The sequence below is a fragment of the Mytilus edulis genome, chromosome 2 (genome assembly GCF_963676685.1).
Source record: "Mytilus edulis chromosome 2, xbMytEdul2.2, whole genome shotgun sequence".
Classification (NCBI taxonomy): domain Eukaryota; kingdom Metazoa; phylum Mollusca; class Bivalvia; order Mytilida; family Mytilidae; genus Mytilus; species Mytilus edulis.
Genome location: NC_092345.1, coordinates 78,673,580 through 78,734,527, shown reverse-complemented (window position 1 = coordinate 78,734,527; position 60,948 = coordinate 78,673,580). Strand labels below are relative to the sequence as shown.

At 31.8% G+C, this 60,948-nt stretch overlaps 5 protein-coding genes across 5 annotated transcripts; 4 read left to right on the top strand and 1 right to left on the bottom strand.

Annotated features, from left to right (window-relative positions):
• Window positions 1-1,447: 1,447 nt before the first annotated feature.
• LOC139513027 (E3 ubiquitin-protein ligase TRIM33-like) lies at window positions 1,448-3,816 on the top strand. Its single transcript, XM_071301108.1, has one exon. It carries the CDS (start codon window positions 1,632-1,634, stop codon window positions 3,747-3,749), a length of 2,118 nt encoding a protein of 705 aa, XP_071157209.1. The 5' UTR covers window positions 1,448-1,631; the 3' UTR covers window positions 3,750-3,816.
• A 1,269-nt stretch (window positions 3,817-5,085) lies between these two features.
• Window positions 5,086-19,055, top strand: LOC139513030 (Golgi-associated plant pathogenesis-related protein 1-like). The gene is made up of 4 exons (XM_071301112.1): window positions 5,086-5,179; window positions 8,234-8,519; window positions 10,148-10,246; window positions 18,343-19,055. The coding sequence occupies exons 2-4, from the start codon at window positions 8,249-8,251 to the stop codon at window positions 18,522-18,524; spliced, it is 552 nt and encodes a 183-aa protein (XP_071157213.1). The 5' UTR covers window positions 5,086-5,179; window positions 8,234-8,248; the 3' UTR covers window positions 18,525-19,055.
• A 6,336-nt stretch (window positions 19,056-25,391) lies between these two features.
• On the top strand, window positions 25,392-30,715 carry LOC139513029 (Golgi-associated plant pathogenesis-related protein 1-like). The gene is made up of 4 exons (XM_071301111.1): window positions 25,392-25,496; window positions 25,925-26,234; window positions 29,096-29,179; window positions 29,515-30,715. Exons 2-4 carry the CDS (start codon window positions 25,973-25,975, stop codon window positions 29,745-29,747), a joined length of 579 nt encoding a protein of 192 aa, XP_071157212.1. The 5' UTR covers window positions 25,392-25,496; window positions 25,925-25,972; the 3' UTR covers window positions 29,748-30,715.
• Window positions 30,716-32,354: 1,639 nt separating this feature from the next.
• LOC139513028 (arylsulfatase J-like) lies at window positions 32,355-41,691 on the top strand. The gene is made up of 8 exons (XM_071301109.1): window positions 32,355-32,644; window positions 34,865-35,051; window positions 35,597-35,766; window positions 36,181-36,295; window positions 38,814-38,909; window positions 39,757-40,000; window positions 40,806-40,957; window positions 41,327-41,691. Exons 1-8 carry the CDS (start codon window positions 32,411-32,413, stop codon window positions 41,590-41,592), a joined length of 1,464 nt encoding a protein of 487 aa, XP_071157210.1. The 5' UTR covers window positions 32,355-32,410; the 3' UTR covers window positions 41,593-41,691.
• A 14,419-nt stretch (window positions 41,692-56,110) lies between these two features.
• On the bottom strand, window positions 56,111-57,323 carry LOC139510687 (filaggrin-2-like; the record flags this gene model as incomplete). The annotated part of the gene is given in 1 exon segment (XM_071297227.1): window positions 56,111-57,323. A coding segment is annotated over 1 exon segment (1,200 nt), but the record flags the coding sequence as incomplete, so codon positions are not given.
• Between the last annotated feature and the right edge of the window lie 3,625 nt (window positions 57,324-60,948).

Below are 60,948 nucleotides of genomic sequence, written 5' to 3'. Positions count from 1 at the left end.
GTAACACCATGTTGATGATTATATCGAATGACTGCATTTATCCATACATTATATTTAAAAAATACCAACAAAACCCACTAAATATTATTTATTTCTGTGATTCAAAGAGTAGTCAAGCGATAAAATACGGAACTCGGTAAAATTACATACATTCTTATCTTTAAAGTCATAAGAAACGAGTGACCGGTGAACAATAATGTTTATCCAAAAGTCTTGAACCAATGCATGCATATAACATAAACTTAGTCTTCTGTGCACGATTTTATAATATTTTGCGCAACCGTATCTTTTGATCGTCATATTTTTTCTCTCTGTGTCTGTCATGATGTGATAATATGGCAGCTACTTAAATATCGTGTTTAGAAGCCGAAGTTTACCAATTGACACCTTATAGTAAACAATCAACAATTAAACTTGGATATTGAGCACTTGTTTAACATGTACAATCAGATAATAGCTTATTTTAAGGACAGATCCATGCGTATTGCGATTACCGGATTTTTACGTGTGGGTCACGCTGATGTCACTTTGCATACGGAAAATATATCGGAGAATTGCTTCCTGGGAAGCAATTCAAATAAAGTAAACTTCTTCTAAATATGAACAAATTAAAGAATTTTCTTCAGAAAAAAGTATATGTACATAAACTACAACGTCTGACTACAACTATCCAAAAATTCACCCCCCCCCCCCAAAAAAAAAACCCAAACAAAACCAACCACAAACAAAAATAAACCCCAAAAAACCCCATGCAAGTACATTAAAAGAAGTTAACAAAAGTTACATGTGGTCTTCGAAGATTTACAGAATGTGATGTATAGTATGACCATTGTTAACACTGAAAGCCTGGCTCTTAATAAAGTACAACTAAGTTGTTTCCTTGGTTGTTTCTGTTGATGATTTTTTAACTAAACAAATAATACCGTTATCAATGTGCCAGTAGTATACGAGACTTCATTGTTAAAACATTTTTGTTGCATTCCGATTTGAGCTCTATTAAATTCTTGCCATTACAACCCTTATAAAGTTTTAATTCTTTGCACTTCACAAGATCTTTCATTTTTCTTTTAAGAAATTAATACTGATTGATATGACTAAACACCATGGTAATCATTTGAGGGATAATTCAATTCAACGCCTTTATATTTTTAATTTGAGTTAATTTGATCAACTGCCTTTTGATTTTAGTAAAGTACTTGTTAACATCACAAGAAACAAGTTTTATTTAAATCTGTATAAACGGAAATTTCTATACATTCCTTACATATATCATTACAATTGAAACTTCAATTTTTCAATTCGATTTAAAAACCATTCACCGTTGCTATTTACCTTATCAACAAACTTTAAAATTAATAGAATTCAAATATTCAATAAATACAAGCATCACTCACTATTCACTTCATTGTATGCCTGTGAAATGATTAAGTTATTCATTTGGATATTTAAATTTTTCACATTAACCGAGCCAACCGTCAAAAAGAAATCATTTCCATTTCAAATTTCGTTTATTTCTTTTTGCTTCGAAAGAATAGCTTTGTACCATTGAGAAGTGAATTCGATCTATCTACTTCAAATTTCAAAAACTTATGTGTAAAACAACCTATTAAATTCAGCGGAAAATTCTCATTATGTCAAATACGAAAGGGAGAGACAGTCCATCGAAATCTACAGTCCGATCCAAAACTGTGATTATGGAAAAATCAAATTTGATCCATCGAAAATTTGACGAAACTATCTTGATTTGTGGAATTTGTTCAAAATGGCTAAACACACCAAGAACTTTGCCGTGCTTGCATTCGTACTGCGAAAATTGTTTGGCAACAAACATTAACGAATTCATTTCACGAAAAAATGAAAAGAAAGACGACAGCAGAAAATCCAGAGAGTATGAATGTCATCAGTGTAAAAAGAACATACAACTAAAGAGTACACATACTCCAAACAAATGGATAGAGGGATTTCCGGTCAATCATTTTCTAATGGATTTATTGGATATAGAATTATTAAGAAGAGGTGAGAAAACCTGCGGTCCGTGTTCTAGAAATGGCGATACAACGGCGATATTGTCTTGGTGTAAAGAATGTCGCGATGGCCTCTGTCAGAATTGTGCCAAAGTCCATAAAGGAATGCGCATATCTATGGACCATACAGTACTTCTAAAGGAGGAGTTTATGAAAGAAATGGAATTATTGAAAGATCTTCAGGAAGAATGCAACAAACATTCCGGAAAAACACTTGATTTATTCTGTGTGTTAGATAAAGAACTTTGTTGTCCAAATTGTATTGCAGAGGAGCACCGAAGATGTGACAGAGTTATTTCGATTTCTGATGCGGTTAAGAAAAGTAAATTAGAGAAAGAGCCAGATTTTCTCAACAAAACTTTAGAGCAATACGAAAACAACATAGACGGAATGATTGGTGATCGATCAAACCACCTGATGTACTTGGAAGAAGAAAAAACCCGACTTCTTGAAAATTTTGCATCGATACGTATCAACATCATCAATATTCTGGATAAACTTGAAAAGAATCTGAAACGAGATATCAGTCAAATCCACAACGCAGAAGTTAAGAAATTACAGATAGAGATGGACATAAGTAAACGAATGCTTTCAGCTGTATCTAACGCTCACAAGTTAATGAATGTGGCTGAAGTACATGCTTCCGATTCTAGACTTCTACATATGATGGAATCCATTAGAACGCAATGTATTTGGTATGAGGACGCCATGGGAAAACTGAGGTCTCAAGTCCAGGATTGTCAATATTTGTTTGAAGTGGGTCATGCTATAGAAATTATGCAAACAAAAGTAAAAGAAATGGGTAAAATATCCGTGCGGTACTCCCCGTCAAAATTACCACCATTTCCAAATGTGATTTCCGTTGAACAGAATAATACCCATTCGAATCTTAATAAGTCTACTCTTTCCTTGCGTGGAAAACGTTCAGAGATGGTAAAAACCTTCAGTGCGCATGAACATGATGAGGTAAATGATAGTTGGTTTACTGGCGCTGCGTTTCTTTCAGATGGTCGGCTAGTTTTAGTTGATAGACAGAACAGAAAAGTTAAACTATTTGCAAAGAATTATCGACAACTCAACAGTATAAAATTCAACTCTAAACCATGGGATGTGACAACCATTAGCCCTTCCGAAATTGCAGTGACACTTCCGGAAGAGCGAGCAATCCAAATTCTAAATGTCAGCGACGTCGGGTTTTCTCTTGGAGATTATTTCATCACAAGCGAAGCATGTTATGGATTGACATATGTCCGTGGTAAATTTTTCACTTTAGCCTACGATGGATTACCGCCATCACTGAAAATCCTGGATACTGATGGAAAAGAACTAGCATCAGTTGCATATGATGACGACGGGTCACAGCTATTTTCCCGGCCTATTTATATAACTGCTAACGGGAAAGGTACTATGATTTACGTTGCTGACGAAAGACGTGGGTCTGTAACAACACTGATCGAAACAGCAGAGCATTGTTATTCTTACTCAAGTGTAGACTTAGGTCACGCCGCTGGTCTTGCTCTCGATAATGAAGAAAATTTGTATGTTTGTAGAAATCACGCAAAGAGTGTACAAGTAGTTTCGCCTGAAGGTGACAGAGTAAAGACACTTATATCTCATGACATGATATCATATCCTCGCGCAATCGCATTTGATGTAAATGATGAGCGCTTGCTTATAACGCAAGGAGATAAGAGTGAGGTGAAAGTGTTCCAGTTAGTATTATAACTAATGAAATCATAAACTTTTATACTTCATGTAGTAAATGACTTTTAGATTATACTTAAAAAATAAACTTGGTTGTGACTTTTTTAAACGCTAAAAAAAGTGTTCATTCATTAACTACACACAATAATGATATAATAATTACCATTTAGTTTACTCCCTTCCCTTTCCAACGCACTTTCCCACATAGAACAGATTCTCAAAATCTGGACACGCGAAACACTCATCAAAACAATATAGAACGAGTTCTGACATTCATCTAGTCTTTTTTGGGTGCATTTGACAAACTATTGAGATTAAATGTCGTGGAGTTGGATACTACATTAGTACCTTAAAATTAGCTGTGTCGGAAGATATCTTAATGTTAAAATTAGCTGTGTCGGAAGATATCTTAATGTTAAAATGTGTGCTTAAATAACTTGAATAATAGTTATAACAGAAACAACAATATATCATTGCTAAAAATTATAAGAAGGGGATGACAATTATCATCACAGTTTGCAAAATAGAATATCAGCTATTTGAAAAAACAAAAAAGAAATAACAAAAATGAAAATAGCTGGCAAAAATTATCAAAGGTACCAGGCTTCTGATTTAATACGTCAGACGCGCGTTTCATCCACATAAGTCTCATCAGTGACGCTCAGATCAAAATAGTTATAAAGCCAAACAAGTAAAAAGTTGAAGAGCATTGAAGACCCACAATTCCAAAAAGTTGTGCCAAATACGGCTAAGGTAATATATTCCTGGGATAAGAAAAACCTTATTTTTTGAAATTTTTTGTAACAAAAAATTTATAAAAATGAACTTATAATTGATATTCATGTCAACACCGAAGTGCTGACTACTGGGTTGGTGATACCCTCGGGAACGAAACGTCCACCAGCACTGGCATAGACCCAGTGATGTTAATAATTATCAAAGGTACCAGGCTTCTAATTTAATACGCCAGACGCGAAACCAATCAAAAATGAGATACTAGTATAAAGTAATGACAATTTGTCACATTTTGACAGGAAAAGATAACATAAGCTTATCAGAAGTAAACAGGAATTTTTAAATAAAAGACTGTGTTGCAGAGAAAAAATATATGGAACTCTATAGGATAATAAATGTACTACATCTAAACATGTTTACAATTAATCACATTCGCGTCTCTTACACTGAAAACCTAAGGTCGGACAATAGAAGTATTTCTATAATACTTTGTAAGGTAACATGAATGTATTTAAATTTTAAAACTGATATGGAAAGGGAAATAAGTCATTTTTAAATGAAACTTTGCCATCTGATATACGGTCTTTAACATTTAAAACAAATGAATGAATTTAAAGTCATTGTATTAATGATTTTGAAAACAAAGAGTGCAGTTTACCATTGAAAGTAATAGTTATTATAGAATATTTAACATGGGAAACCACATTAACAAACTTGTAAGTAGTATTAATTACTAGTATCATAAATGTTTTAGATACATAAAACATCGTCAGTTTGCATTAAAATGACTAAATTCATAAAAAAAAACGCGTGGTTTAACATTGATTATTTATGTAACGTAACGTTACAATGCAAAAGGTTGCTTACCGTTGTTAATGGTACATACGTTGTCATAGAAAGCGACTGTAGGACATACTGTTTATGTAATCCGAAATTCAACTTGTTCGTATTTGCCTCAACTTCTTTATTTCTTTAACATGTTTAATAGTCATTAGTTATGAAGACATCCCTTTTTGTTGCAAAAGAAAGGAGTTTAATGTACTTATTTATTTAACCAAATTTATACTTCTAAAGTAAAACAAACCAGTTCTATTATTTTTGCTCTTCATCTGAGAGTAACAGTGGTGTCTTCAACGCCGAACAACAATATTCATCTTAAGTGGCTGTTCAAAAAGGCCCCTGGTTCTGGCGCGGAATTGTTTTCTAGATATTCATAGACAAAATAAAAATATCAGCGAGGTTAAGAATATTCAGAAGAATGCTTGTGACAATACTCACCTCATAATAATCTACAAATTAAGTAAATATTTAGAAAAAATAAGATGTGGTATTATTGCTTATGAAAAAAAAACTATCCGTCAGTCACAAGCAGGCTTGGATATAAGCAATTTTACGTCACTGTCCGCCCTTCTACAAGGAGAAAAATCAACACAATCAAACAAAACATAATGAGTAATGCTTTTTTGAAACAAAAACAACCAAATATGATAGACGGCAACCAAGACAACTACTGACTAAGGACAGACGCGTAGAGAAGTGAAAATGTTGATACCTGGTGACAACACACCATGATAGTAAACTGTAAACAAATATATATTAGTAATTAATAAAAATTAGTTCAAAGCCAATTACAATTGGTTTATTTATACAATTATAAAAGGTATGTTCCCTATTGGAATTTTGAAAACAAGGATGTAAACAAATAATTAGAAGGAAAATGTATTATAAAAAACACTTCAAGACCATAGTGTATAATTTGTGAAGTTGATACGGAATATTTATCAACAAGGTCTTGTTACCTTCCGATGAACATTTTATTAGAAAAAGGACGAGGCGTTCTTTGACATACCCCTGGTACATCAACTGTCTTCTCAGACACTGGTGACTTTTAGAAATGGCTTAACTCAATAGTTTGATTGATTCTTAGCACAACACAACTTAAATAAAAGGCACAACGTACCTAACTTAGAATACTTGAATTAATAAAAATTAGTTCAAAGCCAATTACAACCAATTTATAAATCATGTTCTCCCAAGCAAAAGTATCAAACAGAAGACATCATAAACAATCTGAAAAAACTATGACCTTGTGCTGTAAAAAGTTTATTAAAAGAATTTATAAGTGTACGTTGGTCGTATCTAAATTTACGGGCACTTTAAACAACACCTTTGTTGTAAATGAGAAGTGATATCCCGTTTATACAGATACAGCCAACTTCAAAACCAAGTATTTTAATCTATGAAAGAATTAAGCGAAATGTTTGATCTATTGAAATTGGTTGTGATGTGTGATTAATGTACTGGCTGTGTGTAGATATGAAAGACAAATATATCAAAAGTAAAAATTACGAAGGAGCATGAAGGTAGATCCTATGATCTCAGTACCAGAGGGACATTCAAACCCATTTGTCAAAAATAAACTGATAAAGCCATGACCAAAACTAAAAGACATACAAACAACAGCATGCAAAACACAACAAAGAAAACAAAATATCGAGAGACACGAACCCCATCAAAAACTGGAGGTGCTCCGAAAGGGTAAGCAAATCTAGCAAAGCTAACCTATCATGCATTTGGTTGTACTATGTAAGTCCTTTTAAGTCGTATAGCTCCTAACATGTCCTTTTGAGTTCCCTATATTTAAAATGTTATATACAAACAAATAATGAAAACAACACGTTACAAATCTCATACATCCGAAGATTAACTTTGCTTCAGAGATTTGTAACATTAGTTTCTTATGATCTAAAAAGAATATAAACGAACAGTTTTAGAAAGGTTTGTCATATCAGAACAGAAGTATAGACTATTGAGCCAGACTGATAGTCCACCTTCAGAGGAATCGACCCAGTGCTGTAAGACAATGAAAACAACACGTTATAGTCATTCGTCCAAAGCACTGCGGTAATTTACAATGATATACCTATTCACAAAAAGACAGATTATGTAACCAATTGCAGGTCAGCATTTATCCTTTAAGAAATAGTAGAATCCTTATCGTATATTTTGACATTTTTATTTCTTGTCTGTTTGTTTTGTTCACGCATCGTTGTCTATGTAATGGAATTTGATGCAACTGTCATACAAGTGGGAGGTTTAGCTAGCTATAAAACCAGGTTCAATCCACGATTTTAATTTCTACATAAGAAAATGCCTGTACCAAGTCAGGAATGTCACATCGTTTGATGTGTTTGAGCTTTTGATTTTGACATTTGATTAGGGACTTTCTTATTTGAATTTTCCTCGGAGTTCAGTACTTTTGTGAATTTACTTTTTATAGTAAGAGCAATTTATGTTAATGACAGTTACAGAAAGTTGATTTAGACTAACGAAAAGCAACAACAAACATAACACAAAATTCATGTAAATTTGTAAAGGGTGTGCCTACATTATATATTTGTCAGTACACATGCCTGATTTTAGCATGTGATAATAGTGTTACAGCACAGCATACGAACTAATTAAAACGACTTAAATAATGTGTGCTATTTATTTCTTTGAATATAAAAAAGAAGATGTAGTATGATTGCCAATGAGACAACTATCCACAAGAGACCAAAATGACACAGACATTTACAACTATAGGTCAACGTACGGCTTCTACAATGAGCAAAGCCTATACCACATAGTCAGCTATAAAAGGCCCCGATATGACAATGTAAAACAATTCAAACGAGAAAACTAAGAATATTTGTACAGGAGCATTATATTATGACAGACATATAAAAATGTTTGAAATAAACAAACACTGTTTTTGATTGTTTTTGTAGTTCTGATCATGAGAAATGGGGAACAAGAACAGTGTATATGTGGATGTAAATCTTAAAGATGAATTCTTGTCAGATGCGTTAAATACCCATAACAAATATAGATTAGTCCATAACTGTCAACCTCTAACACACGCAGAAGATCTCAGTGAACTAGCCCATAAAATAGCATTTTATATTTCTACAAGAAACAAAGACCTAAGGGGTCGACTTACTAAGGACAGACTCGAGAATGCACTTGGAGAAAATACGGCTGTAAAGATATTAACACGAGACCAAGATTACTCAGGTAAACCCCAGAATTCAGACAAAATTTGAATACCTTTTTGGAATTTAAATGTATAGCAACTTTTATCATTGAAGATAAACAAAAACAATGGTAAAATATATACCTTGTATATTCCAAGGAAATTCGCAGTCGAGGTCTTATAGACATTTGAAATACAGTTTTCAGGTTTTGTATACCTTTTTCAAATGCACGACGTTTGTAGTTTATATTAAGTTACAGACGAAAATTCGGAAACGAAATTCCAATTGTAAAATAACAAAGTAGTTATAAGATCATCGGGTTTAGATTAATTGAATTTAACAAAATATCAATTAATTAAACTTAATTCAGCACATTTTATTTATTGTATGTAAAATATAAACGTTTTGTGAAGTTTGTATATTAGACAAACGAAGATGGTTTGAATACTGTCTCTGTAGTTGAAAATGATTTTGTTTATTCTTCATTTGTATATTTCACCCAATGGGAAGTTGTTACTTTACTAAGTATACTGATCTGAAATCCTCAAAATTTAACATCATACATACAGAGCATCGTTGGGCTAAACATTGTTAGACTTGGTTATGCAATTTAAACATTAAACACATTTAATACCAACGGAAGGTTGAGGGAAAATATTTACCACATTAGGGGGAAAATCAATATATATATATATGTCCTACCTACAGACATAATTTTGTATGACATACCCGGAGATATGAAACACATGCCCAAAGATGCTGCTATATTATGAAAATATATAGTTGTATTTCTATTGTATATCTAAAAATATTACCAATGTTTTACTTACCTCTCAATTGTGTACTTATACATCTCTCATACATAACACATGCCAAATGCACATGTCCATCGCACATTAAGACATTCAAAATTTACTTCTATATTCTGTAGTTTGAACTACGCATACTAGCGAAATATAGTAACATCTTCTCATCGATTCCATCTTATGCGAATAATTCTAAAGATAGGCGGAAGATACAAAAGTGGAATTCAAAAAAATGAAATCCAAATTCTTCCAAATGCAGGAAACGGAGTTTTTAGTTAACTTCATATTTGATTTGTTTTTCAAACTATTTTTATTCGATTGCCCTTACGTAAGACTTTCGTAAATAAACTCATCATAGATACCAGAATTGAAATTTTGTATACGAAGCAAGCGTATGGCATATCAAATTTTAAGCCTGTGGTTTTTTTTTTAACTTTGTGATGCCGATGAGGTCACTGGTGGACCCTGAGGGTATTACCAGCCAATTTGTCAGCGCTTCTGTGTAGATATGAAATGTCATTGATACATTAATTATCTGTGCATTAACTGTTGATAAGATGTAGAACTATTCGAAACACAAAATATTTTTTCTACTCCATTCACATAAACATTTGTCGATTAGCACAAACTTTTGAATTCATTGGTCTTTAATGGTTTTTAGCTTCGTACATTGAATTGGTCTTCCAACTGTTTCGAGTCCAGTACCACTGATTACTCACAAGTAGACGAAACGCGTCTAGTGAACTAAATTATAACCCAGGTATCTTTGATGAGTTTTTATTTGTATTTGGTTTGTGATTTCTAGTAATTACTCAGCTCAGAGATTCTTTTCCATTGATAACTCATTTGTTTTATACTATAGGAGAAGAAGTTACTACAGACTGGTATGATGAAATTGAGTACTATAGAAATTATTTTGATAAAGAACCACCATCAGAGCTGAAAAATCCGGATGTAAAAAGTAAGAAAATACAACATTGAGTGAAATGAATGTATATATGAATATTACCATAAATAAGATAAATCTTTATTGGTGTATTTCAAGCAACCAATAGCCCCTGATTATCATTCGATGTAATCCGCGGGTCGAATTCTGTATGAAAAGGGGAACGTTAACCATCATTAAAGTAGAATCGTGATTCGTTATTTCTAAAAGCAGGCATTAATTACCAAAGGGTCATTAAAAACTCATACGACAAGTAGAAGGAATATGTCAAGTTGCTATCTAATTGTTCGTTTCTATGTATGTTGCATTGTCGTTTGTTTTTTGTTGCACTTCAGTGTTCTGTTGTTTCGTTGTTTTCCTCTTATAATTGATGTGTTTCCCTCGGTTGTAGTTAGAAACCCAGTTTTGTTGTCTCTCAATCGATTTATGACTTTTGAACAGCGATATACGTCTGTTGCCTTTATTAACCAATACTTTTAAAGTTAAAGAGAAGTGAAAATTACAACAACTCTAGTTGAAAATATAACTTTTGATCAAACTATGTTTCTATCAACTAATAAACTAAACACAAATAAAAGCTCGCAATACAGTGTTATAAAATATAAACGAATTACTTTGAGCATTTTACAAAAATATATATTTGTTGTTCATTAATTCAACTGAATTCTCAATACATTCGAATTCATTACTGATATACTTGTTAGTGTGATTTTGTCGTCTATTTTACTTGTATTTATTGAGTTACGTGCTATTTGAGGTGGCTGTTAATCTATCGTGTAGTTACCTTTTGTGGTTCTGCTATAAGAAAAGAAAAGGGAGAAGGTTGAACAAAAACAAGTTTACTCTTACATTTGGCATGTGTTGCACCTATTTATGAATCTAATTAATGGTTACCTTCTTTTATATTAAAGTGATTTTGACGACCACATATATTAGTCTCCGCTAAATTTTAAAAACGAAGTAAGCTTAAAGAGGCAGGATCTAAGATTTTCTCACAAATATACATTTATAGTGTACTGTTATACCACTGTCCCAGGTTAGGGGGAGGGTTGGGATCCCGCTAACATGTTTAACCCCACCACATTATTTATGTATGTGCCTGTTAGGAGCCTGTAATTCAGTGGTTGTCGTTTGTTTATGTGTTAGATATTTGTTTTTCGTTCATTTTTGTACATAAATAAGGCCGTTAGTTTTCTCGTTTGAATTGTTTTACATGGTCTTATCGTGGCCTATTATAGCTGACTATGCGGTATGGGTTTTGCTCATTGTTGAAAGCCATACGGTGACCTATAGTTGTTAATGTCTGTGTAATTTTGGTCTTTTGTGGATAGTTGTCTCATTGGCAATCATACCACATCTTCTTTTTTATATTTAACATATAAATTACGAACAAACTATATTTTGGTACACATCTTAACAATCTTTTCGCGCTAGTTTTTTGTTTAATCGGGAAGATAACTTTTGTTGTTATAATAACAAATAATTCCAAATCCGCAACATATTCACAAATTTGACTTAATTAGGTAAAAGTGAACACAATTCTGTAAAATTAAATAAGAATAATAAACTCGGCACGAAAAGTAAATTATATATTAGCATGCCATATAAGATTGGACCACGATACTTATTTTTAAATTATTCAATATATGGTAAAGCTAATATGTTGTTTGTTGCTCAAAACAGTGTTTGATTGATCTTTAAGTTATTGGTCTTTTTTATGTTACTAGGTCGTGGCTTTTTGACGTTTTCAATATCACCTGTAATTCACAAAAATCTTTTTTGGCTAAAAGTATGAAAAAGTACGAATGAAATTAACACAAAGGTGTGATCGGTCATTGACCACACACTTCCAGTGTTCAGTAGTGTATTACATCGTTAGAAATTGCGTAATTCACATACTTACCCTTTTGAGTGATATATATAAATATATATCAAATGCTTTATACAAAGGCTAACAAATCACCTATTCAGCAAGTGTCAATGACAGCAATATGTTAAATGATTGATTAGTAAAATATAGTATCATCTGTCTGATTGAACTATAAGTAGACCCAATAAGAGTGCAATTTTCCTTCTTGTTTTCTCCGTTCAGATATATAACTTTTCTTGTAGTGTTGTGTTCCATAAAAATAATATGTGCCGAACGTACATATTTTAGTGAATGAAATTATAGATCTGTATTGATGATAAAAAAAAATTCTATCTTAAATCATACTCTTTCCTTCTATCATTATCTTCCTTTTTTCTTTAAATCACAGGTGATATTAAAAACTTTGAATTTTTGAAATACAATGACTTTTCTACCGCAGTAATAAATTATTTTAGCTGTATTTGGCAAAACGTTTAGGAATGTTTGGTCATTTATGCTCTTCAACTGCGTACTTATTTGGCCTTTTTAAATTTTTTATTCGACCGTCACTGATGACTCTTTTGTAGACGAAACACACGTCTGGTGCAAATTCCAAATTTTAATCTGGTATCTATGATGAGTTTATTTTCTACAAATATAAAACGATATTCAAAACTTTCGACGCGTATGCGTAAGTTGCGTTTGTATTTATTAGTCTACCGATCATGGCGGTCCTTTGTTTTTGTAAGACTGTGCACTCTAAGAAGCTGAATGGATATATAGTGTGTGTGAGGAATTTCACCAATTTGTTCGTTCGTTTGTTTGATATTAAATCGTTTGTTGTTCATTAGTTTATTGGTTCCACTATTCTTCTTTCTCATTTCTGCATCCACTTCTCATCCTTAATCATTAGATATAATGATGTGAAATTGTCAGATAATTGCGGAACGGTCGACTATTTTTGCATGAGGACAAATTTTACATTGGAAGTCAAGGAATGAACATAATTCGAAACTTCAGTAAATATTTGGGGTTTACTTCCACAGATGTTTCTTTCATATCTATTATTCAAAATGATGAAATGACGATATGTACAAATCACTTTTTTCTTATTGATTTACTCAAGTACTTGCATCTCACAAAGCCTTTATGGGAAACTTGAAAAATGTTGAGCTCTATGTACGATTCTCTTTCCTTTCGAAGAATTTTAATCCAATAAAGATGCCCAATTTTCAATTCAGTCTCATTCTAGCTAGGTTCAAGGTTCACAGTAACAAGGATCACAAAAAAAAACGAGCTGTAAAACTGGTGTACATGGAAAAATCACACAATTTAAAGAAAAAATCTTGTCCCCAAACATTAGTTTCTCAAAACTCAAACCTTGTTAACACTACAGCCATTGCTATAATGTTTCGTTTTTGTCAGGCAACACATGCTTGTGTTCTGTTGTTAAAACATACACACGCACAGACTTTATTAAAACAGGAAGATGCAATTTGCTACTCGAATTCGTACAAGTTAGAACCGGAACAGTTTACGTTAATTGTTCCACTCAATGAATATTTTTAGTAGAGTTATTAACCCACCTTTGGAAGAATACGTGTTGTCATTCGTTTTTGTCTCCCCATCGTTAAGCGATCAGAATTTATATGCTTATAAATAGACCTGACAAGATTGAAATCCTATTGTTTCACGAACTGGACGGTTTATTGTGACATTTAGTATGTAATCTCTGGATTTTTCCCGTATGGGAGTAAATGATTAGCTAAAGTGGGCATATTTTTGGTTGTGTAGGATGTATATATATTCAGCCACATCTGTTTGATTTAGGAACTTTATTTCGGAAACTTTTGTCGGGTGAACACTATTTAATCTGCATGGTAAGGAACCATTGAAACAACTATCTGAGTAGTCAGGAGGTGACTTTTTGCAAGGCAAAATTTCTGTCCCATTCCAACATTCCATTTTTTTCCAGTGGCAGTCTAAATTGTGGTATGGTAAAATTTTGATTTCTTGCTTTTAATTTTTGCTTATGTTCTTTGTCTGAATGCCTTTTTGTGTTTCTTCATTAAATATGACGTATCTTTACTAATACATCCTGTCATTGTGTTACTGTGCTATGGTAGATTCTTGTATTCTTGTCTTTCATTTTTACTAATTTCCTTTGTTTATATGCCTTTTTGTGTTTCTTTTATACATATTTGTTTGTTATTATAGACAGTTGTTTTTCATTCGTTTAATGTGTACGAGATTATGTTTTTGACATTTGATTAGGACTTTCAGTTTTCATTTTTCCTCGGTATTCGGTATTTTTGTGATTTTACTTTCCATCCCTTTTGTGATTTTACTTTTTTCTTTTCGGGACAGTTTTATTTTAAGTCGGCAATTTAAATTTTGTTGGAACAACAACAAGTCATTCGCAAATTGGCACATATACTAGTATTCATTTAACTTTTAATTCACTTGATAATGCAGAAGAGCATAAAAATCTGTAAAATGAAGAGATAACAGACTTGGGGTCAATTACATTGGAATGTAATTAATTAAATTACACATTACATTGCAAAAATGGTCAATTACACTAATTACACATTACACAGTTTTTGAAATGTAATTAATTAAATTACAATTACTTTACTAAAGTAATTAATTAAATTACACATTACATTTCATCATAATATTTGTTAACCAATATTATACATGTATGTATAATGTATGTGTAAAATATTCATGTAAGCATAGTTTAAGCGTTGCATTTTATAATCATGAGTAATTTTAATGTTTAGTCATTTAGTCTACATCTCTCCGGTCTGTACACTTTGACAGCCATTCTCAAAAGTATTTCTATAGGAGCTAATGTGTCATATATCGCTTGATTAGAACATAGAGGTATTATACTTCCATAATCAGTAGATGTGTTGATAAAAGAGGAAATTATTTCCCATTAACTTGCCAATACATTAAGGGGTATTTTGACATCTCAGAAATGAAGTTATTTAAATAAAACATAGCATGAATAAAAAAATATAAATAAATTAAAAAAATCGAATAATAATTATTAAAAGGTATGCTTGTCACAACATTGAAAATAATTTTTAGTACAAACAATGTATATAATGTCTATATCTAAGCAATATTTAGCTAATTAGATAAAATACAAGTAATAGTGGCATTGCCCCTGGACATTTTAATCTGATTAATTGCTGTTTGTTTTTACAGCTGTATAATCCTTTTGTGTATACTAATTTGACAATATGATTGTGTGCAGTAAATTTGAATTCTAAATGAACTCTCATAAAGATATTCCACACAGTTTTTTGCTTTTGTTTAACATGGTGATTTATTACTTTTCAATCTATTTAGTTAAAGATCTTTCTTAAAAACATATGTATTTTTTCAAATCATAAGACTATTCAGAAAAAAATTCTGTTGGTCAAATAAGTAATATAAGAACTTAAGAACAAATTACAGAGAGTATGTGATATCACTATTTGAAAAATAAATATAATTTTACAATTTATATTATTAAACATAAATCCTTATCATAAACACCATAAAAGTACATGTAATTGAAATGTAATTCAAAAGTAATTGAGCATTACATGCTTTTTTCATTGTAATTAATTAAATTACCATTACAAGTAATTAAAAAAATGCTCAATTACACATTACATTCAATTACATGGAAAATTGTAATGCATTACACTTAATTACCTTTACATTTTCAATTACCCCATCCCTGATTTAGATAAGGAAGCTTTGTAGACAATAAATTCTGTTGAACCTGGCTCGAAAAGGAAATCATATGTTAATTATAGATTTTTTTGCCCGGATCACGATACATGTTTGAAAATCAACTCTTCATATGGTATAGCCAATATGTTGTCTGTTGCTGAAACCGGGTTTGGTTGACCTTTAAATTAGGTGTCTTTATTATATTATCATTTCGTGGCTTATTGACGTATTCAATACCACCTGTAATTCACAAAAATCATTCTTTGTAATTAATCTCACACTTTTTTGGGGCTTAAAGAACGAAAAACTGAAAATTAAATTAACACTAGGGAGTGATAAGCCATTGACACAATACTGCATAATAAATTACATTGCAAAATGTTGTATAGGTTAATGACTTGCCCTTATAAATACTTTATAAACGGCAAACTATTCACCTACGCAACAATAAGTTATAATTACCAATGACCTTCATGTGTTAAGTGATTGCCGCATATAATCTCATCTGTCTAAATGAGCTCTGAGAATACCAAAGAATTGTACCATTTCTATATTATTGTCTCAGTTCAGATATATTACTGTTCTGGTAGGGTTATGTTCATAAAAATTACACATGCCGACAATTCTTTTAATCTTTGAAAAAGTGATTGAAAATATAGATCTGATTTTTTTTTACAAGAAATTGCACTTTTTCCCTCTCTCATGATTTTCACCTGTTTTGAATTATATAGAATGATATTGTTCGCCTTTTATTTACGCGTATATATATATGCATCGGGGGTGTTTGTATTAATCATTTATCTAATTGTAAGTATTATTTAATCTTTCATAGTTGTTCTATTTTTTTGTTGGTATCGTTTATGCTGCGCACTCAGAAACTCACGGTATATATAGTGTGTGCGAGTGATTTCGTCCATTTTTTTGTTCTTTCGTTTTTTCGTTCATTTGTTCATTCGTGTTATCTTCCACTTATTAATTTTTTCTGACATTCTTCTTTCTCATTACTGCATCAACTTCTGCTCCTTATCACATGATTTCGTGAAACTGTCAGATAATTGTGTAACGGTCGACCATGTTGACATGTGCCTTACATATCTTTCAGGAGAGTTCTTGGAATGAAGATAACAACATTTGGGGTTTAATTCTTTAGATGTTTCTTTCATATCTAGTTGATTTGTGTATAGATTGTGTAAAGTGCAAATATACCTTACCGACATTCATTACAATCCGGATCAGTTCTGAAATCAAACCTTTTCATGAAGCCACAAATCAGTTGTAGCTTACTGGGCACTGTATGAAACATGTATTTTGCTTTCACCAAAAAGTAGGCTTGTTTAAATCCTAATCTATTGAATCAAAGCATTATTATGACTTTTTGTCTTTAACAAATTGGATTTATAAACAAATCATAGATTCAAAATGTTCCTTTTCTTAACAGTTTCCCTCCGTAAGCTCATTACTCGTGAGCTTTGTTTTGATACCAGCAAGGCATTTTCTAATTTATTGTTTCTCTCTGGATTGGACTCTGAGGGATTGGAATTAAATGCAATATGGTACTAGTATATGATATTGTTCAAAATGTGTGATTACAAAACATACGGAAAAGTGTTTCAAATGAAACGCTTACGATAGCATTTGTATTAGTCATTCTTGAAAAAATACCTCATCTGAGATTTGCCCTAATTTTTGTAAAATTTCATTAATTATCACAAAATATTTTAATATTTGATACCGTGATATTTCATACGGTATTTAAGATAATAATTATAGTTGACATATAAACAGTTACCATACCTATGTATCGCCTTTTTCTTAATTTTACCGCCTTGACCTTTCTGCGCGATAATTTTCCGTCTCAAGCTGCTAGATTGAAAATAATTGTTTTTTTCACAGTCGATGAGAGTGGGAAATCAATGATGTTATAGTATAATACAATGTCTTTGACGATGACTACTGAGTCAAATAACAATTCCAGAATATATATGGTCTTTCAACTATATTTTCTCTGATTTATGTCAAATAAGTTATTTAATATCGTCTTTAAATAGAATGAAGTCGAGAAACTCCCTCTCGATTTCAGAACCGTGCGTTTCTTAAACTATCATAACCAGATCATCCACTTTAAAAACAATGAAACTGTTAAATTTCACGAAAACAAATCCATGAAGTTAGGCCAATCTTTAATTTTATCCTCCAAGAGAAAAAATATGCTTCAGTGCACAGATTGATTGATTTTTTAATCATAAAAAATCAGCGTCTTATATAATATTTATTCATTTCCCTCCTCGTCTTTTAAATTAGTAGTTGAACTACTTAGAAAAAAACATAAGAAAAACTCACTCTAAACGAAACTGATATTATCCAAGCACAATATTTCGCTTTTTGGTAAGTGTCACTAGTATCTAGTTTGAAGGCTTTTAAATGTATTTTTTTTTACAAATCTTCAGTATATGTGATGTAGTATATTATGAAATTATGTAATAATAACTAATTATTAAGTAATTCATATTTTTTTTTATTGAAATAGATTTCACACACTTCACACAACTTTTATGGAAGAATAGCAGAGAAGTCGGATTCGGTAAAGTTAAAGCTAAAAACCGTGTAATAGTTGTAGGCTGTTACAGACCAGCAGGAAACATAAAAGGACAATATCAACAAAATGTTTTACCACCACTTCAAAAATCGGGTTGTTGTTCTTGTTGTTAACTGTGAGGAACTCTAGAACTATTTATAAAATTTCATTTCTTGAAAGGTTCTTATCAGCATTTTGAAGTTTTGAACTACATTTGTTGTTCTAGAATAGTATACTAACATGTATCGAAATGGTTCCCGAACTTTTCGTCAAATGCTTCCACAGCAGTATCTAACTTACATAAACCCCTGTCGAGATTTGTTAAAGATTGCCATATGAAAAGTCTGAAATTGAACCAGATCTATATACATGTAAGTTGTTAAAATAAATGAATGAAGAAATTCAACTATTGATCGAATACTTAAAGACGACGAACACAACTATGCAACGTGCACAAGTCGTACGATGTTGGATTGTGATAAATTACTAGTAGGTGTATTCACACATTGATTTTCATTTATTGAGAATCACCAACGGTGCGTTCACTTTTCAGATTATATAAGGTTAAATGAAATGTAATATATATATTATATTAATTATAGGCTTGGTGATTGTTTTTTTGGAAATGCTTTCATATGCTGCTAATTGACTGCTAAATAAAATAATGAATTTATGTGTCATTGTTTTTAAATTCAAAAATTTGATTAAAGAAGGAAAGAAAACCCAGCCTATCTTGTAGCAGCAAAAAGAAAAGAATGTCCATCGAATGCTCCTAAATCACAACATAGTTCCAACCCGACTATACTATATATAATTGAAAATTCGGCACAAAATGAGTTATCAATTCTTATGTGCACAAAAAAAGCGTTGGGCGAAAAAAGAGAGGGTATGAGAGACGTGTTTAACATACAGAATAATAAAAACCTTAAAAGAGCTTTATTTACGTCATAGACAAAACGTAATGACTTTTTTGTTTCAAAATTATTAAGAACGAAATATTGTAATAATAATTCGTTGTAAACATGTAGTTTTTGTTCAATTTGGTCACAATAACCTTTATGAATGCATTCCTATTGTATTATTTTCAAGAAATGTATTACAAGTCAATAATTCAATACATTTGAATCCGTATCCATGTGACGTTTAACTTAACCCTTAACTTGATATTATTGATGCATGGGTTAAGCATGCTCTGTAATTAGAAAGAAAAGAATGTCAACATTGAAAAGTAAACCAAGGTAGCCAAAAGGAAGAATAATTTCTTTGTCTGATTTAGCCCACAAAAATTATTGTAGTATATGTTATACGATGATTTCCATATCATTGATCTTTGAGATAGAATTAAACGGACCTAGACAAACCATCATCATACGATTGCACGTCCGTCTGTCTGTCTATTCGTGTTTATCCTGCAATTAGCTAACTGTTGTTGCTTTATTTTTACATTTACCTGCTCCCATGCGAGAAACATGTTGATCAAGTGGTTATATTGATATTTCTCTCTGGGGAACTGTTCATTCTGGGGTCCTCTTCGTGGTCCGCGTTTCAAATATGTCGAATTTTTTTTCTCGAAAATTCAAAGGCAAAGATTTGGATTCAAACAATTAATGCATAAGTACCGGGGGTAAATTGCACGTTAAAAACAATTTCGGATAATACAAAATTTATTTGAACTCACTACGAAAGATGGGAAAAGCTCGGCGAGCCTCTTTTTTCGTCCTCTATCTAAATCTCATACAAATACATTTTTAAATTTTCCGACAATGTACATATATTCCCAATGCTGTGATTAGTTCTATTAACGACATTAAAAAAAGGTTGGATAGGAAGTAACCGATAGTCTAATACTTTTACAAGAAACCTTATATTTGCAGATAAGATGGTGATGCAAACTGTAAAATGTTGTGGTTTTAGTACCAACTATGCCAACAATATAGCAAGGACACAAAACATAGTTCATTGGTTTTTTTTAACTTGCAACGATACAATATATTGTATATTCAGATATTCAGGAATACTATATTAGATGATATGACCATCGGCAGTTTTCGATGGACCTCTGGAGTTTTAATCAGATGGCCTCAAATCTGAAATTTGCAAGAAAAACTAGTCTAGATTGTAAATTGTTTCTTTTGTACTTTTGTAAACTATACGTTAATATCAAATATGGGAAATTGAGTCAAACCTCTACTTGCCGACTTGTTTCTTTATTATTATGAGGCTGACTTCATGCAGAAACTTCTTAGGAAGAAAGATAAGAAGTTAGCAATATCCTTTAACGCTACTTTCCGCTATATAGATGATGTTCTTTCACTAAACAATTCAAAATTTTGTGACTATGTGGAATGCATCTATCCCATCGAACTAGAGATAAAGGATACTACAGATACAGTTAAGTCGGCTTCATATCTTGACTTACATCTAGAAATTGACAATGAGGGTCGGTTGAAAACAAAACTTTACGACAAAAGAGATGATTTCAGCTTTCCAATTGTGAACTTTCCATTTCTAAGTAGCAACATTCCAGCAGCACCTGCATACGGGGTATATATCTCCCAATTGATACGATATTCCCGTGCTTGTATTTCCTATCATGATTTTCTTGATAGAGTGTTATTGCTCACAAGAAAGCTTTTAAACCAAGAGTTCCAAATGGTGAAGTTGAAATCATCCCTTCGTAAATTTTACGGACGCCATCACGAGTTGGTTGACCGTTATGGAATAACCGTTTCACAAATGATATCGGATATGTTCCTTACGTCGTAACTACAATTCCCTTCCTTTTCATGAATGTGACCTACCGAATTAGACTATTTACCGGATTAAAATTTTGTAATCACATAAGCAACACGACGGGTGCCACATGTGGAGCAGGATCTGCTTACCCTTCCGGAGCACCTGAGATCACCCCTAGTTTTTGGTGGGGTTCGTGTTGTTTATTCTTTAGTTTTCTATGTTGTGTCATGTTCACTATTGTTTTTCTGTCTTTTTCATTTTTAGCCATGGCGTTGTCAGTTTGATTTAGATTTATGAGTTTGACTGTCCCTTTGGTATCTTTCGTCCCTCTTTTACACAACAGACAAAAGTCAAGTTGGAGAATTTAATCTTTAAATAAACTTGCAATTATCTTTCAGATGTATCATAATGCTCGACTCTCATTGGCGACATGAAGAAGGAACGTATCTTATATCATGACACTAAAGCTTACACTAGTGGATATTGTTGAAACAATACACCTTAAAAATAATTGAAATGAACTTAGCTTGAACATTGCTTGAAAACTACCTATTCTTTTATCTGCTTGCTTTGGTTTTCCTATTTAACAACTTTTCTGAAAACCTTCAGACAGCTGTAGCATTCAAATAGACCAAGCCAACACTTTCATCGACTGCGACTTTAATGCAAAATATTTGCGATCCTTGATCTAGCATGTATCATGATCACAGCAAAGCACACACTCATCAACATTTAACGATGGACTAGAACTTCCCAGTTACAAACACTTGAGTCAGGATTCATTCACACATATCAGTTATATTGCAATTCGCTGCCAGTATGGTAGACCATATAACTACAATTCACAATCGTCTTAGTTCTGATGAAAAATCGTTCGTTCGGAATATGATAGTAAACAAACGGGATAACAGGAATCTTCAATTCTAGACAATACAATACACCAATTCAACCACACATACCCGACTTTATATTTACAATAGTACAGTAAGTGTTTGGCTCTCATCATGACTCATGTATCCGATTGATTAATAAAACTACCAAAACTAAAAGGTCCCCAATATAAACAATGTTAGACCACTTCAAACGTTTATTTGAGAAACGAAATAAACTCACCACAGATACCAGACTTGAAATTGTATAAGCCAGAACCGATTTTCGTCTTCAAAGGTATCTTCAATGACGCTTGTATCAAAAGAAGTTAAAAGGATAAAAGAAAGTAAGCAGTTGAAGATCACTGAAGATAACAAATTCCGATAGTTTTAGTTGAATACAGCTTTTCCTGGAATTGAAAATCCCTATTATTTCGAAAAACTTTAAATTGTGTAAACAGTTAATTTTTAATTATGACCATATCAAAAGTGCTTACAAACATACCCTATGCACCTTCCTATGGCGTTTACATATCTTAATTGATAGGGTACGATCGTGTGTGTTCATTCTATACGGATTTTATTAGCGGGAGGTTGTTTTTGCTTCAAAAACCTGTTCCAACGGAGTTATGAGGAAGAGAGGCTTAAATTGACGATACATAAGTTTAACAGTCACCGCCACGTATAAGTTGACCGAGACGTCATATCGGCGTCTTAACTCACTGGGACATGTTTTACAAGTTTTGGATATTTTAAACCCAAGAAAAGTGGTCAAGTCTCTATTTGTTTTCCCACTGGCAGTCTATTTCCAATGGTGTGTTAAGTTCTTTTAACAACATTACAAAAACAGTTGGATAAGACATAACCGCTAGTATTATGTTTATACGAGAAACATTATATTTACAAATATATATAAAATGATGGTGCCTACTGTAAAATATTGCGGTTTTAGTGATGACAATGCAAACAATGTAGCAAGGATTGAAAACATAGTGCATTGGGTCTTTTTATCTTGAATCAATGCTCTACCCATTTCTGTGTCTGTTTAATCGAAAGTAGATTGAAATAACAAGAAATACTTATTTAATTTCCATAATCAACCGGTCATATGTATCTATTCAATTATTCTTAAAACGTAGGAAAATTGATATTGAAATAAGCGGACTTTATTTACTAAACAAATATATTGATGTTATTTTATTATTAATATTTTCCAAGATTAGGTTTGACTAAACGTAAATAACTCTTGTGTAAATGATAAGTATAAAGTGCTCATGTAGTTGGATTTATTATATGATTTATGTAACAATATGTATGAAAGTGAATCATATAAAAAATGTCTTGTTTTTATGATCTTGACATTAGATTGATTCAGGCGCTTTTGTCGGCTAATGTTTACTATAATGGTAATTAAGCATGAAATTTGATATATAGCTGAATTATGAATATACTTTTGAATGGCTTTAGTATTTAATGCAGCAGAGTTAAATTGACTGAGAAAGTTGCAGTCATTTTATGTTAATACCGCTGTGTACAAACAATCCATATCCCTTTATATATTTATTTCTGAAATTATCTACGCAACCTTGGTTTTCAAATATGATTTTGAAGGTGTTAAAAGCTTCTAATGAACATTTCAAAGAACACAGCTCGGGCGCACTACATGAATGAACTGTCATTGTTTATTTACAGCAGAATATCTGTGGCCTGGTTTTCGAAAGTATCATAAGATATGTCATAAGATATATCTTAGGACATATTTTATGATCATCTTATGACTATCATATGATATGTCATAGGATGTAAATCAAAGCTGTCTTAAGAGAGTCATAGCTATGATGCTCTTATGTCTGTCATAAGTGAACATTATGTTCTATTATTTTAAATAATGATTAAAAAGTGATAAACATTAAAATGAAAATGAAACAATACACAAATGTATGAACATATTAATTATTACCATTCTTAATATTTACGAATATTTTATTTATTTCATTATAATAAACATGAAATTTTATACAAAAAGGAATTGAAATATGAGTTGATAATTTGTTTAAATTTAGTTTGTGATATATAATAAATCTTGAACTTCGCTTTCGTGTATTATCATACACGTTTTCGTGTATTATCATACATGCATTGTTATTTAACTGTGAATAACTTTTAGATTCGGTACCTCGAGTACCCGCTTAACGAAATTTTAATTAACGTAGTTGAGAAAAAAACAACTTTACTATTTAGCTAACTGAGAAACACAACTAATATTTTTATTGCAATGAACATGAAATTATACATAAAAAGTAACTAAAATTTTAGTTGACAATCATATGACCATCATAAGTCATGTCGCGAGGGGTCTCAAGTTTACGACAAAAGTTATGACAAATCGTAACTTGGGACACTTTCGAAAACATATCGTACGACTATGACATGTCCTAAGACCATCATAAGACATGTCTTAGTCATAAGATGTTTTCGAAAACCAGGCCCCAGGAGTACAAATATAAGTACACATGTATTAACACATTCGATATAATAAATGTGCATAGTTTCATTGCTATCTCTCAACGATTCCTGTTTATATATATACATCTGTTGTAGAGTTGTCACTGACTCAGACGTACTTATGAGTATAATTATTTTCTGTGACTGTATCTTACATTAATTTGTGGGTCCTTTACTATAGATAATTTAGCTGATCTGTAACAATAACATCTTCATGCTTTATATATTATGTACTGTAGTACGCCGCTAGATTAAAACTGACGAGGAAAGGTAACACACGACCACTGAAAGCTTTATTATTGTAGAGCCCAGGTGGTCGTGTGGTCTAGCGGGACGGTTGCAGTGCAGGCGATTTGGTGTCACGATATCACAGTAGCATGGGTTCGAATCCCGGCGAGGAAAGAACCAAAAATTTACGAAAGCAAATTTACAGTTGTAACATTGTTGGGTTGATGTTAGAGATGAGTTCTTCAAAGTTTGTACATTATGTCCTGGATATAGTACGTACTAATACATATGTAAATAATTTGTTCAAATTTAAAGAACGAATGTCATAAGATCACAAGCGTTGTTTAAAATATAAATTTTACATACTGCACTTTAAATCAACTCTAATATAACTTCATACAAAATTGTTCTATAAGAATTATTTGAAGACTGAAAATCAAGTAAAGTACGATCAAAAACGGTTTGTTTTGGTAAATTTTATCAAATAAATACAACCAAATTGTATACTGACCAAACATATTTCAAACACACACGTCATTTGTACATCTACGTTAATCTAATTAAACCTTTCTAACATTGATTACTCTACATATATTGTTCTTTAAATGATATTTGATCTATATAGGAAGATTAGGTAACAAGCGAAATAGTTTCACTTGGACTGTTTTTGACAAAACATAAACCTTGACCAAATCTTCATTAGAAACGACTAAATGTTTACCTTACATAGTTATAGTTTACATTGTTGCTTCACCGGTAATGTGTAAGGTACGTTTATTCCTGTTTTCTATCATTTTTCAGTATACTCGTGAAACATTTAAATGTAATATTTTTTTTAATGTGTATGACGCACAAATTATTCTTCATAGAATATACAGATTTACAGTTGAACTTTCAATTTATAAATTTATAAAGACTTTCCATTATGTTAACGTTGAATATCAAACATGAATGCAAGCTTTCAAAATGTTTTCGATATTCACTGTATAAATTCATTCAAAAATAAGAACTATAATAAATTATGATTTCAAATTTCAATCTCTGAACTTATATATGAATTTGTTCATTTTTTTAAAATCTTACCTACATTTCATTTTTTCGGTTTTGATAGATAAAAAAATATCTTTTTGATAATATCACGCAATTACTTTTAAAAAACGGTTGTAAAAAGACATGTTATCAACTTTCTTATACAGACTACACAAAAGCCACAATGGTAATGACTAATAGTCCATCTTCGAGATATGGGAGGAAAACCAAGTGTTCCGGAAATCAAGAAGGATGACTGGAAAGATATCGCTCTGCGTGCGCATAACAAAGTCAGAAAGCTACACAATGCACCACCTTTGAAATATTCTAAAGATCTCAGCATGTACGCCCAAAATCATGCACTTTATTTAAAGACTAAAACAAAAGTACATAGAAGTGGTATGTACTGTTCAGGAGAGCATATTGGTGAAAATATAGCAGAACGTAATTTACCAGCATCCGTCAAAGAATATGGAGGTATGATATAAAGAACTGTACTCTTCTTTGGAGTTTCAACCAAAAATGGAGAATTGAATCTTCATTCATTGTACTGGGTACCAAAATTAAAACAACATAGAGTTATTAGGTCTGCCAAATGCTCCACCGACCTCTTTCCTAATTATTTTAAACGTCTACATTTTATCTAAATAATAAATTAGTTATATGAAAAGATTGTACTCACTCGTCGCCGTCGATGATTAACATGGCTAGGAGGGCAGAAATTTAAAGAAATTTTAGTTCAGTCTTGAAGGTACATATATTTATCATCTAAATATAGACATTACAGACACAAGGACTTCAGTAAAGAAATAACAATGATGTTGAATAAACAATCAATTTTCTATTGTAATCTTTGTTGCGAAATTTTAGTTGGTACATTTCTAAAATTAAATATAGCTACGTTGTTCGGTTGATTTACATCTAATTCCTAACTTTTACTATCAACATGTGTCTTTATTTTTTGCTTGGGTAATCTTGTCTACACAACTGTAAACCAAATGTTTTTTAGTTATCGAAATAGAATAGATGTCGTTGAACTTTCATTGATACTGAACGAAAAAGACATTGCTGCTCACCTGATCAAAATTTAAAGAGCCAACGACAGCTTTTTGCATGTTTTCTAGTATCGTATTATGTCTCAACGCCGTGCCATATATAAAAATTGGGGTATGATTGCAAATGACACAACTCACCCCAAGAGACAACATGATGTTAAAGTTAACGATACAATTCACCATACGGCCTTTAACAATGAGCTAAACCCATCGCATGTTCTCTTACTCTTTATATTATCACAAACAGTCATTCTTCCTCTAGGCTAGTTTGAACTATGTTTTGTTAATTACTTGGTGGCTGCGTTTCTTATTACACACTGGAAAAAATCATTTGTTTATCCGCTCCTCTGGGACTTTTCGACAATTTTAAAAAGAAATTTTTTCTAGAAAAAAATTTGGATTTGTTGTTGTTGACTACTTTGTGTACTTAATACGTTCAACATTGCGAAAGGATTCAAGTCAAAGGTTCGTTCAAATAATGATGTAAATAAGTGTGATGAATGTGATTATAACGGTACAAATAAGGTAACAATGAATAAACCAGGTGAGCCACCATATAGACCTGTACTTTTTATTCTTGTAAATAATAATCACATAATAAATAACACCATAATCATACGTAACATGTTTGTTGTGGGTGAAATTACCTTTTTTGATCAATACGATATACTCTTAGTAGGAAATGTCAAACAGGAAGTTATACGATGAATAAAGACTAATTTCATTGGATGATTGGAAGGCTACTCTAAATCTGGTACAAACTCTAAGCAGAAAAATGCAAACGCTATTTTAGACAAAACAGTTTTTAGGATATTTGCTACCCTGTTTTAAAATAACAAGCTTTTTAAAAGACTGCTATGAATTGATAGTATATAAATGAAAACCACCACCAATATCAAAAAGTCAGCTTGAGTTTGCTTTGCGGGACAAGTGGAATAACATTCCTCGAGATCACATTAAACGTCCGGGATGATCAATTCCACGGCGCTGTCGAGATTGCGCTGCACAACAGGGTTGTACGTTTTTTGTTAGGACTGTGATTTGATGATTCGACATTGGATGTTTCGTTTATCTATTGCGCCCGAAAGATGACAATGAAACATTTATGTTTGATATCGATCTATTGTTAGAATTGTTAATTTTCAAGAACAATTCATTTTGAAAGATCATGATTTCTAATATAAATTTTATTTTTGAAAAACCAAGTGTTGCGTTTTCATTGGAACTCAGTATATATAAATAGAACCATACAAATAGTTAGCAAATACATATAAAAAAAGATGTGATATGATTGCCAATGAGACAATTCTCCACAACAAACCAAAATGACATAGAAATTAACAATTACAGGTCGCCACACAACCTTCAACAATGAGCAAAGCTAATGCAGCATAGTCGGCTATAAAAGGTCTCAAAATGACAATGTGAAACAATTCAAAGGAGAAAAATAACAGGCTTATTTATGTACAAAAAATTAAGAAAAAACGAATATGTAACGCATAAACAAACGACAACCACATAATTACAGGCTCCTTATATCATGTTCTCAGATATCATCTCCCAATTTAAAAAAAATCACGAAAAATTGAACCTATTATGTGTTGCTGTCCTAGCTATAAAATGTATCCAAAATCAAAGATGTGGAACATATTCTATCATAATCATTTGGTAACTAATGCAATTAGTGTCTCTTCCATGCCTGTCTTGAACATAAAAACTAAACTAAATATAAAATAAACAATATTCCTAATGCTCCGGTTGGTTGTCATCGTGCAACACAGTTAATAACACATATAGGAAAATCATAGAACTACATTTATCATAAAACACTGTCAAACATTCAAACATAATATCCACACTCATCTGTGTCCACACTTGTATATAAATAAAGAAATTAAATTTGGCTGGAAATAAATTTTCTCGATTTTTCGTACATTTTTCATTGGCACCTCTTTTCTTTTTTTTCAAAACCCTGAAAAATAACAAGAATTTAACAAAATTTTCAAAGTGAAATGTTCAACTAAATGTAATCAAATCATGGAAAGAAAAGTAGGGGGTAATTAGCAATGTTTTTTAATGGCACTACCTGGATAAAACCAGAGGACTTCCGAATATCTGGCAAAAAAAAAAGAGGTAAAAACTAGAGCAGCGAACGTCCATAACTGTTATTCAACATTATGACATCCTAAGTATATTACAACTGTTTTTGCTTTTATTTTCAACTTTCATAGGTGACAGTGTATATCGAATGTAATGCATGTAACGTTATATCTTTTTAAACAGGGAAGGAGGTGACAAAAGATTGGTATGATGAAATAGAGCAATATAGTTATTACGACAACGATCCTCCAAATCGAACCAAGACAAGTAAGAAAATACATTGAATTGTAAAGTGTATCTTCAAAGATTTGCCAGCAATGTATGTTAAGTGTTTCGCTAAATTCAACGATTTACATTTTTATACCCTAATAAAATTGCAAATAGAAGCATTCAATTCTTATACTTTGCTACGATCATGAACTTGCGATTCATAGCATTTTTTTTCCATTAAGTTTCCCATGCATTTTTGAAAAGTTGTATTAGAAGCCCCATGCCTCGAAATTTCGAGGCTTTCAATCACTCAAAATTACGAATTATTATGAAACATACATCTATTGTAATATTAAACATAACATCAAAATAATGATTTTATAAACTTTCAGAGTGCCGAAATTTTACACAGCTGATCTGGAAGGACACAAAGGAAGTAGGATTTGGTATGACAGTGAAAGGAAAGCGCGTGATTGTAGTGGCATGTTATAAACCTGTTGGTAACGTAAAAGGAAAATATCACGAACAAGTTTTGCCACGTCTGGTTCAGGAACCATCTGAAAGAAGATTTTCCAAGTGTTTATCTCCACGTGATAACGAATCAGATGATGATGATAATATTTGACATTTGTATCAATAATAATATTTACGGTACCAATTTAAATGTACCAGATGCGCATTTCGACAATTAATGTCCCTTCAGTGATCCTCAAGCAAACGAGAAGCTTTAAATTTGTGTATCCCTTATTAATTACAAAATCATGGATATCTTAAATGTAAAACATCTCTTAAGTATGTGTTTTAGCTTTTCATTTAATATGCTGTTCCTATGTTTATGGAGCTACCATTTGATTTTATTGGGGTGGGTACTAGGATGAAAATGTTTGTCCAGCATTTTTTTTTTAAAGTTTTTATCTCTGTCCTGCCTTTTTATCTTTCACTCTATAAGGTCCGATCTTTTTTGTCAGTTTATCCTAACTTTTTTTTACATAAATTGTCCTCCTCCCACTTTTTTATTACTAAAAATGCCTGTCATGCATTTAATTTTTTTTTTTATCCTAACCCCCCCCCCCCCCCCCCCCCCCCTCATAAAAATCAAATGGTAGCTCCCTTAACGACATTATTTTCGATGGTATTTTTTAATTTGTTTTATGCATTTAGTATTAATAAATGATATGTGTAGCATTTATATTATGAATTCAATAATTGTGACACAAATCTATAATAATATTAAATAAACGTAAGAAGCGGTAAAACATGCAGTTTAAAGCACCAAAAAGCGTTTAATAAAATTTCTTCCACAACATGTGATGTCAACCTATTCTAGTCATTAAGATTCAGATTTAATATTTTAAACACTAAACGCAATTTCTTGTCCATCAACCAACTTTTCTTAAATCGATTATTGTATTAGTGTCACCAATTATATTCAATTGTTTGCTTTGACTTACAAACATATTCGTTCTCATTGATTTTTTTAATGAACCGAATGCTTATTTATTGAATCTTAAACGTAGAATTTCTGATGCATACTGTCCATCATAAGAATAGTCACAATAAGATAATTTATGCTTAAATTAAAACTAAAATGCTTGTCTTGATTTATTCAAACATTACGATCAACTAAGTTCATATTGATAAAAATAAAGACCCCAAAAAAAATGCAAACATACAAAACAAACTAACAAACCAACAATCAATAAATGACAACAAACAAACAAAAACAAAACAAAACAAAGGAAGAAGGAAATATATAACATAGACAAACCCAAATGTGCAAAATACCAACTGACTTTGATTTAATGAATATTATGCATATGATTTTGCAATAAGTTAAATTTAAGTATTTTTCCATTGGTGGGTTATAAGTCAAAAAAGTTGTTGCAGTTGCAGTAGTATCCCTTATCATGCTTATATAGTATGGTTATTTAGCGAGGATCTTATAGTGCTAAAAAGTCAAAACTGTTGTTATGTTAAAAGTAAATAACACTTTTTAAATTTGATGCGTTCAAAGCACGTATCTGGGTGCAGCTTCACGAGGAACGCACAACCCCGAAATTTCCCAATTTAATACATTGAGAACCTTATGGGCGAATATGATTTGTTAAAATTAACAGTCAAATCCACCTAACGTCACACGAGAAAGATGTTATCCTAGTTTCCCAATCATTTCTTTATTTATCTTCGTAGAATTGAGGAGGAGTATTTTCTAAACTCGTATTAATAAGAATGAGGAACTATATGATGATCTGATGACTACTCTTGGAGATATTTCACCAGTAGAGAAATATGAGGTTGTTTTCCTTAATATTTTTGCTTATAGTACATGTATGTTGGAGAAGTGAACCAACTAGAAACCATTAATTCACACCATTTAATGAGACAAAGACGTTTAAAAAAACAACTACAAAGCTGAACCCCCATATGAATTAACGAAAATGAAATACGTCTTTATCTTCACAAAACAAAACCTTCTCTAAATCTACAAACATATCCTTCACTGACCATATATTTCTTCAATAAAACAGAAATTCCTGAAGTTTTGAGTGTGATTGTTTGAAAGTTGTTGAAAATTGTCCAACTGTCAGAATTTCAAATATAAATTATGTTTACCCTTTGTAAGTCTGATGATAACTTGCACATATTTCAAATTTTAGATTTTCGATCTTCAACGATCGAAGCAGCTTTGAACTAATGATGGATATCTAAGACTTTGTTTTTTCACATAAAAGTGTACATTAATCTTAGAAGACTGATTAAAGTCTGACAGATTGATATTTATTGCGGTTGGGTTCAGCAATTTTATAATGCATAATAGACATAATATTTATGAACTAGTTTTTTGCCAAGCTGTTGATTTAACTGTTTTATCTTACATGTCTATAATGTATGATTTCTTTATTTAATGCATAAACGATAATAAATTTTCCAGTCATATTTCTTTCTTTATTTTATTATTTATAACTCAGGAAAAGACGATTCTGTTGATTCTGTTCGCATAATTGATGACATTGAAAATCGTGTATTTTCATTTCAATTATACGTCTACTTACATATTTATTATTTCAATATATATTTGTCAATGGAAATGATATTCCCCTTCTTCCTCCGTCCATCTGTTCTGAAAACAAATAACCGATTGAAAAAAATGCATGCATAGAAAATTTTGATTTCCATAGCATACATCTGTTCCGAAATCGCATTATGAACATCCCCGTGACGTTTACATAAATGTAACTTTCTGTTTATGAAATCTTCCTTCGATTATAATTCACCCAAGAGGTCTTAATGTTCTGTGTTGCGCTGTTATTAACCGTCTTACAGGATGTGGTATTGAGTAAGCCCAATATTATCTTTATTCTGGTAGATGATTATGGATTTAATGACATTGGATATCACGGATCAGAGATCCGTACCCCTAACTTAGATAGGTTGGCAAACGAAGGAGTTAAATTAGAAAACTATTATGTACAACCAATATGTACACCTACTAGATCATGTCTTTTGTCTGGAAGATACCAGGTAAGAGTAGTATAGACTATGATATACATAATTTCATTTTACAGCTTCAAAAGATCATGTCCTGTTTTAATAGTTGATAATAAATAAACTCATCATAGATACCAAAATTGAAATTATGTATTTTCGCCAAAACGCGCGTTTCGTCTACAAAAGACTCATCAGTAATGTCGCCCGAATAAACAGTTAAAAAGCACAAATAAAGTAAGAAGTTGAAGAACATTGAGGATCAAAAACATCTATAATATTTGCCAAATACAGCTAAAGTAATCTATTCCTGGTGTAGAAAAGCCTTAGAATTTCAAAATTTTAAGTTTTGTAAACATTTAATTCATAATTATGACCATATAATTCATGATTTGCGACAATTAAATAATGCCACACTTACAACAGAGGAAGAAAGTAAAGTAAGTAAATAGTTTATTAAGATCTCACATATTTTAAATTGACAAGAAAATAAGCAAAATTATATAGATACATACACATAAAACAACCACAAAAACGACTTATGAGACACTAATAAAAGGGCAATCAATGCAGTGTTGGTCATTTGTTTTGTAAGCCAGATTTGTTTTTTATGTTTGGTTTTATTATAAACCAGGCCGATGCTTTTCTGTTTGAAATGTATCTTACCAGAGACTTTTATACCTTGTTAAATGGTATAGTTTTGGTTATTATTGCATCTGCTGAACGGAAACATATAAAGCTGCTAAAATTCCTGCCATTCAGTGATCTCTGTGGACAGTCGTCTCATCGGAAATCATTGTACATGTCTTGATTTTATATGTACTATGTTTATTATATTATATCGTGTCTGTTCTATCGACTTATGCTGAACCTTTCCTATTATTCCGATCACAATTATTTTATGGACACAGAGATATGTCTAAGTCGCAGACCTTCCAATCTTTCAATGAGACAACTCTCCACCAGAGACCAAAGGACGGGGAAGTTAAAGACTAAAAAGTGGTTACCAGTAGAAATATTACATCAGATGTCACTAATTAGTTGGAGACATTTATGACTTTAAGCACAGGCGCTACAGGGTACAGGAATTCATTTTGTTTCAATGTTGCATTGAGCATTGATTTTTTTTAATTTATATACTACTTACATTAACACGATATAGCTTGCCTTACCTTTTTTTGATGAATTCATCCTTTTTTTTTTAATCTTTTATTGTAATGTCCATCCTTAAAAACAATGTGTTTAAGAGTGGAAAGTAAAATAACAGAAAAATAATAACTTTATTTTGAAACACTCAGACACATATATACATGTGTAACAGGCAAACTACATAACAGATAATATAGATCTGCAGTCTTTCCTTTTCCAATAGTGTCGTCATTTATTAATAGATACAGTGAAGTTTAAATCGTAGTGATGTATAATTACGAATCTGAATATTCAACTATAGTACTAACCAAAATGTATTTCAAGTCCTTTATACTAATTTTTTTACCAATGCCATCTACAAGTACTTTTTGCATAATTAGTTATCAAAGGTACCAGGGTTATGATTTAGTACGCCAGACGCGCGTTTCGTCTACATAAGACTCATCAGTGACGCTCATATCAAAATATTTATAAAGCCAACCAAGTACAAAGTTGAAGAGCATTGAGGATCCAAAAGTCCAAAAAGTTGTGCCAAATAAAACTTATCAATGCAGTATGCTAAATAAAATAGAGTTCCAATGTTGCCCGCGTTGCACATATTTCATCTATCCATTATCTTTCCAAGGGCAATAACGAAAACTTTTTTTTTCAACTATCTTAGAGAAGTGAAGGGTTCAGAGCAAATGCGATGCAATTTCCAATATAATCAATATTCCCGAGAGGCATAATTATAACCCTTTTAAGAAGAAATGATCAGCACTGATTTTCGAACTTGTCTGAGACATTGCTTGCATAAAGCTATGCTATAAGTTTTATAAAAACTAAACAAGTAATATACACGCGAGAGCGTCAACAAAACCGAACGGACAGACGGATGGACGAACGCATCACGCTGGGGACAAACTAGGAATATAAACATTTGAATGTTCTATCGTGTCATATAATTGGGCATGATTAGTACAATTCTAGGCCTGTATAGATCGTGGTATACGATGATTTTTTATTTCATCTGGAACTGATTTAATGTCAATTTGTGCCACAAACAAATGTAATATCTCACTGGTACAAAACTTCATTTAATTTTATGGTTTCCACATGTATTTACAGATTCGTACTGGAATGCAACATGGTAATATACAGCCATCTAAACCGACTGCCTTGCCAACCGATAGTCTGACTATAGCAGATAAAATTCAACAGGCTGGATATAGCACACACTGTATTGGGAAATGGCATCTTGGTTTCTACAAAAATGAATTTCTTCCAACACGACGAGGATTTGATACATTTTATGGTGAATCAAATTATATAATTTACATATTAAGTTAAGCGATATCAAAAAAGCAAAGACAAAGGTACATCATAAAGAACAAATTAAAGGTTTAAAAATTAAAACTATGAATATAAAAAAAACATGCATCTAACCAATAGACGAACTTTTTTTTTTTTTTTTTTATATGTGATGGATATTTGTATCATTGGAAATCATACGTCATCTCTATAATGCATATTTAAAAGACCAACCACTTTGAAAAAAACCACACGGAAATATTAGAAATGAGTAATGATATCGTCAATTTTTTTCCAAGTGTAACAAGAAATCATAAATATGAAATTCACCCCCTTAAAGTCTCAGTCATTTAATGTTCATGCATAAAGATGAAATCATTTGTTTGCCTGGTAATGATTATGAAATTTAAATCTGCTTGTAATTCGTTCTTTGAATAAGTTAATAAACACTGAAGAATTGACTTGCAATATACGAATTTATAGAAAAAAGAAAAAAAGAAAAAAAAAACAATAATATAATTTTGTCGATTCATGTTCGTTATTTTTCAGGTTTTCTGGTCGGTTCTAAATCCCACTATCATCACAGACGTTGTGACCGAGGAATGTGCGGGGATGATTTTAGGGAAAATGAACGTCAAATACGAACCAATCGTGAATATTCGACAACTCTGTTTTCACGACGAGCTGTGGATATCATCGATAGTCACCAATCGTCTAAGGTATATTTCTTGATGCAACAATAAGTTAATACTTATTTCTCGAAATCTTAAACTATTCTGTAAATCGACGTTGCTTTTGCTTTCAGCAGGGGGATTTCTGTCTTGAATTAAACACCATATCGCTTTAATTTTCTTCAAAACGGAGCAATTATCCGCTACAAAAAGTTATTTGATATACTTATACACTAATTAGAACAAATAAAACCCAAGACATTAATAATTAAAAGAAAAATAAAGGTTATTTGTTACATGGAAAAATATAACATATTTGTCAATTTTAAGGTAACCGTGAGTACAGAAAAAGGATAGTGTTTATCTGTTTTATGAACATATACATTTCAGTCCTTTAATAGCTATTTATTTGTTATTGAAGATTAATACAGTATTGCATTATTTTTTTGGTGTCATCCGCAGCCTTTGTTCATGTATGTACCATATCAAGCTCCTCATTCCCCTCTACAAGCACCAAAGAGATATATTCATCCATACAAAAATACTATTCCGGATATACATAGACGACAGTATGCAGGTAAGAGACAATCTCATGAAATATCCACTTAGATTAAGACAGCTACCAAAAACACATGTTTGCTCGTGATATCTAGAAGTTACTCACTTAGATATGACAGTTACCCAAACACATGTTTTCTCATATCCACTTAGATATAAGACAGCTACCCAAACATAATTATCTTCTCATATCGACTTGGATATAAGTAAGCTACCCAAACATAATTATCTTCTCATATCGACTTAGATATAAGACAGCTACCCAAACATAATTATCTTCTCATATCGACTTAGATACGAGACAGCTACCCAAACATAATTATCTTCTCATATCGACTTGGATATAAGACAGCTACTCAAACATAATTATCTTCTCATATCGACTTGGATATAAGACCGCTACCCAAACATAATTATCTTCTCATATCGACTTAGATATAAGACAGCTACCCAAACATAATTATCTTCTCATATCGACTTGGATATAAGAAAGCTACCCAAACATAATTAGCTTCTCATATCGACTTGGATATAAGACAGCTACCCAAACATAATTATCTTCTCATATCGACTTAAATATAAGACAGCTACCCAAACATAATTATCTTCTAATATCGACTTAGATATAAGACAGCTACCCAAACATAGTTATCTTCTCATATCGACTTGGATATAAGACAGTTACCTTGGCAGTTTAAGTTTTAAAGTTAAATGACATAATATATTGGCAATGGTGTTGTACGATGAATTTAAATTCGATTCCATAATAATAAAAAAATAAAGCTAGCCAATAGTCGATAAAGAGTTCTTTCGTTATGTATGCGTGAACGTATGAGTGATACGTCATTTCGTCATGGATGAGTGAACGTATGATACCTTCAGTGAAACGGGCGAATTGCATTTCCGCTAATTTTTCAAAGTCTCAATGCTACGTTTCCGCAAATTTAAAGTAAACGTTTCAGCAATTTGCATTTATTACTTTTCCGGAAATTTACCTGGTAAATTATAAATATTTGAAAATATATTGACTTGAAAAATGTTGCTATGCCCTTATACAGAGACAGGCGAAAGCAGTTTCCAAAATTACCTAAATGTAGATTAGAAATTCACGAGACATTAAGACATATAGATTTGAACACTAACAAAACTGAGACTTATTTTCACTTTTAATTCGTCAATGAATTTGATTCGGGAATCGTTATACTTTCATGTTTCACCAACTTGGTATGTCTATGTAATGAAATGACTGATATTTTCATAGATGGCACATTTAAATCCTGTCCGAAATTTTTCTACCAACTAAGTTTATTCGATACATGGATGTAAAAATGGTAACTACATTCGTCTTGTATTTGCGTTACTTCCACTTAAATCCGAGGAATGTTACACGAAACTGTTGGATCGGCTTATTGATGTGTGCACTACCCGAAGAATAACTTACCAGCCCGAGGTAGTTCATAATGACTTTGAATGTGTAATGCATACTGCTGTTACGAAAACACGAATAGGGATGAGTCTTTTCATGCCCACTTGAACGAGCAGTTTTACGCTAGCCATCCTAACATTTTTGTTTTTATCGATGTGTTATTGAAACTGCAAACAACATCTTACATAAAGATGAGAACTCTAACTGTAAAAGCACTCGTTTGGAAATGTGAAAAGGAGAAGATGGACTTCCTTCTTGAACAAAATACAAAACTTGTAAACGGTGAATGTACTACTGTGGACTTTGTGCGGCGTATTGGCTACAAATATTCTGCCAGAACTGACTTATGAACTCATATCAAGATATTTCTGATTAGTGCTGACTTTTGAACATACGTTTTCATAGATTTAAATGATGAATTTTACTTGCATGTTATGATGACCTTTGACTTACTTAATATTTATTTTATATTATGGCTTTGCTTTCGATCAACAAGTATTCCTCAATTATTTGCGGAAAAGCAATAATTTATTTTTTCCGGAATAGTTCCTTTTTTCCGGAAAGGTAAGATATTTCTTTGCGGAAACGTAAACTTTTTTTTCCGGAAACGCCGAGTGAAACACAATATAGGCATCTCAAACTTACTGTATGACAAGATTCAGTATCCAAATATTTAAATTGAGCAACAGTTTAAACAGTCATGTCTTGCGTTCGAAGTTTGTTCAAATAAACATTGTTTGCTCCACATGATGTAGATGCTTCAGATCTTTGTCTATCTACATGTTATTGATACTATATGAAAGGAATGAAATATGATTAAAATAAACAGTCTGTAACCTTGTGTAAAGCATTTGCACACACGTTTGCGTCATTGTCCAATATAAACATAATCACCGAATGCATAACTATTAATCAAAATACACAACAAAGGTTAATTTGTAAACAATTTCAGGACCTTTTTTATTATAACCTCGTAGCGAAAAAGGACACGAGTAACGAATGAATTCAGAGCTCTGAAATGAATTAATGACATAATTGATTGTTCGACATGAAACACAAAGATGTTGATTATTACAATTATGTACAATTGATATTTTTGTTCTTTTGAAAGGAATGGTTTCTGCGTTAGACGAAGGTGTTGGAAATATAACGAGAGCCCTAAAACGAAAGGGACTCTGGGAGAATACTATCTTTATCTTTTCAACAGGTAAGGCCATTCTGTTAAAGTTAAAAGCTCTCAACAGATTTTGGCACATAATTACAATGATTTTCCAGCTTCTCACAGCAAAATGACAGATTAACCCCCGTTTTTTTTTACAATTGCAACTGACAAAAACAACACTTATTGTAGACTTCTATTTTAAAATGAATTTTACAGCACATCTTAATTGCTAAATTTATTGCAAAAGTACATGCATGTCCGAATATTTTCAATAAAATAATCCAAGCAAAATTTGGCTTTAAGCCTTTTGGCCTTTATCTAAAATATTATTCTAATGAGACTAAACTTTCAATTTCATTGTTTCTCATTTTGAAAATTTACCCTTTTGGGATTCATAGTTTTCAAAATGTTATAGGGACAGTAGTAGTAAAATTAATTTTGCTAAAACAAAACAAAATTGTGATTATATTTCATATTTTAAAACTTTGGTAACAAAATATATAACACTTTCCACAAAATTGGTTTAATCAATAATTAAATAAAGTTGGCAATATACATGTAAGCTACGTAGTCGTTTTCACGAATAAATAATTCATTATGATGATACTATTTCTTTTTTGGTTAGGATTACACATATCAGCATTTTTGCAATATAAGTAAATTTGACACTTGATATTACGTCTACATTATTTGTGTAAGGTTTCTTTCTGTCCTTAGCTTGAAAATCTAGGTTCTTACGAAAAATATTATAGGGAAATACCTACATAAGATATGTAACATTACTATATTTTCTATACCATTTCAAGCATAACACCTTCAATCTTTGATTTTTTTGTCTTGTAGTTGGCTTGTACTGACAGACCACACTTTATTAAATAATTATTCTTTCAAGATAATGGTGGTCAAATCAGTAGAGGTGGCAATAATTATCCATTGCGAGGAAACAAGGGAGGTAATTTTGAAGGAGGAATTCGTGGAGTAGGATTTGTGTGTGGCGGACAAGTAAGAAATAAAGGGACAGTGTCTCGAGAACTAATGCATGTTACTGACTGGTTTCCAACACTTGTAAATCAGGCTCAAGGGAACTTTGAAGGGGTAAAACCTCTCGACGGATTTGATCAGTGGGATGCGATAAGGTATGTCAGTATTCTGCGTTTAAATTATGATGGAAATATAACGATTGGAATCATGCATATTACTTTCTTACATTTATATAAACCAAAAAATCAAGTAAAACCAAGGCTTTGTAAAGTACTGAACAAATCCTTGAAGAAACCAAATTTAATTCTAGAAATGTTTGGCTCCTCAGAGGTGTACATCATTAACTTCGTTAATTTCCAAAATAATTAATTGAATGTCAGATGTTTTTGGTAATTAAACTCCAATGTTTAGGCGAGAAGAGTAATTTGTTCATATCCTTATGTCTTCTTTGGGAGTCCTATTGCGTTTAACTTATTTTTATTTGATGATATTTTATTAAAGTTTCACCACTTCTAATACATCATGTATACATATAAAACAATCATCATGATATACAAATGATATATACTTTTGATTTATGTAAATGAAACAGACATTTTATAAACTAAAATACAAGTACCATTCTATTAAGAATGATGAGAGACTACAGAAATCAAAATAAATTACAACTATTAGTATATATCTTATACATGTTTTTTTTTATATATAGAGTTGAAAAATATTAGTAAGCTTGTATGAGAAATTAGCAAGAACGGCAACACGAGTCTCAAGATATTTTCACTATTTTTCTACTTCTTTATTTTTGTATTTGTGTTATGTTTTCTTTCAATAATGATTTTAAGTGTTCGGTATTAAACAATTGTTATGTTACTGCATTTTTTAAATATTATTATATTGTTGTAAGTTGAGCATAATACATACATGTATTTATTTATTTTCAATTTTGATTGAATATATCAGTGGGAGAGAGAAGAGCCCCAGAGAAGTCATTCTTCATGGTATTGATCCTTTAGCGCGTCGGTTTGGCAGACCATTATTTAACAGTAGTTTTGATACTACGAAACATGCTGCTATTCGATATAAAGACTACAAACTTCTGACTGGAAAACCAGGTAAATATTTAAAAGAACTATGTAATTACATTAATAAAGAAACTTCGTGTTATTTACCGGAAAAGATTAAGAAAAAAATATTTTCCTGTATTTTTGTATTTTTTTCGTATGCAAGGCACTCCTTTTCTGTCTCTTTCTCAACCTCTAGATGCAGAAAAAAAATTGTAAGCACGAGGCTGTCACCAATACACATGGGATCAACACATTGAAGATTCATTTGGATGTTGTTGTCGAATTAATGTAAACGGTGTATTTTCGTAAATATTAGATACATGTTTTTGGGTAAGTATAAAGGTTTATCACGAATAAGTAGAAACAAATTTATTACAAAGTTGCTGCATTCAATATCACAATCTATTTTTATTTAAGGGTACAAAAATTATAACCCAAACCCGAGAACGGGTTTGGCAAGATCAACACCACAAGATTCAAGAAAGAAAAACGTTTGGTTGTTTAATATAAGAGACGATCCTTTAGAGACAACAGATTTATCAGCAAGCCGTCCACAAATAGTTAAGGAGATGTTAGATATGCTGGCGGAGTATGACAAATCTTCAGTACCAGTAAGATTTCCTGGGAGTGATCCACAGGCAAATCCTGAACTACGTGGTGGCTTCTGGGGACCATGGCGTTAAAATTATTGTTCTCCATTACGCATGTGTCTTCAAAACTCGCCGATAGTGCTAAGGGAATTAAATTTGAATTAAAATAACATTTATATTACCACATAAGAATTATTTAGTAGCGACGTTTTATTTTGGGATATATAAAATCTTATGCATGCACTGAATCTTGTATTAACGTTTACAAGTACACAATCACAATTTCATTAACATATCCACTGACACTTGTGGAGTTGTTATTTCGCAGCCCTTCTTGTTGTTTTTGTTGGTAACGGGGTTTTTGTTTCTAACAATTGACTAGCAAAAAATGTTTCAGTTTTGGATTTTAAAATCGAATCATGTTTAAGGGTTAACTTAAACAATTTAGATTATGTATAAATTTAAAGATGTCTTACTCTAATAGGATAAGACGGGAAATATCAATAGTCCTGTGTGATTTTAAAAAATAGTCAAAAATTGCGAAGGGACATTCCAAATTCATAAGTCGAAGAAAAAAGGCAGTGCCATGACAAAAAACAAAATGACGAAAAGGCTTGTCTATCCTCCATAGAACACACAGTCATGACTGATCGAACAACACAAACCCACACCAAACATCAGGTGCCTCTGAAAGCGTAAGCAGTTCCTGCTCCGTATTTGGCACCTATCGTTTTTGCCGAAAAGTCTTGTTCTAAAGCAAGTCGGACCTCTTGTCAATTTCTATTTATAAGTCAAGATATGAGAAAGACTAGATTTTTCTAGTATTCCGTATTTGAAGTTTGATGGGATAGATGTACAGTCATCAAACCTTGAATAAATTAGTGAGAGGACATCATCTTTGAACCAGAACATCAAGTTAATGCATTGTGCTAGCTTCTTTCATAGGTTTTCTGAAATGCACTTGAATGAAATTTGCCTCATACAAATAAAGGAACAATTCGACAAAAAGAGAAACACTGTTGGTTCTTATAGGAATGCTGATAGTTTTTTGGAAAATATGATGGCATTAGTGAAAGTGAAGGTGCTGACTCTTCCGGAGTAGCATTTCGACACGTTTTTCTGTAGGCTTCTGGCGTATATACAGAATTTAGTCCTGGTATATATGAGTTTATTGATAAATGTTTTAATTTGTTTTCTACATAAGAATGTTAGGTATGTTTGATGTTTTCTACAATTATTTTCATTAGTCAATTTGCTGTCTGAATTTTTTTTATTGATGGATGTGTGCTGTTATTTATTTAAGTTTTATCTTTATGTCTTTGTTCAATTGCTGATGCAATTATAATTCTTATCTTACTTTTATTTTACGATCCCCTGTTACCTTCTTATTTCTATATGAATGAATAAGATACATGTTAGAGCTGAAGAAAATTATTAGATTTTCTTTATATTTTACCACCTAGCGATTATTTTCTATATCGGCTAGCTACCGACCATTTCCATTAAACTTTATTTTCTGTAATTTCAATTAAAAAGAATTAAGTATGTCACGTGCACGCAGAGGAACATTGAAATGTTATCATAATTAACCATTAACTTCCGTAAAATTTGTGTACAACTTCTATTTCAAGAAATCCAATGACAAAATGCTAGTACTGGTAATTAAGACTGAAACACGCAAGTTACAAAATGGATAAAAGGCTTTTAATCAACACATCTTTGCAAATAAAGTGTATGCAACTAAATATCATTTAGCATTCATCAAAATAATAAACTCGATCAAAAGTTATTGCTGTATGTAATGTTTATCCTAAGCTGTGAAATTTTATCTAAGCTGAATTGCTCTGGAGCATGATTCCCATATCGATTTTTAGAAACATCCGGGTTCAGTACACAAATATGTTATAAACTCAAACTTTATGTGCCTGTCATACGCCCGAACCCTGAAATGGTTGTCGTTAGTTGCTGCTTGTCAAAATGATTTTTTGTTCATTTTTGTAGTATGTTATTTTTTCTATTCTTAATTGGTTTATATTTGTCATACCGAGCCGTTATATTGCTTACTACATGTTATGTGGTTTTCTTTTGCAAATCATCAAATTCCATCTGGTGACCTGTAATTATTTATGCTTTGTCCTTCGGTGTTCTTGGTCTTTACGAGTGTTTGTCTTATTGTCACTAATACTATATCTTCTCATTTTTTACAGCGTTGAAATAAAATGGCAAACATAATGATCAAAACCATGACTCAAAGTTGGTTTAATTAACATGAACTGAAAATACTGTGTTTTACAATCAAGTCAACTACGTGTGGCATTTGATACTTTAAAATTGGGGTATTTCAATTCAGGTACATGAAATACATATAACAATGAAGACTCGGAGACAAAGTTGATTAGGCTATTTGCCAATTCCCGTAATTGACCCTGTAATAAGAGATCCCTCTTTCAGTTGTCTCCCTTATGAGGGACATTAATTTTCATTTATAATGGAGAGCTAGCAGAACGAGCAAATTTACCTGTGCGTAATGCGAGTAATATTTAAGGCTTTCAAATCTTTGTATTACATTAATTTGTTGTTAATCTAAATACTTTTGACATCAGAAATTATTTTTTAAGAAAAAATAGTTAAACTGCCGATACATCACTTTCAAATCACCATACTTTGCATTGGCAAAAGCCAAATTTGTCCGGTATGGAACCAGTCTACGATTGACAAAGGGAAGTAATTTGTTTAAAAAGTGTGTATTAACAGAATAAAATTGGTAATTGGCAAATGGACTATTGAATGACGTATGAATAATTTGGTGCATTGATCCAAGGGGTACACATATAAAGCTATAAACTTAGTAAATTGATACAGAAAACGTTCAATAAGGAATTTGGTACGTAAAAATCGCCCCGAAGTGACAGATATGATAAACAAACCAAACGAGAAAACTAACGGCATTGTGTATGTATAAAACTATATACGAAAACGTCCATTATCACCGAACTAGTACAATTTTGTTTAAGGCCCAACTGATTGAACTGAAGCCCAACTCTGGGTGTGGGATTTTTCTTTCTGTGTTGAAGACCCATTGGTGACCTTGGGCTGTTTTATGTTCTTTGGTCGGGTTGATGCCTTTTTAACACATTCCAAATTTTCATTCTCGCTAAGTTGTATCTAAGACTAAAACATATCTCCGTACACATCCAACATCTAAAGGATTTATTGTCAAGACCTCATTAACAGTCAGAAGAAAAATATGACTTTGTGCAATGCCAAAATAAAGGAATGTGTAATGCCAAAGTATAGGTATCGACATATATTCATTTCAATTGTTTTCATGATTCAAACCACAAGAAACAGTAGGGCTGTAAAGTCAATATAGAGGATTAGTGTATATGGATATGCTATTTTTTAACTTTTTTTTAGTCTTACACTTGTAAGTACTTCTTTTAAACTGAGTTTTACTGTGTGTATTGCTGTGTGTTTGTTTTTCTTCATTGGTTAGAGGTATGACAGGTATAGGAGAGGGTTAAGATCTCACAAAACATGTTTAACCCCGCTGCATTTTTGCAAAAGCACTTCTATATCTATGCGATAAATGTTTAAGTACATATAATTCTCTTCCATAACTGTCTTTAAGCAATTTATAAGCCCGGAATTTTTTACAAGCATTTTGTGACAAAATTCTATTTTGCAAGTTTTCTATATAATTATCAAATAAAACTTATTATATCTGTGTAATATTTTGTTTATGCAATCCATTATTTAAATTAACATACAAATCTAAACTACATTCTTTAAACTTAGACATAATCCTAAAACACCAATTTCGTGTCTTATTAAGACCATTACTGTAACACCATTTAAATATTCTGTAACTCATCTATCTGTTCACATTATTTTACATCTAAACCAGTGTCGAAAAACACAGGTCTACTGCTTAACACTGGGAGGTCTCCAGCCCATATCCCCTTGAATTGAATCGTTCGGGGTATATTTATCCACACCCATAAAAGACCTGAAAGCCATGTTCTGGACACCATCATTACACGAAAAATATCTGGTTCCCCAAATGGCTGCACCATAACTTATAACTGACCAAACCTGGATAGTTTATTAAATGTACTGTACAGGAAATCGCCATGGGCCTTACTATATATCATAATCAAACTTAATTCCCTGTTAGCTGATTTGGCTTCAACTTAAGTCATTACATCATAATTTAAAAAACCTGTTATTAGAAAACCCAGATATTGATAGCTTTGTTCAAAACATATTCTAATAAGATTTACACATATATATACTTATTAGACATATTTACGGAAGATCATTTGGTACAAAATGTACCTTAAAAAAATAAGATTTAAATTCAAATCATGATTTGAAATCAACAGGGAGCCGATTTAGTACCTCCAAAAAATATAATTTGAATTCGAAATCACGAATTCAAATCGTTATCACGAAATGTATAATTCGTTGTAACAGATTTAAATTCGTGATTCGAATGGGCCTCCGTAGAAATCGTTATCAATAACATTAACGGTACCAATTATCCTGCAGCAGATGCGCATTTCAACAATCCATATCTCTTCAGCGATGCTCGTGGCCAAAATATTTGAAGTCCAAAGCTTAAATAAAAGATGAAGAGCAATAATCAAAAAGGTCCAAAAAGTATAACCAAATCCGTGAAAGGAATCAGAGCTTTGCATGAGGGAGATACATTCCTTAATGTATAATAATTTCTAACATTTTGTAACAGCAAATTTTAATAACACAAAAAATCCGTATTTTCATGCCAGTACCGAAGTACTGGCTACTGGGCTGGTGATACCATCGGGGACTAACAGTCCACTAGCAGAGGCATCGATCCAGTGGTAGTAATAACATTAACGGTACCAAATTTATCAAATGTAGATTTGTTATGACAGATTAAATTCGTGATAATCTCGTTATCTTGAATTTATGGAATTAGTCCACCTTCGGAACGATATGATCGCATATTTTGAAAACCACTTTAGATAGAGAATTGTTTAGAAGATTTACCTTCTGTCTATTTACGTCAAAATTGTTAAATAACTATTTACAGGTATTTGTATATTTTCCTTTATTTAGGCTTTTTTATATTTTGTGTCTTGTCTATATTTTGAAAATTATATATAAATTATTATAAAATGATCATAAAACAAAGATCTACAAAATAATTCCACATGATTGAAAGAGGCAATAGACCTTATTGCTTATTGCTCCTAATCACTTTTTGATTAATTAGTTTGCGGTTTTTCTTATTTTCAACTATATCAGATAGAGGGAAACTTTACAAAGCAAAATAATCAGTAAGACGAGATTCACATTTTTTTCAGACGGCCGAAATCGTCAGTTTGACTGATAACGAATAGCACAAATTCGTTATCACAAATTTAATCTATGACAACGAATTATACAATTCGCGATTTCGAATTAAAATTATGTTTTCGGATGTCCTACATGGGCTTCCTGAAACGAGACATTCGATGCTCTGATCTAATCTGTTTCGAAATTTATCATTTTAAGGGTTTAACAACACTACTTTACTTATTTTAAAGTAAAAGACATATTCAGTATAATGATTGCAAACTTGTTTGCATTGATATTGATAACTAATTTGGTAAGTTTGTTTTAGGTACAATAATATGTATATGGTATATATCATCATTGCTAGCCAAGGTTCAGTTAATATTCTAAAATCTTAACATGTTGTTACAAATGGTAAACCATGAAAAAAATCAAATATTTAAATTTGTTATCGAACGAAACAAAGTCAGTAAATTAATTTAAAACAGGAACAGAAACATTTTTTATATTTATGTTAAGCGAGTAGAATTGATCAAATATTTTCATTTGTTGATTATGACTTTGGTACACCTGTGTATTTGTTTCCTGCCTTTTGTAGTGCAGAAAATTCATTGCCATCCTGTCTTTTCATTTTACTCCCTCCCTTTAAACCCCGATGTATTTTTCTTTAAGGACTGGAAGTAAATATTTGTATAAAAATGTCAACTAATTAATAAAATAAAGTTAAATGATCAATGTTAGGTATGTTTCATGGTTTTTTCCCTTTTTTTGATTAGTCAAGATGCTGTGTGACTTTCTTTAATTTACAATTGTGTGCTGTTGTTATTTAAATTTTTATCATTTCGTCTTTGTTTTACTGGAGATGCAGTTGTCTTTTTATCTTAGTAATGCTTTTAGTTTGTGATCCACCGTTAACTTCTTATTTTATATAAATGAATAAGTTACATGTAAGAGCTGAGAAATTATTAGATTTTCCTTATAAATTACCACCTAGCGATATTTTTTATATATCATCTAGCTTCAAACCATTTCCATTAATCTTTATTTTCTGTAATTTCAATTAAAAAGAATTAAGTATGTCACATGCAGAGGAACTTTAAAATGTTATCATAATTAACCATTAACTTCTGTAAAAATTGTGTACAACTTCTATTTCAAGAAACCCAATGACAAAAAGCTTGTACTGTTAATTAAGACTGAAACACGCAAGTTACAATATTGATAAAAGGCTTTTAATCAACACATCTTTGCAAATAAAGTGTATGCAACTAAATATCATTTACCATTACACAAGAATAAATATCAAACTCGATAAAAAGTTATTGCTGTATGTTATATTTACCATGAGTTGTGCAATATAATCTATGTTGAACTGCTCTCGAGCATAATTTCTATATCTATTTTTAGAAATAGCAGGATTGAGCACACAAAGATATTCAACTCACATTTTATGTCAAAAGTCAAACCCTGCACTGGTAGTCGTTGATTGCTGCTTGATATCATAGCCTTTAAATTTGTTTATTGTTATAGTATGTACCAGGCTGGGATTTTTTCTATTCTGAATAGGTTCACATTTGTCATACCGAGCCGTTTTATTGCTTAATACTACATGGTATGGGGTTTTCTTTTGCGAATTATCAAATTCCATATGGTGACCTGTAATTATTTATGCTTTGTCCTTCGATGTTCTTGGTCTTTACGAGTGTTTGTCTCATTGGAAGTTATACTATATCTTGTCATATACAGCGTTGAAATAACTGAAATGAACTAAATATATCTTCTGCCGGATAAAAGAGTAAAATAATATAAAAGGGAGTGAAGGGAATCAGAACCATTAACTCAAAGTTAGTTAAAATGACATTAGCTGAAAATACTGTAATTTACAATCAAGTCAACTACGCGTTGCATATGGTACTTTAAAATTGAGGTATTTAAATTGAGGTACATGAAATAACATTGATGTTGCGAAGACAAGTTTGAATTGAACGACGTAAGAACGATTTGGTAAATTAATCCAAGGGAAACACATATAAAGCTGAAAATTGTTACAGAAAACTTACAATAAGGAATTTGGTACGTAAAAAATAAAGGTCCCAAAATGACAGATGTGCTAAAAACCAAACAAATTAAATACTAACTGCATTGTGTATGTATAAATTAAAACTATAAGCAAAAACGTCCATTTTCACCGAATTAGTACACTTTTGTTTAAGGCCCATCTGAAGCTCAACTCTGGGTGCGGGATTTTTCGTGTTGAAGACCCATTGCTGGCTTTGAGTTGTTTTATGTTCTTAAGTAGTTGACTTTTTTACAACATTCCCTATTGTCATTCTCGCTTATTTTATCTTAATATAAAAATAAAAGAAGATGCGGTATTATTGCCAATGAGACAACTCCTCACAAAAGACCCAATAAAATAAAAATGGTTATGACAGATTGAATTCGTGATAATCTCGTTATCATGAATTGATGGAATTAGTTAAAATAGTTTTTGTAATTCGTTAAAACGGATTAAATTCCTTACCACAAACTTTTGTAATTCGTAATAATGAATTATTTACAGTTAATTCATCATAACGATTTATACAATTCGTAATCAAGATTAACAAAATACGTAATTCCGATAACAGTCCGTTATCACGAATTTTAATACCTAATCACAAATTACAAAAAAACATCTAATCGGTATTAACAAATCACAAAAACTGTAAAAACTTAATCCAGAAATTCGTATCACGAATTCAATCTGTTATACTAGAGGATGTTTGAATTACGACGAACACAAAAAAAAATTTATTTAACAATAGAATAAAATAATCACAAAGAAATGTAAAAAGGTTAGATAGACGGATAAACAAATTGTCACTATATAACTTAAAATATATTGTCTGGAATTAATTATTGATAACTTCTATCCTACTTGTCTAATAGTTCGCGTTATACAAACTTGGCAACAATCACTTTATATTATTTGCAAATTTAATAAAATGAATTTGACACAAACAGATATAACATTAGAGACGTCCTATCCCTGTACAAATATAAGCACAAAATCATTATACTTAGAAGGTATTGTCGTGTAAACCGGCTGAGTTAACTCACCAACTAATATGTATTTCAAAAGTTTTTTAGCCAGCGATCGAATTAAACGCCAATAATCTCTAAAAAAAAATATGATAACTAGGATAGCTAGTTTAAAGAAAGTGCGCGCTGAGCCAGCCTGTGGAACGACATGACCGACATGGCCTAGAATATAACATTAGGACAACATACAAGTTTTTCCTTTTTTATCTTGAAAACCAAGATGGAGAATTGTTTACAACGACGATATTTGCCTACTGTCTATTTACATCAAAAGAGGCAATTTGACCTTATTGCTCCTAATCCTTATTTTACCAATTAGTTTGCGGTTTATCTCATTTTAATAATCATATATAATAGATAGAGGGAATTTCAAACTTAAAAACTTACCCCGATGTATTTTTTAGGGACTGAAAATAAGTATTTTTATAAAAATATCGACTTATAAATAACATAACTTTAAATACAACTAACACTTGATCAATTCATGTTTTACAAAATATCAACCTTGTTGTGTTGACGCTTGTGTTGTTTGTCCTCCGCTCAAATGTCCTGACACTGTTGGTACTACACTATTGTTCTGATTCGGTTTAACAAATCGTAAGGATTCCAAGTAGCCTCTTCTCATATTTTTGTTCAAAACGCCATACAATATGCTATTGATACAACTATTCAGATAACACATATAAATAGACAATGTATGCAGAACATCGGGATAATCAGATCTCTGTCCACCTACGGCCGTTATTCCGAACGGAAAGTACATCACCATGTAAACAATAAACACTACAAATTGTGTCTTTGTTAAGATTTGTTCATATTTAAATTTTCTTTGTGCAAGACCGTTGTTCCAGTTTTTATGAAGTTGTGTTCTAGCCTTGTTCACATGACGATATATTCGTATGTACGAAAAAGCTGTAACTCCAGCAGGAAAAGCAATAACAACTGCCATAAAGATCACGGAAAAGGTCACTGATCCGTATCTGTCAAAAATACAGGAATGCATTGGAAATTCAAATGTCCACAATGATTCAAAAAACCACAGCGAGGACGCGAAACAAGCCCCTACCGCACACGCCCCTATTGTTGCTATTATAACGTTCCTCGCGGTAACTATTCTGTTAAACTTCTGGCTATGACAAATTTTAAAGTAACGCGATAAGGCAATGAACATAATGAATTGAATGCTACATGAAAATAAAAATGCCGTGATGATTGCCTGAAAACGACATGCACCAAATCCTGGTTTTTCATTTGTTATGAGTACGTGCATACCAAAAGGCATTAAATATCCTATAATAAGAAGGTCAATAACAGCCAACAATGCTAGAAGCATATTCTGAATACTTCTCATTCGTTTTACTGTGGTAATAGTCCATATAATCAGTAAATTACCAACGGTTCCAATGATGTACATCAAGATAGAAAACACCAAACAAGTAACTCTAAAACCAGTACCATAAAGTTCCATTATGTTATAGTTATTGTTATACAATATATATATTTGATGATGAAAATTCCTTTCTCTGCCGTTCCGGAAAACTTAATTGTTCATTTAAGAAAAAGAATAAAGCACTCAAATACAGCCGTTTCTGTAAAGCTAAGTAATACTTGGTAGAATAAGAAGCATTTTCAAATGAATCAGTTCCTAATTTATATTTATAGAAATATAAAATTCACCAGAATACTATTACATCTTTCCATGAGTTATGTTGAACCATTTGATACTATATATCAATACCTAGTGATTCATGATATTTTTTTCTTTTGTAGCTTAATCTAATTGTATAAACTCGCACACTTTTTTCTACCAAAACTCCTTATACTTAAATTCACTTCGCTGTCAGCATCCTTTAATTGAATATTTCTTCGTGTTAAAATATTTTTGACCCGTTATAATTCATGAAAACTCCATATGATTGTAAATTTCCTGACGATATAATTAGCTATGTCATGAAGGCATCCTATTAAGCCTTTTAACTTTCTTGGTCTTCTAATGAGAATAATTACATTAACTTCTGATAAATAAATGATTTTACTGCTATTTCTTTTTGCTGTTCATTATGGTAACATTCATGTAAATTTATTCTATAGAACTTTATATAGTGCTCGTAGTCATGGAAATTATTAGTAAATGGCAACAGATTTACCCGGGATTATAGAGGAAACTGAAGAATTAAATTCCTAGGAACTTCACATTTTTAGTAACTATTGTATAATTTAAACTAAATGATATATTTGATGATTTTTAATATTAAAGAGTTGTGAAAACCTTTGATTTCACATGACTTCGTATGTATGTACCAAAATAGCTAAGTGCTAAAACAATAAACGTAAGCAAATAAATCAGACAGAAGCCAACGATAACAGGGACAGGGAAAAAACAAAAATATAAAAGGTTTAGATATGTTTGGGATCACTTTAAACTAACTTTATATGGGAGAATGGAGTTCTACGAAAGCATTTTTAAAATAAACAAAACTGTTTAAATCAGCTAAACATGGCCTGGATCACCAGGAAACTAAGTTACAAATACCAGTTTCAATACAGGGACACAACACCTTGTGTAAAACAATCAATAAACATGAACAAAGTTACAATGCAGAAATACAAATTAAAAAGTTTTTATTTCTGCTACAAACTTTCAATAAGCGAATTGATGATCATAAAAGTCATCATTACGAGACGTAAGATTGAAAAACAGTTTAGTTATCACCTTTATCAAAAAATTTTCAATAGTATTAAGGCAAACAGAATTGTTTAAAGGACAATTCATATTGAAACTGTTTAGCTTTATGATTTACATTTTCATAACAAGATAGTTGTGATGCACAATTTTGTTCTGTGGATAGAACAATGCTTTCCACAAAAAAATCATGATATATTTATAAGTGAAATCTAGCTATAGTTTGACCAATTTATAGTTTTTTTTTCCTGCTTAAAATATGTTACATCATCACTAAGAAAAGGTCTTAATCAAGAGGACTTTGTGTTGGCAACAAAAAATCTAATGCTAAGATGTTTGGTTTTTTTGGTGATGCTATAACTAAATTTGATTTATAATTAAATGATTTATGTCATGAGGATGACTTCACAAATTTCGTTTCTACACTGATATATCGGAAAGACAGAACATATTGGACATTTTTATATTTATTTGATTTTTTAAAAGCATTGGACATATACATATGATAACGGTTACCCAAATAATATTTCCAATGAGTATGATAATGACCATATTCGTGAAGATTCACCACAATTCCGTATTTAGTTTTATAGTATGTAAAACACCCACTGAGAGTAAATAGCAAGATTTCTTATCCAGTTTAAAACATAACCAGATGTATGAAAGTCAATGAAACAACTATCCACAATACTATACTTCTAAATGATAGAAACGCAAAGACAGTCAGTGTTTTCCGAATTACTATTATTGATTCATATTGAAATAATAAATTTTGTTTGCCAATAGCATAGATCTATTACATAAATAATGAATATTCAAATGACTTCACTTTACCATACTACCCAACTTTGTTTTCCAATATGTGAGAGAGAAAAAATAAGCGGAGAGCTTATAAACTTGCTTTACCACACTTATACTTCAGTTTATCATATAAAGGTAGTAAACTGCTGAATAGTTGATGTTGTTTCAAACTGAATAAAACTGAGAATAGAAATGGGGTGTGTGTCAAAGAGACAACAACCCGACCAAAGAGCAGAGAACACCCGGGTCTTCAATGCTACCGGAGGGGTGCTTCAGTTGGACCCTAAACAAAAATGTATACTAAAAATCACACAAGATTAACAAAGGACAGAGGCCCCTCTGACTTGCGACAGGCTAAAAAATGCGGCGGGGTTAAACATGTTTTTGAGATTTCAACCCTCAACCCATTAACCTCCAGCCAATATAGAAAAAACAAACACACAACAATACGCACAGTAAATTTCAGTTCAAAAGAAGTCCGAGTCCGATGTCAGAATAGGTAACGAAAGAAACTAAACAAAATGACAATGATAAATAAATTAACAAAGGACTACTAGCAGCTACTGACATGTCAGCTCCAGACCTCAGTTAAACTGCTTGAAAGATTATGTCTTCATCATATGAACATGAAGTACAATCCCACCCGAACTCTACATATTAATGAAAGGAAATATCCAACAAAGTATACGTCAGTGTCAATAATGTAGGAATGAAGGAAAACTGATCAAATCGGAAAAAACATTAGCGGATGTATACATTTAACTTTTTCTTTCTTAATGGGTTTTTAAAAAAATCTTTTACGTGTTTTCATATTATTATGAATACTTAAATAAATAGTTAAAAGGAATGAAATATGTGTATTTCTAAAGAGACACAGCCCAACATTATAAAACATAAATCAATATCTGAAGGTATTTGCTCTCTTAAATGGGATTTGAATTTACAGCAGCAATACAATCAATTCTAAAATATCCCGTGAAGTAAAAATATTGTGTAGCATCGTGGCTTAAAATGTTAATGCTCATTCGTATAATTTGTTTTTTCTTTATTTTTAAGCTTTTCCTGTTTTCTAATTTCCGAATGTCTATCTCATATAACTATATAGCATTTCATGTAAAGATTCTGCGTGTTTTTACTTAGTGCTATTCTTTAAAAGTTAACTATACTTTTAAAATATTGGTTTCATATTTTATTGAAAAAAAAACAAGTGTTGTTCACGATGTTTACATGCTTCTGTATAAAGATGTTATTAATGGTAAAACAAATTGGGATTCTTATGTACGAGATTTATTGTCTAATCTTGGCCTGAACTTTTTGTGGATTTCACAGGATGTAACTATAAACTAATGTAGTTTTTGATATTGTTAAAAAACGTATTACTGATCAATATTTTCAAGAGTGGTCCACATCTTTATGTGATTGTGAAAAACTTTGCATGTATAAAAGAATCAAGACAGATTTTTGTCTTGAAAATTACTTAAATTTATTTTGTGATGATCGATTACTTACGAAACTACGTAGTGGGACACTTCAATTAAATATCAAAGTTGGTAGATATACCAATACGCCAAGAGAATTACGATTGTGTCTTTGTTGTAATATGAACGTTGTTGAAGACGAATATCATTTTGTTTTAGTTTGTCCTGTATAAAGACCTGCAAGGTCACATTATTTACCAAAATACTTTTGTTCTTGGCCAAATATTTATAAACTGGATCAATTGTTAAAAGCTGTCAATAAAACAGCAACTATAAAATTATGTAATTATATTAAGGCAGTATGGAAAATGAGATGTCAAATTCTTACTTCACTTTGTATGATGTGTTGTTTTCTGCTGTTTATTATTGTGTCATATATGTAATATATGTTTTGATTGCCATAGCATGTAAATGCTTTTTGCAAATAAATAAATTCATTCATTCAACTCTTAAGACATCCTTGTTTGATTTAATGCAATTATCTTGTTATGGTGCAGAAATAGTTTTTCTAACTTTAATCAATCCCATGCAAGTCGGAAATATTAAGTTCAATCAAACTACACTGCGATACAGGTCTACAATAAGAAAATGGAAGCATATTTGCATTTGATCGAAGTACATTAATGAAAGATCAAAAGGAAAGTACCAACTCTTTTTTTTTCTTTTTCTTCAAATGATACATAGATCAATGCCTCGTTCTGCAATATTATTGATTTAAAATGAACGATATGAGAAAGAAGAGAAAGGGCATATAAAAAACAAAGACAGCTACATTTATGTACTAAAGAAACGCATTACGATTCTAGTGCTAACAAGTTACTTCCAACAAGTTTGTAAGGGGTACAGGGTGGCCATTTGCAAGGCAAAGTTCCTGCTCCTATCTAACATTTTATACCCCTTTTTTTCATTTGTTCGTCCAAATTTCCCTCCAAGGAGCCTGTTTTTCAGTGGTTGTTGTTTGTTGGTCGTGTTCATACGTGTTTATCGTTTCTCGTTTTTGTTATGGATTAGACCGTTGGGTTTCCTGTTTGAATTGTTTTAAGCATGTCACTTTGGGGTCCTTAATAGCTTGTTTTTAAGTGTGAGCCAAGGCTTCGTGTTGAAGGCTGTACTTTGACCTATAATTGATAACTTTTTACACATTGTGACTTGGATGCAGAGTTGTTTCATTGGTACTCATACCACATCTTATTTATAAAGAACAGTAGATTGATTTGAATAATTAAAAAATCTAATTCTCATACATTTAATGTGAATTAATACAAATATTTTTTGTAACCTTTACTGTGATATTTTCGGGATTTCCGGTAGTATTTACTATTTCCTGTCCTTTTATATTTTTTGTAGTACTTCCTAGCTTTTCCGTAATACTTTCCTTTATGACGGTACCCATGATGGCCATGATGGTGACCGAAATGTCCGTGATGGTGACCAAAATGTCCGTGATGGTGACCAAAATGTCCATAATGGTGACCAAAATGTCCGTGATGGTGACCAACATGTCCGTGATGGTGATGATGATGTCCATGATGGTGACCAAATAGGCCGAAACTTCCATGATGGTGACTAACGCGTCCTAGACGATGTCCAAAGTGTCCATGACGGTGACCAAATATACCAGAGTGTCCATGACGGTGGACCGATCTACCATAGTGTCCGTAACGATGTCCAGAGTGTCCGTGACGGTTACCAAATCGTCCATGACGATGACCATATAGACCGGATCGTCCATGTTTGTTACCAAATAAACCAAAACTTCCATGATGGTGTCCATAGCGTCCGTGACGGTGACCAAAGTGACCATGACGGTGACCATATAGACCATATTTTCCATGACGATGTCCAGAGTGTCGGCGACCAAAGCGACTATGACGGTGACCATGGAGACCGTATGTTCCATGACGATGTCTAGAGTGCCCGTGACGTTTACCGAAGCGTCCATGACGGTGACCAAATATACCAAAGCGTCCATGACGGTTGCCATATCTACCATAGCTTCTGTGACGATGCCCAGAGTGTCCAAGACGGCGACCAAAGCGTCCACGACGATGACCATATAGACCGGAGCGTCCATGTTTTTTACCAAATAAACCAAAACTTCCATGACGGTGACCTAAGTCTCCCAGATGATTTCCAAAGCGTCCATGACGGTGACCATATATACCAGAGCGCCCATGACGATGGCCAAGGTGTCCCAGATGGTGACCAACTGATCCGAAGCTTCCGTGAAGGCGACCATTATGATGACTAGCATGTCCATGTTGATGAACCTTATGACTAATTGAAAGTACCCCACCGTTTTTGTCTCCAAATACACTATGGCTCACATGAGTGTTATGCCTGTGTCCAAATACACTATGGCTCACGTGAATGTTACTTCTATGTCCAAATAGGGTGTTTCCTTGGTCATGTGATACATGTGACACAACTGCTGGAGAGGTATAGCTATCATCGTCCAACTGTAAAATATTCAAAGAAATTTAATTGACAAAAAAAAGAAAGTATGAAATGTAAGTATGACATGCCATCTACTAGAAATCAATGTTGAGTTGGCACAAGAATAAAATACATACATTGACATATAGTATTAGATGTATTATTGTCTGTATTGACCGAAACTCAGTAATATAAGATTGCTTTTCCATTAGAATTTTGAGGTGATTTATTAGTAATCTCACGTAAAAAAAGTTAATACAAAAATGTTTGAACATACTTTTATTCCTTTTTAAGAACTATTTCTAATAGTAATTGTTAAGGTAAACTATTATATATCCGTTCTTTCAGAAACGTTTATCATAAGGCTCAATCATATTGATACTTTGATATAATTTTTAACGTCATAATGTTTAGTTTGGTTCATATTTCGATAAGACTTTTGGCCCAATTGTACAACTGCCAATGTATATTTTCATATCTTTATTATGAAGACAACAGGCCAGTGTAATTTAAAAGTTTGTGATCTAATAAACTTTTTTTTTATTACACTTCCCATAATTATTCCTCATATTGTAAAGCCGGACAGTAAACAACTGTTAGAGTGTTGTACCTGCAGTTATACTTTGTTGTTAATTATTTCAATTTCTCCACTTTAGAGCAAAGTTCTTTGACAATTATGACGGGCATGATACTGTATGATCAAGCGGAGAAGGGTATGTTCAATTCAAAACGGAAATTCCTTAATCAAATTGCAAAATTTAAAGCTCAAACACTTCAAACGAATGGACAACAACTGTCATATTTCAGACATGGTACAGGCATGTTTTTTATGTAGAAAATGGTGGATTAAACCTGCTTTTATAGCTAGCTAAACCTCTCACTTGTATGACAGTCACATACAATTCCATTATATTGACAGTCGAACTTTCAGTGTTTTTGTGTTTATTCATTGATTCAAAATGTTATAAAGTCGATTAGCCGTAATATAAAATAAGTTATTCATATTTTCTTTTCTTTAAATTATTATTTTTTTCGAAAAGTAAACATAAGAACAAATAAAAAGAAACGTGATAATTCATAGGGGTTAGGTATCAGCTGCTGTTGTGCGAGTTTATGATTGTCTTGAATATGGTGCCTATTTATTAATGTTTATACACGACAATCCTGTTTTCAAAATTTTCCCATAGGGAGATTTAGTCAAACAAATGATGATGAATTAACAAGAGATCATCTACAAGCTATAAGTGGAAGTAAAAAAAAACATAATGAAAACTATTGTCGTCAAACAAGGATATCTTAGGTAATATACATACATAAAAGTCAGACCCTGCATCTGTAAAGTAAAAATATAAATATGATAATATATAATTTACTAAAATTTTACTCCTATATAATTCTAATAGGATAGCATAGTGTTTATAAAAGTTGTAATCACCAGGTCCTTTACTGTTTAGTGTATGTATCAATGATAAATTTATATTCTATTTTGATTGATTGATTGGTGTTTAACTCCCTTTTCAGCACCATTGTGCTATTTTGTGTCGGTGAAGGAAAAATGCCTGTCATTTGCAACCTCTGTGTTGACATTCAAGTGATAAAATAGTTCTACTACTTGGATCAATTGGCCACCGAGACCCCTTTTTCTATCTATAAGACGACCATATATTTTCTTATTTGTCGTTATTAAGACTATCATATAAAAAAAAATGATGATTTTGTATGATTGCCAATGAGACAACTCTCCACAAGAGATCAATATGACACAGAAATTAACAACTATAGGTCACCATACGTACGGCCTCCAACAATGAACAAAGCCCATACCACATTATCAGCTATAAAAAGCCCAGAAATGACAATGAAAAACAATTCAAACGAGAAAACTAACAGCCTAATTTATGTACAAAAATGAACGAAAATCAAATATGTAACACATAAACAACCGACAACCACTAAATTGCAGGCTCCTGACTTCGGACAGGCATCATACATACAGAATGTGGCGGGATCCCAACCCTACCCTAACCTGGGACAGTGGTATAACAGTACAACATAAGAAAGAACTATAAAAATCAGTTGAAAAGGTTAAACTCATAAGACGGATAAACATACAAGTGGACGTGAACTGGGTACTTGTATATCCCAACAACAAAAAGACACTAGGTACAGCTCTGAGAGTACTCGCAGTTAACTGATAGTTAGTTCAAAGCCTCTAACAACTTATAAAAAAATCATGCATCTAAGACTTAATAATCAATCCGTACACATCCAACATCCAATGGATTTCATGTACGACGCCATAATCCGTCAAAAACTTGACCTTGTGCAATGCCAAGATACAGGTATCGACAGATTGTAGATCCATGAATGTGTATATGTATATTACATACAAGTATTATTTAGTTTGGTTTTAATATTTACTGATAACAAAATCAATATTTATACCATAAAAAAACAATATTCAACGATCTTATTACAGTGTTAAATTGGTAACCTTTTAGAATAAGTTTATCCAAAGGACCGATAAGTTTACCAGGATCGTTTCTAAATTTTCGGGCACGGTTAACAACATTTCCGAAAATACGAGGATGTGCTATCAAGTTAGAAATAAGTTTTCTACAGTTACAACTAGACTTCAAAACCAAATCTTTATATCTTTGTACCAATAAAAACAATATTTAATGATCTTATTATATTGTTAAATTGGTAACCTTTTAGAATAAGTTTATTTAAAGGATCGACAAGTTTACCAGGATCGTTTCTAAATTTTCGGGCACGGTTAACATGTATATTTCTACTGTAGAATTAAGTCATTATAGATACCAGGATTAAATTTTGTATTAACGCCAGACGCGCGTTTTGTCTAAAAAAAAGACTCATCAGTGACGCTCGAATCGCCAATAGTTAAAAAGGCTAAATAATGTAAGAAGTTGAAGAGCATTGAGGACCAAAATTCCTAAAAGTTTTGCCAAATACAGTTAAGGTAATCTACTCCAGAGGTAGAACGCCTTAGTATTTCAAAATTTAAAAGTTTTGTTAATTTATATTTATCACCATATCAATGATAATTCATGTCAGCGCAGAATAAACTTACCATAGATACCAGGATTACTTTGGTATTTACGCCGGACGCGCGTTTCGTCTGATAATCAGGAAAACTTATTGATTAGTTAAAAAATCAAATACACGCAAATCGTGAGTAAATTCCAGTTCTGGAAGTTGGGGAATAAACTTGTTACAACAGTCTATATATTCATATTCAAAATGTGAACCAACCGTAAAATCTCTTTGCATGAATTTAACAAACTTACTTTGAAACTCATATCAGTTAAATATGCAGGAATGCATCTTAACAACTCTACTTTTAGAGGGTGCTTAAAATCATTTACTAACCATGAGGGTTTGGCACGGTCAGTATTTACCAACTATTGTATAAAATTTGAAATAGCAATTTTGTACAACTAGAAAAGGACTAGTAAAGATTTGTTTAATGTAAAAAATGTAAATATGCAGATACAATGATATCATAAAAAGGTAAAACAAACACAGTTTTGTACGAACAGTGTTTAACTACAGTTTTCCACCTCTAAAATCTTTTAAATAAGACATGGAATGAATAGGAATTTCTTTGTTCTGAATACAAAT

Bases quoted from the DNA above. Each gene is read 5' to 3' on its own strand.
- LOC139513027 (XM_071301108.1), top strand. From the start codon at position 1,632: ATGTCAAATACGAAAGGGAGAGACAGTCCATCGAAATCTACAGTCCGA.
- LOC139513030 (XM_071301112.1), top strand. From the start codon at position 8,249: ATGGGGAACAAGAACAGTGTATATGTGGATGTAAATCTTAAAGATGAA. The intron at 8,520-10,147 runs GTAAACCCCAGA...TTTATACTATAG, and splicing joins ACGAGACCAAGATTACTCAG to GAGAAGAAGTTACTACAGAC. The intron at 10,247-18,342 runs GTAAGAAAATAC...TTATTGAAATAG, and splicing joins GAAAAATCCGGATGTAAAAA to ATTTCACACACTTCACACAA.
- LOC139513029 (XM_071301111.1), top strand. From the start codon at position 25,973: ATGGGAGGAAAACCAAGTGTTCCGGAAATCAAGAAGGATGACTGGAAA. The intron at 26,235-29,095 runs GTATGATATAAA...CTTTTTAAACAG, and splicing joins ATCCGTCAAAGAATATGGAG to GGAAGGAGGTGACAAAAGAT. The intron at 29,180-29,514 runs GTAAGAAAATAC...ATAAACTTTCAG, and splicing joins TCCAAATCGAACCAAGACAA to AGTGCCGAAATTTTACACAG.
- LOC139513028 (XM_071301109.1), top strand. From the start codon at position 32,411: ATGTTCTGTGTTGCGCTGTTATTAACCGTCTTACAGGATGTGGTATTG. The intron at 35,767-36,180 runs GTATATTTCTTG...TGTCATCCGCAG, and splicing joins ATAGTCACCAATCGTCTAAG to CCTTTGTTCATGTATGTACC. The intron at 40,958-41,326 runs GTAAATATTTAA...TTTTTATTTAAG, and splicing joins ACTTCTGACTGGAAAACCAG to GGTACAAAAATTATAACCCA.